General features: G+C 40.4%; 3 protein-coding genes and 1 long non-coding RNA gene across 7 annotated transcripts in view; 2 read left to right on the top strand and 2 right to left on the bottom strand.

Moving 5' to 3' along the window:
* Positions 1-3,881, top strand: part of LOC147859156 (uncharacterized) — a 6,459-nt gene extending 2,578 nt beyond the window's left edge. For 2 of the 3 annotated variants that reach the window (XM_087325751.1, XM_087325749.1), the window contains 7 exons: positions 1-6; positions 128-158; positions 567-654; positions 1,071-1,216; positions 2,047-2,132; positions 2,272-2,429; positions 3,128-3,881. The exon at positions 1-6 is cut by the window's left edge and continues 20 nt beyond it. In XM_087325751.1, the coding sequence (XP_087181877.1) occupies positions 1-6; positions 128-158; positions 567-654; positions 1,071-1,216; positions 2,047-2,132; positions 2,272-2,429; positions 3,128-3,466 (854 nt within the window). In that variant the 3' untranslated portion in view covers positions 3,467-3,881. The remainder of the gene's footprint in view (positions 7-127; positions 159-566; positions 655-1,070; positions 1,217-2,046; positions 2,133-2,271; positions 2,430-3,127) is intronic. The other variant, XM_087325750.1, reaches the window with a different exon arrangement.
* Positions 3,882-35,397: 31,516 nt separating this feature from the next.
* Positions 35,398-36,065, top strand: LOC147859155 (uncharacterized). The gene is made up of 2 exons (XR_015530319.1): positions 35,398-35,594; positions 35,744-36,065. It is a non-coding gene; the product is annotated as an uncharacterized LOC147859155 (long non-coding RNA).
* A 97-nt stretch (positions 36,066-36,162) lies between these two features.
* LOC147859154 (uncharacterized) lies at positions 36,163-36,939 on the bottom strand. Its single transcript, XM_087325350.1, has one exon. It carries the CDS (start codon positions 36,815-36,817, stop codon positions 36,233-36,235), a length of 585 nt encoding a protein of 194 aa, XP_087181476.1. The 5' UTR covers positions 36,818-36,939; the 3' UTR covers positions 36,163-36,232.
* A 4,557-nt stretch (positions 36,940-41,496) lies between these two features.
* On the bottom strand, positions 41,497-47,099 carry LOC147859153 (nucleobase-ascorbate transporter 2-like). 2 transcript variants are annotated; one of them, XM_087325394.1, is made up of 14 exons: positions 46,958-47,098; positions 46,641-46,738; positions 46,218-46,394; positions 45,591-45,691; positions 45,361-45,436; positions 44,997-45,056; positions 44,716-44,900; positions 44,396-44,492; positions 44,184-44,270; positions 43,773-43,831; positions 43,424-43,515; positions 43,162-43,239; positions 42,756-42,916; positions 41,497-42,089 (listed from the first exon to the last, which is right to left on the bottom strand). In XM_087325394.1, the coding sequence occupies exons 1-14, from the start codon at positions 47,040-47,042 to the stop codon at positions 41,877-41,879; spliced, it is 1,569 nt and encodes a 522-aa protein (XP_087181520.1). In that variant the 5' UTR covers positions 47,043-47,098; the 3' UTR covers positions 41,497-41,876. The 2 variants fall into 2 exon arrangements, with proteins under 2 accessions (XP_087181520.1, XP_087181521.1); XM_087325395.1 differs by lacking the exon at positions 41,497-42,089 and adding an exon at positions 42,105-42,648 and having other exon boundaries at positions 42,708-42,916; positions 46,958-47,099.
* Positions 47,100-72,089: the final 24,990 nt, after the last annotated feature.

Below are 72,089 nucleotides of genomic sequence, written 5' to 3'. Positions count from 1 at the left end.
ACCTCGGTATGTCCCAATCACGTTATCTTCTGCCCTTTTGTTTTAGTAAATGATCTTTCTGAGTTCGTTTAAATCTGTATAGCTACATTCTGATGATGCTATGGATTCCTTTGTTTCTCCGTTTTAGGTGGCTTTGATACAGCTCATGCTGCAGCTAGGTAAGCTTCCATGGCTGTTCTCTGTCTCGTTGATTAAACATTCTTTTAAAGTTATTTAACCAATTTGTCCCCGTAGCGTCAAGCTTAATGCTATGCTTATCAGCTTAATTCTTCCAAGTTTTTCTTTATCTCTCCGAATGCCTCCTCAGTTTCCCAAAGATATAGAGAATGACATAATATAATTGAGAAAAAGGGAGGATGAATTGATGCACAGAATAATGGAAGAATGGTTGAAATATAACGAATTGGTGTACAGAATAATAAGGAAATAATTGTTGAAAGATAAAGGAATTGGTGCATTCGGGAAGTAGAGAAAAACTTCGGGGGTACTCCAGAAATCTTCTGTTGAACACCATCTATCTAATCCGTATCACAGTCCTCATCCTGTTTTTTGTGCATTTTCTGCAGAGCTTATGATCGAGCGGCGATTAAATTCCGTGGATTAGATGCCGATATCAACTTCCATATCAACGATTATGAAGATGAGATCAAACATGTAATGCCCAATACAAGTTGCATGCATTATGTAAAAAACCTTTATCGTTAATTCCACAATTCCTAAACAATTCATTCGTGAAATTCGGAATGATTTACTAGGGCATTGTGAAAATCAAGATTTTTCTGATAAAATATTTATAATCAAAGTCATCACTGGCTTTTTAAGTAGCAAGTAATACACTTAATTCTGCAAGTCCAAGATTCAAAATTTCAACCCAAAGCTTAATTAAGGAATCCCTGGTTAATTACTCTTCCATGATCACTGTATTTGTGGCATTTTGGGAATTTCTTGGACTGGCTGGTATTTTTGACGGAATTATGGTGAATTAGAGAGGCATTTTGAAAATATAGACTTTAAAAATAAAAACACCAAATTATGGTCTCTTACAAGTAATTATGTGATGCTCTTGGCAGATGAGCAATGTCACGAAAGAAGAATTTGTGCACCTATTGAGGCGTCAAAGCATGGGATTTCCACGAGGAAGCGCGAGGTTCAGAGGCATGGCCTTACACAAATATGGCAAATGGGATGCTAGGATGGGACCTTTGTTCGGAAGACCGTAAGATGTCTATCTATCTATCTGAACATTATCTTGACATGAAAATTGTTTGTCAGAACCATATGGTTAATAAGCTTAGGGAATGAATAGGAGGGTCCTGATTGACCAATCCATTTATTTTTGTTTGGTGGGAGGTCTTTTGACCTGACACTGTCTGCATCCTTTGGAGTCCCAAATGGCTACAACTGAATGGGAACTTCTAAAGAAATGGTGTATAGAATCTAAAGAAATGGTGCAGGACTAAATGTCAATTCACTGGCATAATTTATATCCTCAGGTGCAAATATTGTGCACTGGGTTTTATAGCAAACTAGAGATGTCATGATTCCAGAACTCGAGCTATAAATGCTGCTCTAAGGGTTTGGTTTCATGGTTATAGAAACTGTTAGCTAGGATAGCTATGGTTCAGACAAAGGCTTTATTCCTAAAGTCCATAGCTACATATACTTGTCTCATGGACATAATAAAGTAGACCTTGGTTTCATGTCTATAGAAAAGTCCTGCCTAGGATGGCTATGGTCTGTACATAGACATTATTGGTTTCCTTTTCTATGGTCATATAGAGAGCTACCAGGGATAGCTAAGGCTAGCCAGTTCCCAATCTGTGAGACAATTCTCCATCATGTGTAGCAATGGTAAAACATGAGGGTTCCACATTTCCGTGTGTTTAAGGTATTTGCATTGCAATATGGAGATTAGGGCAATGGTTATGGTTAAAGCATAGACAAAAAAGAATGATTTGGGGGAGGGGGGGGATATAACTTACAGTTAAATCACAAACATGGCTTATATTGGGTCTTTTGCTTGGCTTTTGTTTTCTGTTTGAACAGGGATGAAGCAATCACAAATGTAGCAATTCCACTCACTGCTCCTTTAACCGGAAGGGAACCCATGGGGCCCGATGAATTCAAACAAGGTTCTTTACCAAAACTTCTGCGTATTAAAGATGAGATTGTTGTTGTCTTTTATTAACCTGTTTTAAAGCTTTGTTCATTGATTTGATTGAAATGTTAAAAATGGGGATTTGGTTGAAATCTGGATAATATATGGACCAGAGCAAAACTTGGAGCTAAGCCTGAGTATGCCTGCGAGGCGTCATCAACAAGCTGGAGAATCAAGGCCTATATTGCAATCATCATTGAAGCTCTCTAATTTTCCTGCAGAGCAAGAGGCAGTCTGGAGACACAACAATCAGGCCAACTTCACGGGGAAGGTAGCTAGCTAGTCTTATCTCTAGAATGCTGGTCATCTGGTATACTAGATAGATAGAGCATGTACTGCATAATATAGGGCGATGGAAAATCTATGTTAATAAAACCAGAGTATTTCTAGGAAGATTTGTTTATGATATATAATGCTGAGTATCTCTATGAACACTATTCCTGAGTGTGGCTTTTGGAACACATTAGGCTTTTGGAAAGGGTTATGTATGGAAGACCTCTTCATACATAGGTCATGGAAAATCTCTTAAAGCTCCATATATAGATTTTGATGGAGAGATAAAGATATAGATTTAAAAAATAGTTGGGGTGGATTTCAAATTACAAAGGTTATAACTTATGCGCATGAAAAACCTGTAAAAAAAAACAGTTACAGATGAACTTGAAAGATGATCCTCTTGAGAAGATGATGTGTGAAGAACCTCTAAAAACAAAAAAACCATGTCTTGAAAAATCATCCTCATGAATTAATTAAACATCTCGTCTGAAAATGACTCCCTTGAAAATGTTAGTTAGGTTTTGAATAATCTCTTGACAAAGTCATGTATGAAGAACCCCTGTGGAAAAGGGTTAAATGTATAAAAGATTCTCTTCAAGAAACTGCTTAAATTAAACACCCCCCAAAAAACGGTGGGTTTTGATTAATTGATGATTTAACTGATTGGGTTAAAACTTTTCTTATTTGATGAAGTTCTCTGGGCAGCTAACCAGCACAACAGAGATGACACAAGAGCAGCTGCAACAGGTGTTACTGATGCAATCAAGAAGCGCTAGCCTTAGTAGGATGCATCAGGTCATTGATCCATCTCCTTTAAGTAATGGAATGTGGGCATGGCAAGTTCAGCAACTGATAGCACCATCAGCTGCAGCATCATCAGGATTCTCACCCCAACAACAAATACAACAATATCATCATCATCATCAACAACAACAACAACAAAATCATCATAATCAGCAACAACAATGTCAAGAAACCACTAAACCTCCCTCAATATCAACAGAAAACAGGGCACACAAATACTTGCCTTGACAAATGCTTCACATAACAACAGTAAGAAAGGATTTCCCCCCCTTCCCAACCAATTGGGTCTCCTTATTTCTTCCTCTTCATCATCATCATCATCTCCTCTGCTGGATCACAATGTTTGAACAATTAATAAGCAAGATTGGGTTTTAAGAGTTTGGTTGGGTTGGAGAGAGCTTGTTCCAGAACAAAGAGAAACAAACAAATATCCATCAAATTTTGTTTTGTTAGTCATACGTGATGAGCTCCTAGAGAAATGTCCAAAATATGTTATTTGTAATATGAGATTCAGATTGATTCAAAATCCACAAAAAATCATAGGGGAATGAGGAGAGGAAAAGAGCAGAGAGCAAAATGTCTCAATATTTGTTTTTAAGAGAAAAAAGAAGAAGATTTATTAGCCAGGTTATCTTCATGATCATGTACATGCGTCTATGTGCTTGTATGTATGTATGTGCTTGTATGGATGTATGTGTGTATCAATGTATTATGCATGGATGTATGTATCTTTGTATGTGTATGCATGCATGTGCCTTCCTTCAAATGCTTGTACATATGTGCTTCCATGAGTGTTGATAGATGTACATGTATGTATACTTGTGAATAATCCATAAAAAAACACATATGTGCAAGCATGGATATAAAACATGTGATCAAATCCATACCATAATACCATATAAATGTGTGATAAAATCCATAATTTATCACATATTTATACTCTCCTTGCTTGCAATATGTTTGCCTTTGGCACATGATTATCTTCATGTTCATAGGTATGACTATATGTGTTTCTATGAATATTCCCTTATATGTATACATATATCATTGTGAGAAGTAGAGTACATGTAGCAATGGATAAAATAAACTAAACCAAGGTTTAAGGTTTCCTCATAGGCTTCCGATAGCATTGTGTTGGAGACATTATGAATTTGGAAGTGCATGACCTCAAGTTCTTTTGTTCCCCAAAGTGGAAGGGGCCTAATCACTTGTCCAACTTGCCATAAGTGTGTGTTGTGGTGGTGTAAAATTGTCAGACATTGAAATTTGGATGAGTGGTTCATGGCAATTGGCATCATCAATGTTATTGGCACAAATGTTGGAAGATCACAATTGACAAGAATGAGAGGATGATGGCAGGAAGTTTAAATTCTTAGACTAGAGGATTTGGTAGGGGGTTCTGGTTAGAGTCTTTGGATGATTGGATGAGAGGAATAATATGAGATGAAGGCATTAGGTGCAACCTAGGAACATGAGACAAGAGATGAGTGTAGGAAGAGGAGAAAACAAGAGAGGGCAAGAAAACTAGATAAAGAAATGAGATGGGCGGGGTTGATATTCTTGAGGTCAATTGGGGGGAAGATGGATATTGTTGGAAGATCACATGGGAAGGCAATGGGAGATTGTATGGGGAATATCTCATTAAAAGATTAGAACGAGATATTTTAGATGAGGGGATATGGATGATTGGATTAAAAGATTCATATGAGGCAACATCGGACTTAGGTGCAACCTTGGAACATGAAACAAGAGTCAAGAGACAAACAAGGGGACAACAAGGAAACTTGATAAAGAAATTAGAAGAGTGATTAGAAAATGATTGTCTATCATAAACATATGGTTTACATGTGCACAACACTGGAACACGGCTTAAGAAGAGTTATGCCTCTAGTTGATATTGTCGGGCCACGGGTTCAGACAGACGTATAAGCTATTGGTAGTGAACCAAGCAAGAGTTATTGACAATCATTCTTGAGCTACTAACTTAACTAACCCTAGTGATTAGTGCTAACACACACACACACACACACACACACACACACACAATCTCTCTCTCTCTCTTCAAGATTTTAGCCATTACTTTGTCATACAAGGTCCGATTTTGACCAGCTATGGCTTGAATCAAAGCTCAAAATAAGATCTAAGACGATTAGTTCTATACTGAACTAAAGCTAACATGTTTCAAAGCTATTCTTCTCTTATGGTTTGGTCCTACAATGGCAAACACTTGTAAGTTGGCGAGAAAGTCAGGGAATATGGTTGGTAATGAGCCACGATCACCAACGATTCTTGATGCCAATGCAATAAACTTAGTCACAATGGACAAAATGCTTATGAGTCATTTGATTCTCTTCAAGAAATCATAAACAAGCAAGGTGAAGAGATTAGGACACTAATGAAAGAGAATGCTAAGCTCCAAATTGTTGTCATTGAGAATGAGCGTCTAAAGAAAATGGTTGCAAAACTTGAAGATGAGATTCAAGAATGTAAGAGAGTTTCTTTCGAAATAAATGAGCACCTTAACAAGATTGAGTTAAAGGAAGCGTTAAAAGAAGAAAATTTGGACACGATGTAAGTGAGATGAAAAATGAATGCCCAAAGAAGTCATGGGCTAATGTATGTGGTGGGGATGTTATATCCAACTCATCTAATATTCATGTGATGAATCAAGAGAAGAATATAGAAAGCATTGATCTCCGAGAATTGAAAGAGCGTGAACGATGATCAAAGAACATTGTCATCTCTGGGATTAAAGAGGAGAGTATGGAAACATCCACATCCCTCGGAAAGGCCATCGGTGAATTCTTTAGCATGCATTATGGCATGTCGGATGTGAATGTATATGGGGCACACCGAGTTGGGAAACACGGTGTTACTCACTCCGCAAAAAGGCCTATTGTATGCACAATGATGGATGATACAAAGCGGCGGAGCATACTTGAAAATAGTTGGGTATATCTCAATGGTACACAATGCTTTGTGAGTGAAGATCGTACTATCTCACAACAAAATTCCCATCATAAAGCATATGAAGATTGAAATTTAAGGCTAAGGATGTGCCTAAAGGCAAAAATGTAGGCAATAGGGACACGTGACCTATGATATTAACCCATGTCTTCTACGACTATGCTTTTGGAATTGTAATGGATACCCATGGAATGTGGCATTTTGCATAGAGGAGTTCACTGATGACTCGGATATCACACTTCTTGTTGAAACATGAAATCATGATACTCAAAGGATTCAAGGTGTAGGAAACTATAATGTACACTCTTTGATATGGGGAAAAAATTCAAGACAAAGAAGAGGACAAGGAGGGGTGGCACGTTTGATTAAGAAGGACATAGAGAAATATGTGTCAATCATAAAAAATGATGGACATAAATGCTACATATATCTCAAAAAAGAAACACCTAATGATTTGCCCACTTTTGTAGTTGGATGTTACATTCCTCATTAAGATTCTAACTTTTATGCATATTTGGATAAAGATCAACCTTTTGCCAATCTAGAAGATGATATTGCTTATTTTAAATCCAAAGGGGAAGTTATTGTCTTTGGTGACATGAATATCCACACAGGAAGTTTCCAACTTGATGCACAAGAGTCTTTCATGCCACATATCTCAAGGATGCAAGACGATATACAATTATATGGCTGCTTTTCTAATGATGAAAAAGATCCAAACCAATTTGGGAAGTTACTCCTACAAATGTGCAATGTAGAAAACACAATGGAAATAGTGTCATTGACTATGTGCTACTTTCCATATACATAAATTTTCACTTGGTGAATGGACATCGGAATCCAATCATAGGGCTTTATGTATTGACCTCAAATGTATGCACATGTTTGATTGTGAGAAGGTCATTCAATATAATAAACAACCACACTTGAACATGAACCCTAAGTGAGTGCCCATGTATTCCAAGATGGTTGAGGATATGTTACAAATGACAACGATACAAAATGATGCCACACTAGAATGCAAATGGGAAGCTTTTACAAAAGTCATTCTCTAATGCACAACAAATGTTTTTTGACAGACCGCACATCTTGGAAATGCACTAAGAAATTAGCTCAAAGAAAAAATGGTTTGATAAAGAATGTCATGAAGCTTGAAAGTGCCTGATGATTTTGGATGTAGTTAAGGATAAAGAAAATTACTAAAAGCATTTGCATGAGTAGAAAAGGTGTATCCAAAGAAAGAGAAGAATATGGGAAGTTACTCAACAATTTCTCCAAACGCAAGAGAAAGCATATGCATGTGCTAAATCTTGGGGAAATGTAAAGGGGAAATGTGTTGAGAGTTATGGTGATTTAACTCTTTACGACTTGTCTATGCATTGTAAGAATTTATATGAGTTATCTCTTGTCGGAAAGATGATGTGTTATGGTTCTCTATCACATATGTCTCCCTTTTTACAATTGAATATATATGCATAGGACTTAAGAAATTAGCCTCTTGAAAAGCAAGCGATCTTCAATGTATAAAGGTTGAAATGCTCAAATGGATGGGAAAGGAAGCACATATATGGATAAGCAATATGTTTAATCATGCATTGCAACATGGTATGTCATACGATTGGACTACAAATTGGATCAAACCTTTACATAAAGGTAGAGATGTAAATAATGTAAACAACTATCAAATCATCATTGTTGGCTCACTGGCAAAACTATTTGGATGTATAATAGAATCAACGATAAGTGCATGGACTGAAAAAAATGGTAAGAGAGTTATGGACAAGCTGGCTTTCAAAAACACCATAGCACCATTGATCACCTTGTCGCCCTTAGAGTATTAGTGGAGGAAAGTTGCCTTAGAGGTAAAGGTTTGTATTGGTGTTTTGTGGACTTTAATAAAGCTTTTGATATGGTACCTTGTGAGTATCTTTGGTGTCCTAGACAGGATGCCACATGGAATGGTGGGGATTGAATCCATGACCTTCTTGTCTTTTTGGGCAACCTTGTCAATTGAGCTACATCCATCTATGCATTATTGTATTGTATAAGATTCAACCAAATCTTGGAACAATACTTGCAGTGCTCTCTTAGTTACCAACAAGACAACTGGGTTGACCTTCTTCCACTTGCCGAGTTCTTCCACTCTCTGCATGCATCTACAGGAGTTACTCCATTTTTTGCAAACTACGGTCTCCATCCCCCTTCAACATTTCACTTCCCTCTGACTTTGTCAATCCTTCTGCGAAGGACCGGGCCCGTCTCTTGGAGGATGTACATTGTGATCTTTCCTTGGAGCTCACCCTCGTTGGCGAACGCTACAAGGAGCAAGCTGACCGTCTTTGCTTAGATGCTCCCCGGTTCGAGGTAGGTGACTTTGTTTGGCTTCTCCGTTGCAATATTGCTACCACTCGTCCTTGTTTGAAGCTAGATTACAAGAAGTTAAGCCCTTTCCGAATCATCGAGAAAATTTGGTTCCATGGCTATCCACTTAGAGCTGTCATCCCACATCTATATTCGTAATGTATTCCATGTCTCCCTTTTGGAACCTCACCTTAAATTTGAAATCCCCGATCGACACCCATCTCCTCCACCACCAATCCAACTCTCAACCGGAGAAGAATATGAGGTCGACCAAATTCTCAACTCAAGCATGCTCTAGACATAGTTCGAGCATTTCATGAACGTTATCCACAAAAACCGGTGGTCCAAAGAGGCAACCTTAGAGGGAGGATAATGTCATAGACAGGATGCCACATGGAATGGTGGGGGTTGCACTGATGATCTTCTGGTCTTATTGGGCAACCTTGCCAGTTGAGTTACATCCATCTGTGCATTATTGTATTGTATAAGATTCAACTTATTGCAATATAGATTGATCACTAGAACTTTCAAGAACCTTCTAGAGAATGCATCTTCATGCACTCTCTAGAAGTTTCCATGCACTCTTTAGAAGTCTTCTAGCTTTCATGCATACCTCCACATTCTTGTATAAATACTGAGGTGCACCTTGATTACAATCAAGGTGAACAACATCAGTTACGAAAGCATATACAATTCTTGTTTATTTGTCTATTCTCTCTCTCTCTCTCTTGCTTGTTCTCTTGTCTAAGCTCTCTCTCCCGCTATCTCTTAATATTGAGCCTCATCTACTTGTCCTTGACTATCTTGTGGTCTTGCTTATGCTCTCGCTCTCTCTTAGCACTTAGCCTCATTCCGCCCATTCGTGACATTTGGAAGCGAATGGAAGAACTGAAGGTGCCAAGTGAATATACGTTTGCAATTTCCTGAATATATGAGAAGGCTATATGTTGTGTGCGTATGAGAGATAGACTTTCAGATTTTTTCGATGGCACTTTTGGTGTTAAGCAATGATGCCCACTCTCACCAACACTATTTGGTCTATGCATTGATGAATTGGAGGAAATGGTTGCCAAGTTTGTAAAGGAAGAATGTTTTGAAGAAGTTGCCATTAGGAATGTTGTCATTATGCTTTTGCCATATGCGAATAATGTAGTGCTTTTTGCAAATACTTTAGGAGATGCACAAAAGCTTATGAAGACATTCAATTTGGAATTTTTTTGTATGCATGTACTAAATTAAGTGTCAATAGCTATAAAACAAAGATTATGCTTGTGAAGAGCCAAAAAAAATTTAAAGATAAATCAGGCACTATGTACAATAATGAGCCACTTGAATGTGTGGAGAGCTTCAAATATCTTGATTCTTGATCTTGAAGTTCCTTCAAATCATAGATGGAATGAATGTGCTACACAACGCTTAGAGGTGGGAAAGAGAGCATATTATGCATTTGAGAGCACATGTAATCATGGAGATATTAAGTGTTGGGTCCTCAAGAAATACCTTTTTGACACTTTAGTGACACCTATGCTTCTCTATGGGGTGGTAATATCCCAAAATCTACTTGGAAAGAGTTTGAAAATGTTCAAACCCATTTTCTTACAAAGTTTCTACAAGTTAATAAACAAACGCCACACCCTCCTCCTGGACACGGGATCACTTCCCATTGAGATCATGGCCATGGAAGGGGTTGTTAAATACATGCTTAAGATTCAAAAAAGTTCCTCACATTAACTTCCTAGAATTGCATGGGAAGCAAGCAAAAAGATCCAAAGATGCATAAAAACAATAAATTGTGTGCTGGTTGGATGCAAGATATGGGGAAATGGTTTGGTAGATGGGATGCAATGCACTTGCCTCATGATGCATCACTAGATTCCTTTGTAAATGAGGCCTTTTTACAACGCCAATGTATCATGACATGGGACAAATGTGGAGGCTCACGCTTCACACATTATACTACAGATGTTGCACCTAACTACAAAACCATATTCTTCGTGGAATGGGGAAATCGTAAACATCGGTACATGTTAGAGCCCATCATGTTACTTGCCATTCGAACCATTGCTTCCATGCTACTTAGCTCACATGCATTGCGATGTGAGACGAGGCATTGGGGGCACAATTGATGAGAGTGGTCGACTATGAACACTTTGCCCTAAACAAATTAGAGAGTTTGAGTATCACACTTTGATACAATGCTCTGCCTTTGATCATGTTCGACCATGTTTTCCACACATCTTTGACCAAGCCTAAGCCTTGCACGAATTTCTCTCACAAGACAAAGTGCACATTCGATTGCAACATTCATTGGCAAATTTCTTGAACATTGAGAATCGCTACTCACTTTCACATGTATCACTTGAAATATAACATTTTTTATCTCATATGTGATATTTGACCTCCGAAGACGATAATAGAATCTCTCTCTCTCTCCCTCGTAATGGAAATAAATGAATTGACAAAGAAGACAAGAGGTAAATATTACACCACTTCTTATTACCAAAAAAGTTTAGCACACATACAAGAGTGGAGTGATTAGCGTTTGGCTTAATTAAATATTAACCCTAGTCTCTCTTAACTCAAATGAAAGATTAAGGGAATAAAGTGTGCGCTCTTAATATGTTACACTAGTCAGATGGAGAAGCATTACAAAAGTCAACAAAGGGTAGCTTTTATAGCTTTTTACAAAGGGGTTGGGTTACCTTCACATGAGGTGACCCATTGGCTACAAAGCTTTCTATTGGGATTTACTCTATTCTCCTTTTGTTAATGTCTTGTTGAGCTTAATATCTCTTGTTGGTGTTTTACCTTCTCAGTAAAACACGGGTCAGATACTTAATCACTAAATATCCTTCACCAAAGGTTGTGGTTGGAGAAATGGAATTTACAATAAGAATTTGATAGACAATCAGTTATGTAAGATATGCATGATCAACTACTTAAGGATATTTATACAAGACGTTGTCCAAATTGGCTACAATTGATGACTTTGCACAACACACTTGAGTTCTGAACTCAAAAACATAGATACAGCAACACATTATTCTCAAATATATATCTCTATTAAAATCCAACTATCCCCTTATAGACCCACATGTTGTACAAGAATTCACATGCCCCTTTATATAGGAAGCACGTTTGAAGAGTTACATCAAGAATTCATTGCCGTTCGACAACAGTTTCTAACTAACTATTTACATTTGCTACTTTATATTTTTCGGCATATTATTATTTTGGCTTTCCTACTATTTGTATTAGAGATATGAACTAATATAAGCATAAAATAAGGATAAAAGATAGATCTAGATAGAAAGGAGAGAGAGAAAGAAGGGTGTCGATCCACCCGACCACCCCTGAGCGAAGGGATCGAGACGGACTCGAGCCTCGATCGGCATCCCATACCACCGCCATGGTGTCGAGTCGTACCTGATGCCGGGGCGCTCGCTACAAGAGTTGACCCACCACAAGAACAGAGTCTCAACGGAGTCAAAAGATCATGAAATGAGGGTAGCTAGGCCTCTTATTTATAGCGATACCCAAGGCCATGCAATTTCACACTTGGCCTAATGGGTTGTCTCAATCCCGAGGATTAAAAGTAATCTTCCCCTTCTTTACACTCTCGTTTAACCCTCACACTTATCCACGTGTATAGAATACTACGGTAAATTCTCACCACGGGATATTATATGGTCATGCCCATAACAATTTGGCTCTTCGGCTACGACTACACACTTGTCTGGCCTTTCGCCCCCTTCCTACTCCTAGTCGCCCTTTATAGCTAACAATTGGTATCGTTGTCTTCATAACTTGTGTCTCGGGGGGCAAGTACTTGACACCTCCCCACCTAATAAGTGCACAACACTAGGAGTGTGTCATGGTTTGAGGTGGTTGTTGCAAAGGAGGGGGATTGGGGGTGTTGAGGACAGAGAATGCTGGGTTTGGTGGTTGGTTGGGAGAATGTTGAGGACAAAATGGGGGTGGATGCATTGGATGTTGAAGGAGAGAAGTCGAATATCTTGAATCTAATATGTGGTTGTGAAGAACTCTTTGAAATTTTTGACTAGCCATGCGGACGGAGGTGACGTAGCTAACGAAGAGTGAATGAGGTGCTCTACTAAAACTAATGTATGCAAGTGTGACCTCATGTCAATCATTGTTTCAAAATCCTATTTGTAGTTGGCGGGCAAAATGTTGATGTGGGCCCACAAACCAACAAGTTGACAATTTAGGGTTTATGTTGGCAGAGTTTATGGTGGTCGGTTATAGCTCAAGCATATATTTTCTCAAAGGCCATGGTTTGGTAATCTTTCGAGGTGTCGTGGTACCTTGGGATTAGGCTAATGTCTTTTTCTTCAAGCTCGATCGAACAATGGGTGCTCATTGTTGATGCTAAATATGTTGGTCCTGTAAGCGTTGTCCCACATTGTCTACCATGCTCACACCAGTAAGGTGAGCCCGAGCAATTGTACCAAACCGTCTTGATTCTCGGGTATGGCTTCAACAAGATCTCCAACAATCTTGTGGAGTTTTAGGAGAGTGGCGAAGAGGTTCTTTAGTTGTCCTTTAGTGACTTGCATGGTTAGGTCCTTTGGATATGCCAAACATACTAGGTTGGAGATATCCATTCGCTTGGTGATTGTTGTGTGTAGTAGGGTCATGCCGATGAGGAATTAGAGAGGAAGGTGTTCTGGAAAGAGATTACCCATGGTGGGAGTTCATTGGTGGTTGTCCCAGGGTACAACATAAACAAGGCAAGTTGATGGTTTACTTTTGGGATGGTTTCTATGAAATTTGCCCATTCCTTCACCATGGATAGGTTTTCGAACACCCTTTGTGTTGTTGCCAAAACCTTGAGGGCCAAATTCATTTGCTCTAACATGGCTCTAGATGTACAAAGAGCAATGAATAACTCCATTAATTGGGACCATTAATGCTTGAGCCATATGAGATTTCATAACCTTCGCATAGCTACTTGTGGGGATCTTTGGTTCTCCCTCAATGTGCTCAAGTGGGATTGAGCCACTTGGATTGTTTGGGGATTTGGTAATTGGTGCAACATGAAAAGTTGTTCCGCTGCTTGTTTGGCCATGCGTGGGATGCACGTTTCCTTTCCAACTTTGCTAAATTCTCATGGTAGATTGTGGTTACGTGGTTAGTGTGGTCTGTCACAACGATTATCTTTTTTAGTAGAATAACTCGTCTGGACTAAAGTTGTCGAATGTCTTTTTGAGGGCATCGACTTCGTGACCTAGACGAGGTCACTTGTTTTGTTTGTGAGCTCTTTGGTCGTGTTCTCAAATTGTGCCTTAATCAACTTGTTTTCCTCAATGTGTTGTTGTTGTGCATGCTGAGTGGCTTTCTTTAGCTGGATAAACTAGATCGAGAGTTAACTATGCAATAGGGTGGCTTGTCCATTTCATGCTGCCATTTTGCCCTAGTATGCTGGAGGGTTTCCTCTAGTTGTTTTTGTATTCCTTGCCCTTCGTTGCATTTCTTGGCTTCAAGGAAATGCACGTTGAGGTTTTAAGAAAGGTGGTGTGGAGTGTTGTAGGCCCGGGTGTGCCTTGCACCATCTTCTTGGGCTAAGCGTTTAAATTGATCTCTCATGTCAACATTTTGTTGTATTAGATGCAAATTAGCTTTTGAAACCTATAAAATGAGCCAAGGGGGCTCATCCAAAAGATGTGTTTTTTCCATGTGACCAATGATGGAGATGCCTACAAATGAATGATCATGACATTCTTTTGATTCATAGTGACACCCTTAGGGGAAACCATATTATAACCAAGGAATTTCACAAATTTTGGTTGAAACTTGCAATGCTATAACTTGGCATAGAAGTTATATATTTGCTCACTTTGACGACTGTAATCCCTCCTTTTGGTTTTGGGAGTAGGATTCCATCAAGAGAGAGACCAACATAAAGTTGTTCATGTATTTGTGAAAGATGCACCATGTTGAAAGATGGTGGGGACATTATTTAACCTAGTTGGCATGATGATCGATGTATTCAAAGTGGACACTAATATGTAAGAGACTGTGCTATTTCCCACAAAAGAAACCACAACAAATCGTTGACGACATTTCAAAAGTAACCATGAGATAAAAGAGGAGTGCATATTTGAATGTTAGACTGATTTTCTAGGGAATGAAAACAAATATTTGTGATCGAGTCATATGTTGGTTTACCCCTTTGATTCAACATATTCCTAGCAACCATCGTGCCAATGTTTTAATGTAGACCACTGATCTTCGTGATTCACCCTGAAATATTGCATCACCTACTATATCCTCAATTGGGGGTGCACCTACGGGAACGGATGGATGACACAACAAGCAGCGTATACGCAGGTGGGGAATACATACCGGATGGTCTTAACGAGCGGACATGTATGTAAGAATTGGGCGGACATCGGAGATGGGCGCTTTGTCCGGCGGCCCAGAGAGTCCATATCCCCTCAAAACCCCTCATGAACCCTCCTCCCTGCATAAAAAGAAAGAAAGAAAACAAAACCCCAGAAACAGATTTGAGTATTTATTTGATTTTGATAATGGAGCCATCCATAGTTAGGGTTTCCTTCTTCAGTCTTCTTCCCTTTGCAGGAACAGCATGGCCCTCGCCCTCATGTATCTGTTCTCCTCCGACGTTCTTCCATTCAGAAAAGGTAAAACAATAACAGAAGCACCATGGCGGTGTCGCCTGTTACTCCATCTGCTGTTTCATTTCCCCTCTTTGATGGCCTTTTCAGAGACCACTCTCGGCGATTTGAGCCGAGGAGATCTTTCCGATTTTGAAGCCGGAAATCTTTAAAAATGGACTAAAAGTTCATTTGGAACTTTGCATTGAATATCCAGTTTCATCTTTAAAAATGGACCCTTTATGTAGTTTTTGAAACATTGAGCAATTCTTTGAGTTTTATTTATACAATAAAAATGTTTAGTTCTCATTTGAAACTTTAAACACCCAAATTTAAGTGTTGTTGTCATCTCTTCTTTCTGTTTTTGCTCACCCATTAATGCTCTTTCCTTTGTTTCAGGAGGTGAATTGTTCATATTAGTGTATGTTGATAATGCTGCCACGTAACAGAAGCCTATGGCTGTCTTGGATGCATTGAGGGAATATTATGAGACATATACTTCGAGTGTGCATCGTGGCGAGGTACTTTTTTATTAGTGTTTATTCTATTAAGCATGCTGGTTATGTGATGGATTCATATGTCAATGCACTTTTGCATTTGTTGATTACTTTGAATAATTCTGCTACTATCTCTGGCGGCTTCTTCGTGGTGAAGGGAGTGTCCTTGGTGGGGAAGCATAAGGTGTTGTGGATATCGGCTATGTTGAATTTGAATCTAACCAGATTGGTATTGTCAAAAGTATGCATGCTAACTTTCACGATTCATGGTTCATAGCCTTCCAAGAATTGTTAGTTAATTTTGGGATTATGCACCAAGGGCCGATACAAAAGAAATGTCTGAGTCCTAGTTTAGCAAATATATTGAATACCGCTGTCGCGAATATTTCGCGCTTGCGGGTTGGCTGGGCGGGACTATGGGGGTCTCCTGCTAGGGCGACGGAAGATGAGTGAACTTGCTCCCTACAACCTTCTTGCACATTGGACGTGTTTGCTTTTGGGCGTGTCGGCTGTTCGACGGGCCAGTCTTCGGTCAGTTCGGCTTTCGGCCGAATCGGTTACTGCCCTTGCGTTGTCTATCGTTGGCTCTTAGGCCGGCGACTTTTGGTTTGTCCAGGCTGTATTGGCTTCAGCCTCCTAGTTGTTGGCTCTCGGTTGACGGATTTTGGCTCCTCGCGTATCGGTTGTCGGCTCTTGGGCTGATGGCTTTCCGCTTCTTGAGCTCGTTGAACATCGAGCGTCCATTGAGCTACTCATCAAACTTTGGAACGTTTGTTGAGCCCTTATTCGTACGTTGGATGTTGGATGAGTCTCTTGTCGATTGTCCGGCTTGACCAACGTTCGACAAATGTAAAACTCCGGGTACGATGTGAACCATTGTGAATGTTGGCGGACGGCATCACAGCTAACGGCTATCCTTCACCAAAAGACCCCAACACTTGCTTGCAAGTTAAACAATGCCAAACATGTCAAGAAAACGGGAACAAAACTTACGCGACAATTCCAAGGTATAACTCTTACATGAATTGGCAAGATCTATCAAATAAGATATTTACAATGGTGGCAACCACGGTGTTGAACTTGTCAAGACGAAAATACGTGTAATATTTGGAGTTAACAACGGATAAGGAAGTGATGAGATAGATAAAAGAAATGAGGGGGGATGGCTTGACGACGACCACGATTGCCCACTCTTGCAAACGGCAAGCACTCAAGCTTGCAATGGCTCACGCGGGAGCTCACGCCAACACCTAAGTTGCACACGAACGAACCACCCAGTTTGTGAGCACTCAGGCTCGCTATGGTGAATGGGTGCCCTCGGATCGCAACGCCAATCCATGCCTTGTGGTGTGAAGACGGGTGTGAGTTAACTCGAGAGAGCAAGAAGAGATTGAGAGAGAGGGATATATAAAGGAAACCTAAGAACCTAAATTTGCCAAAAGATGGAAGAAGCTTTTGAGTGACACTCCTCACCTTCTTATAGTGTTCTCAAGGGTGGAGGGCGCCACTCTACATTTAATGAGGGAAATATTTCCTCTCCTTTTCAAGAGAGGAATATTGGCCTCCAATGAAGACCATTAAAAGTCCTAATTGTTTGGGGCTATGTGCCACACATGTGGCCCTTCCTCTCTCACTTTTCACACTCTTGCGTGAGTCTATGTGCACACATTCTTGTGCTCTTACCTCTCTTTTACTTTTTCTTCTTTCAATACACTCTTCACTCTCTTGTACTTTCCCCTCTCATTCTCTATTGCAGGTACCCATTTGCAATAGTGAACCCGAGTGCGCACCGATCGGGTGGTTCATTCGTGTGTTGTTGAGATGTTGGTGTGAGCTCTTGCATTCAACGTTGCAAGCCCAAGTGTTTGTTGTTAGCGTGGGAGAGTGCTCGTGTCTAAGCACACTAATGGGGAGTCGTGGTCATTATCGGGCCCTCCCTCGTTTTTCTTTCTCTATCTTCTACACCTTTTAGCCGTTGTATCGTTGAGCCTTGTTGAGTGCAGCATTAATTGTCGCCGTGGTAAATTTATTTGTATAAGATTTAGGACTTGGTATTGTGGTGTGACTTTTGGTTCCTGTTTTCGGATGTTGTTTTCCTCAGTCGAAGTTGGTGTTGGCGTTGTGAGGTACGAGCAGAGGTTGAAAAGCCGGAAGCCGACGGGCCAAAGGCTGACCACAAACAAGCCGATTTTGCCATGACCCAACATGGCCGAAAGGTGAGGCGATAGAAGTTGACCTGGCCTGAAGGAGAAGCGGTCGGAAACGTAGTTGAAAGACACCGGATGAGCTTGAAGCTTCATGAGTCGAAAGGAGCAAGTTGCTTGACCCCTTTGGTCGCTCCTTGGTTCGAGACCCTCCGCCCAGATGACATGTGTGTGCTAATCTTCGCAACAATGGCGAAGAGAGCTAAGTTTGGGGCTTCATCTTCAATGGCGTTTGCTTCTTCACCATCTGTTATCCATGAGAAGTGGTTGGCAAGGAAATTTGCCCAATGGCACGGGTCTTGTTGACTAGGTATAGTAAAGCTTGGTAGTCCACATAGAAAGATAAGTGGCACAAGTAATGTCAAAATTTCTTTACCTTGTAAATCATAGGTAGGCCTCACATTTGGTTGTGGAGTAATTTTGCTTGGCTGCGTTGACTTGATGGGTGGCGAAAAGTGATGGGAAAATTGAGAGTTTTGATCCTAGGTTGGGCGAGCGCCACTCCTAGACAAAGGTGGAGGCGGTTAGTGTGTACATGAAACTCCTTATCCCATTCAGGTGACTAAAGAATTGGTGCATTGGTTAGGCAATCTTTGAGGTGGTTGAATTCTCGGGTACACTCCTCGATCAAGGTATACTTCTTGTGTAGGTTGTAGAGGGGTCTAGCTTTCACAATGAACATCTTAATGAAATGACGGTGTACATTGTGTATCCCATGAACCCTTGTAGTTGCTTTTTGTTGGTTGGGTGTTGCATGTTAAGTATGAGATTGATTTTCACTTCATTAGTGGAGATACTATCCTTTGACATGACATGACCTAGGATTAGACTATGTTTGAACCAAAACTAGCATTTGAAGGGAATAAGGGAGAGTTAATAATCTTGGCTTTTTTTGAACATTATCTCGTAAACGTGTGTGTGTGTGTGTGTGTTACTCGAACCAAACCACGGGGGTCTTGAACTAGTGAGTTGGAAAGATGGGGTAAGCCAGAGATGAAGATGATGGTGATGTCGAACACTCTACTTGTTTGTCCAAGTTAGATGATTACTCTTGTCCAACACGCTCTATCCGGACAAGCTTCTTGTCAGTCGATCCACTTGTCGGCTTTTCTTGTCGACCTCTCTTGTTACTCGCTGATATCTCTCATCGACCTCTCGTCGGCCTCTGTCTACGACCTCCCTCGGCGATTGTACTTGTCGCTTCCCATGTCGACCAAAGCCTTGCCACATGAGTGCATGAGGTGCGACGACACGAGCAAGAAATGACCTAAGCACGAAATGGAGAGTAACGTGCAATTAACAGCTAAACACGAGATTAGGATCGAGGAAGTCGTGTTAGGAACAATAGTTAAGATTTCTCAAATGAATCCTTGAATAAAATAGGGCTTATTAGCCATGGTAGGAGTTACATGAATAGGATGATCTATTATGAGTTAATCTCAAGCTTAAGCGAGGAAACAAGAAAGAGAGAAGGGAAGCTTCCAGTGAAGGTGAGCCTAGTGGGCCGTCGAGATTGCAACTATCTCCAATGGCCACATTGCCTTGAATTAGAATAGTTCTTGTGCCACGTCGTCCTTCCCTTCCAAACAGTTGGTGCGCTCGTTGTCTCCTCGCTTTCTTTATCTAAATGTCGACACTCTAACCCAAGATGAGCAGAAGCTAACGGGAGGAGGAGAGCTCTTGAAATCCCAAAACGCCCATTGAAGCCTAATGGGCCGCCAAGACCGTGACTATCTTTGATGGTTATGTTGCCTTTAATCGCAATAGTTCTCGTTCCACTTCGTCCTCCCATTCCAAACGATCGTTGCGCTTGCCATTTGCTAGCTTTCTTTACTTGAACGCCGATACTCTAACCTAAGATAAGTTGAAGTTAATGGAAGTAAGAGAGGAAAGGAAGAAGAGCTCTTGAAACCCCAAAACGCCCATTGAGATGCTTAAATAATGAACCTGTAAAATGAGCTCCCCCCCTTCTCCTTTTATAGGAGGTTGCCTCATTTGTATTAAATGCATTTATTCTTTTCCCCTTTTGAAAAAGAAAAGGCAAAGGAATAAATCCACATCGCGTTGTTAGAGATTCAAACTTTGCCCCTACAATAGTAAGTCAATGGCACTAACCACTAAGCGATTCACTTTTTTGTGTTGTGTAATTATTTACATATCTATATGTGTGCACATTCTATCTCCCTTTTCCTTTTCTCCCTTCATACATGCTCGCAGATTTCTTCTTTCTTCCTCTTTTCCCCACGCTTGCAGTTCATTCCTTTGTCCTTGTTTACCCACATTTCACACCTTTGGCATGTCATGTGTCACGACAATGTAATGCGCAATAGTGAGAGGTGGTCATTCCACTTTCAATGGCAACAAAGGTCATCAACATAAGATTCAATGCCGTCTCTTAGTTTGGAGGCTAAGATGTGGTTTGCCCCTTGTTGATAGGTGCTTAATGCAATTGTGAGGCCGAACAACATCTATTTGTATGTGAACGGCCGAAACTCAGTAGCGAAAGCTATCTTATGCTGGTCTTCAAGAACCATTGAGATTTGGTTGTATCGACTGGTACCATGTGGTCACCTATCCTATCATATGATCTTATATAAAGCCTCAATCAGAGGATCTAAAAAGGGGTGAGAAAATGAAAAGAAAACACTTATTTGATGTGTGGAAGAATGCAAGAGCAATGTGGCTTACAATTCCTTGATAAGAGGGAAAATATCTCGATTATAAGTAAATACTTAAGTAATAAAAATGATTTATGTTCATTTTGTTGTATGGTGTATGTATAGGGTGAAGGGAATCTCATCTAGACTAAAGTTTACATGTTCAATACCTTTGTAATTTATTTGTGCACCTTTGGGAGAAAGTAGATATTATTAGATACATGTTGTCGTGACATGGCATGCCAAAGGTGAGAAACGCAGGTGAACAAAGTCAAAGAAATGGAGTGCAAGCATGAGAGAAAATATGCAAGCACGTGTGAAGACGGAGGAGAGAAAAAGAGAGATAAGATTGTGCACATATAGTTATGTAAATAATTTTGCAATAAAGACAAATGAATGGCTTAGTAGTTAGTGCCATTAACTTAGTACTATAGGTGTAGAGTTTGAATCTCTAATAACACCACGTAGATTAAGGAATCTTTTTCTAAAGGGGGAAGGGATATATGCATTTAATGCAAAGGAGCGCGGAGTGTAACACTATCGAAATTTTGTGATACGAGTACATTCCCGATTGGTTCGACTTGTGTGTCGACGCTCCTCGTATGCAAGAATCAATGATTAAGTGAGAGAAGATCCTTTGTTGAACCACCCTTTGTCCAACTTAAATAAATAGAAGATCACTCTTCATTCCCTCGTAAGTCCCCTTGTATGGTATATGAGTACCTTATATTTATTATAACGGTATTGAGTACACTTTAGGGAGATTCCATTGCTCTCATAAGCATTACATTATTTAATGCACTAGGGAGATTCTATTCCTCCCATAAGCATTAGATTATTAAATGCATTAGGGACATTCTATTCCCCACATAGGTACTTGAGTACATTAGGTTGTTGAATGCACTAGAGAGATTCCATTCCCCGTGTGCACATTGGCAATGATACACATGCCACAAGCCCATGACTCACATGACTCACACCTTAAGTCATGTGTGTTTTCTTTACCCATCAAGAAAGGGCCTTGCCTCAATCTGTCGAGGTGGTGAGTTGTGGTTCCAATCACGGAACCCCTCAACACATCGGGTGTGTTACAATGTCGATATGCGAGCCCGAACCAATTAGTGATCCACTCTTATCACAAAAGTTTGGTGGTGTTACATTGTATCAGAGCGAATTGGCTACGATTACGCTTGCAATTTGTGAGAATTGTGAATTCGAAGATAATGTTCTTTTAAATAGTCTTCTTGAAGTGCTAATTCTAGTAACGGTTGTGCTAGAAAATATGGATGAGCATTGTTTGTTGTCAAATTTAGAGGGCCCCTCTTTTCTTTGTCTTTGACATTGGAGGAGCCACCTTGAGAGTACTTTGCCTTCCCTGCACTTTTCTTAAAGCCGCTCCATGAGAAATAAGTCTCCCCTTCTGTGTTGGTTGAAGTGATGATAATTACTTTGAACTCTCAAAGATGCGCAAGAGTCTCAGAATTCTCTTTCAATTATGGAAGTTCCTTTGACAAGAACGTTGTGGCCATTGAGAAATGGAATTCAATAGAGTTTTTGCATATTTCGACTGTCAAACAGTGAGACGATCTGTCGCTTCATATGTGACCGTAAGAGTTGTTACATTTTGTCACCGGAGTTCATTTTGAGCCCACTTTTATAACCGGTCTGTAATGCACTGAAACGATGTTGTTCTCCCATGGAGCGAATTTGTAACATAAGAGCACAAAAGGATTTAATATAATCCTTGATATGCTTCATGTGATGAAGTAGGTCGAGTTGTTGTCGAGTCTTCCACTCGAAATTAGAGGGATGAAATTGTTTATTGAGAGTCTCATTTAATTCTTCCCACATATTCACAGGCATGGGTCCCTTTCCATGAACGTTATTCAATGATAGTTGCGCCACCATAGCTTAGTATCTCCGGCCAAGAAGGTGGAGCAATGGAAGATACAGTCCGCCTCATTGAGGATACACGTGGGCACCTAGGAAGAATGAAGTTCTCTAAAACGTGGGCATTTTGAACTCCATTGTAGCTTTCGGGTTCACGAGTCTTCACACATTGAGTTTCATCGGTGCGTTGGGCCATTTCTTTTCTCTCGTCATTCTCGGCTCTAGACTCTTTGGCAAGTAGTAGGCGCACAAACTCCGCATTCGTGTCCCCGATCGTAGTGATGAGATTGCCGGTTTCACTTTCAAGTAAGGCAACTCTCGTCTTGAGTTCCTTAACGCGTAGACAGAGGTTTCGAGGAGGATTTATTGGATGACACATTTCCTAGGTTGGAAGTAACAGAGGCATTGGTAGCCACTTCCATGGTTGGTGCATACATATTTTCTAGCACACAACCATTATTAGAATTAGCACTTCAAGAAGGCTATTTAAAAGAGCATTACCTTTGAATTCACAATTCTCGCAAGTTGCAAGCGTAATTGTAGTGAGTTCGCTTTGATACTACCGAAATTTTGTGATAAGGGTGGATCATCGATCAGTTCAGACTCGCATGTCGACGTTGTAACACACTCGAGGTGTTGAGTCTGTGATTGGAACCACAACACACCACCTCGACAGATTGAGGTTATGGGCCTTTCTCGACGGGTAGAGAAGACATCCATGACTCAAGGTGTGAGTCATGGGCTTGTAGCCTGTGTACCATTACCAAGGTGCACATGGGAAATGGAATCTCCCTAGTGCATTCAATAACCTAATGTACTCGAGTACTTATTTGGAGAATGGAATGTCCCTAGTGCATTAAATAATCTAATGCCTATGGGAGGAATAGAATCTCCTTAATGCATTAAATAATGTAATGCCTTAAGAGAGTGTGTATGTAGAAGGAGAGAATTCAAATTCAAATTTATATTAAAATGTGGTCTTTCTGTAAACTAATTTCGCTCAAAATGAGCTCCTCAATGGAAAAGACCATATACAATATTAGAAAGGGTTTATACAGGGGAAGAGGAGGGAAGAGATAAGGCTAGTTAGTGGTGGGGATGGATGAGAGGGAGGAAAGGAGAACGGTTTTAAAAATAAGGAGGATATGGGAGTTAGAGAGGTAGTGAATATAATGAGCGATAGCATGAGTGATGGGGAGTGATATTTGAAAGAGAATTTGGAGATCTATTATATGAATGTAGGGATTTGGACTTAGTCCATCATCTAAAAGTTTTAGGGATAACTTTTAGCATGAGTGATGGGGAGTGATATTTGAAAGAGAATTTGGAGATCTATTATATGAATGTAGGGACTTGGACTTAGTCCATCATATAAAAGGTTTAGGGATAACTTTTAGTTGGGATCTAGGCTAAGGTCGGCGTGTAAGTCATGTAAAAGTGAGTGGATGCCTAATGTGACAGAGTTTTTAAAGTACTTAAGCCTCAAGATGGTAGGGGTAAGGGAGGATTTGGGTTTATGTTTATGTTTCTCCCTTCCGAATATCCTTCTTCAAAAACATAAAACCAAATCCCCCCTTACCCTTAACATCTTTAAGCTTAGATATTCTAAAACCTCTTCGAAATTAGGTATCCACTCACTTTTACATGACTTACACGCCGACCTAGCCTAGATCCCGAACTAAAAGATATCCCTAAACCTTTTACATGTTGAATTAAGTCCAAATCCCTACATTTATATTAGAACCAAATATATTAAATCCCCAAATTCTCTTTAAAACGTCACTCCCCATGACACTTATTATGTTATACCTCATTACACACACTACCCCCTAACTCCCATATCATCCTTTACACACATTTAAAACCCCACTCCCTTCTCTCTTCCCCTATATAAACCTTTCCTACTCTTGTATATGGTCTTTTGCATTGAGTAGCTCATGTTATAAAGACAACATTTTAATATAAATTCAAATTTGAATTCTCTCCTTGCACGCACTCTTTCTCTCCCCTTTCCTTTCTCTTTCTCTCTCCTCTTTCTTTCTTCTTGTCTTTCTCCTCCTATACCATTTTTATTTGTACTATATATGTGCTTTACCTAATTACATATGTGCCTTGGGTAGAGGGGGGGCTATTAAGTAGATAAAACAAACATTTACCTTGTTAGATACCCGTTTAGCACACCTAGCTACCCGTTTCTTGGCCTACTAGAATGTGGGTCACCTAATTGTTTTTGAGGGGGATGAGGTGTTGCCGTTGTTTTGTTATGCAATGAGTTTTTATGTAGGGGACAAGTTTTTTATGCGATAAGTAGTTGAGTTATGAGGGCGTGAGTTGGAAGTGTGATAGTGGGTGAAAAAGCGGGGATAATTAGTATAATAATTGGATATAAGTAATTTTGGGGTTGGTTGGGTGTTGTCGACGGGAGAATGTCCTAGGAAGAGGATATGTCGATGCTTGATGGCTGGCTTGTGCTAAATGTTGGTGATGATGATGTTCAAACAATTTTTGGTTGGGGTTAACGAAGAGGACTTTTGGCCTATGTTGAATATTGTGCCACACTTCTGTTAAAACATACGGGTCTATGCATGTTGAGCTTTTTCAAAAGTAGGGCGCCTTTGGTGAGTACACATACGATGTTAGATGCCCCAAGAAGACACGTTGTTGACAATGAAGAGAGCTGTTTTTGGGGCTTCATCTATAATGGCTTTTGCTTCTTCACCACTTGTTAACCATGAGAAATGGTCGGCGAGGATGTGGTTCTTAACTTTTTGAACTATTACCCTAAAATCGAACTCCAAGAGGGTGACGATCCATCTTGAAATTCGCCCAATGGTATGGGTCTTGTTGACCAGGTATAGTAAAGCTTGGTGGTCCACATAGAAAGAAAAGTGGCAGTAGTAATGTCAAAATTTCTTTACCTCGTAAATCATAGCTAGGCCTTACATTCGGTTGTGGAGTAATTTTGCTTGGCCGCATTAACTTGATGGGTGGTGAATGTGATGGGAAAATCGAGAGTTTTGACCCTGGGTTGGGCTAACACCACTCTTACCTAAAAGGTGGAGGGGTCGGTGTGTACATGAAACTCCTTATCCCATTCAGGTGACTAAAGAATTGGTGCCTTGGCTAGGCAGTCTTTGAGGTTGTAAAATGCTTCGGTACACTCCTCGGTCAAGGTGCACTTCTTGAGTAGGGTGTGAACATCTTAATGAAATGACGGGGTGTAACTTGCATATCTCATGAACCCTTGCAGTGGCTTTTTGTTAATTGGGTGTTGCATGTCAAGTATGAGCTTGATTTTCACTCATCAATGGAGATACCATCCTTTGACACACCATTCCTGAGTAGATTGTGTTTGACCCAAAACTAACATTTGAGGGCAATAAGGGAGAGTTAATACTCTCGGCATTTTTCAAATGTGATGTGCAATAGTGAGGTAGTCATTCCACCTCGAGTGACAATAGAGGTCGTTGACGTAAGATTCAATGCCATCTCATAGTTTGGAGGCGAAGATATGGTTTGCCCCTCATTGATAGGTGCTTAGTGCAGTTATTAGGCCGAACATCATCTATTTGTATGCAGAAGTCCCAAATTCAAATGGCGAAAGCTATCTTGTGTTGGTCTTCAAGAACCACTGAGATTTTATTGTATCAAGTGGTATTGCGTGGTCACCTATCCTAGCATGTGTGATCGTATTTAAAACCTTAATTAGGGCAACTAAAAAGTGGTGGGAAAATTCTATGTTGACCATACAGAATGGTAGATCATCGGTGGGTAGAGCCTACATGTAAGAGAGGTTTAGGGTTTAGGGGTTTAGGAGGGCTATAGGGTTTAGGGTTGACGACCTTGTAGGTTGTAACAAGGAGTGTGGAATGGTGGATCATCAGCGGGTAGAGGTAGGCGAAGAGGAACACCAAGCTCAATTTCAGCACACCAAACCCGAAGACGAGGTAGAGGAAGGGGAGGGAGACGACACGATTAGGAATAGGGGGTTAGACAAAACAGAGGGGTTAAGGGAGGGGATTAACATATTAATTAAAAGTAAAGTGCAAGAGAGAGAGGGAGAGGAGAGAGGTTAACACATAATTAAGCTTAGGATTAAAAATAAAAAAACGAGATTAAAGATTTAAATAAAATTTAAAAACGAGGAGTAAGAGGAGGGGAGAGGATTAACATACTAAGGCTAAACATAAACACAAATGGAAACGATTAACATATAAACATAATAAGTTAAAAAATAACATAATCCAAGAATTAAAACATAATCATAAATCTAAAAACATAAACACAAAAGCAAGGTAAGGGGAGGGGTGTGTGTGTGTGAGAGAGAGAGAGAGACAAAGAGAGAGAGAGAGAGAGAGAGAGAGAGAGAGATTAAAACATAATTAAGTCTAAGATTAAAATTAAAAACGAGATTAAAAACATAGTTACAACTTAAAAAGAGGGGTAAGGGGAGACGAGGGGATTAACATCCTAATTAAAAAACAAGTTTAAAACCTAATTAAAAGGGAGAGAGAGAGAAAGAAAGAAAGAAAGAAAGAAACATAATTAAAACATGTAATTATTAGTAAAAAAAATTATATGGGGTTTGGGGGTGGGGGGCATGGTCTAATGCTACTGGCAAACTAGTTTTGCCCCTAAGGGCTCATCGGTACCATAAGACCAAACCCTAAACACCATGTAATTTTTTTTAATGATAATTACATGTTTTAATTATGTTTCTTTCTCTCTCTCTTCCTTTTAATTAGGTTTTAATCTTGTTTTTATTAGGATGTTAATCCCCTCGTCCCCCCTTACCCCTCTTTGAATTTTTAACTGTGTTTTTACTCTCGTTTTTAGTTTTCAACATAGACTTAATTATGTTTTAATCTCTCTCTCTCTCTCACATTACCCTCCGCTTACCTTGTTTTTAGGTTTATGTTTCTAGATTTATGATTATGCTTTAGTTTTTGGATTATGTTATTTTTTTCTTATTATGTTTATGTCTTAATCGTTTCCATTAGTGTTTATGTTTAGCCTTAGTATGTTAATCCTCTCCCCTCCCTTTACGCCTCGTTTTTAAATTTTAATTATGTCTTTAATCTCGTATTTTTATTTTTAATCCTAGGCTTAATTGCATGTTAATCTCACTCCTTCCCTCCCTCCCTCTCTCTCTTGCACTTTATTTTTAATTAGTATGTTAATACCCTCCCTTTACCCCTCTGTTTTATCTAACCCCCTATTCTTAATCATGTCGTCTCTATCTCCCCGTCCTCTACCTCGTCTTCGATTAGGGTGCGCTCAAATCAAGCTTGGTGTTTCTCTTCGCGTATCTCTACCCGCCGATGATCCACCATTCCATACTCCTTGTTACGACCGCAAGGTCAGCAACCATAAACTCTAAACCCTAATCCTTTATCCCTAAACCTCTCTTAGATCTAGGCTCTACCCACCGATTATCTACCATTCCACACTCCTTGTCACGATCGTATGGTCAATAGAAAACAGTTATCCAATGTGAGTGAATGCAAGTGCAATGTGGGTTACAATTTCTTGATAAGATGGAAAAAATCTCGATTATAAGCAAATTGTTCCCCCGCCCCCTCCTCTCTCGCTAACGGCGAGTATCCGTAGAGATACTCGATGGAAGAGGAGTGGTGTCGAGGGACCAACTCTCCTGGATCAATAATAAAAATGATTTTATGTTCGTTTATGTTGTATGGTGTATGTATAGGGTTTGTTCCTCGACCTCCTCCTATAGATAGAGGCTTGACGCTTGTACGTAACATATTTCTTGGGAATATACCATGAAGTGTGCATTGTGCATATACAAAAAAGTGTAAGGCGTCTATTTGTAGTTGGCGATCTAGAAGCAAGAAGATAAACATTAAATGGATTCTTACCCACATCTTTACGTGTACAAATGTCACCATCATGTAATGCATTCACATCATGCATTTGTGATGGTCGTAAACTTTTTCTAACTTCCCCTTGTCTCATCCTTCATCATGTGGTTCGTTGTATTGCATCAGCAACAGTCTGGAACCTTTCTCAACCTCTTGTATTTTCCTTAGTTATGTGGCCATCACAACCGTAATTGCAACGGTCTTGACCCTCTTTTGAACTCCTCTCATCGTCTCTCATCTGTTTCAGCCTTCTCTTGTCTTCCTCATTGCTTGCTTTATCACCTGTGCAACATTGTCGGTCTAATCCTCTTCTTGTGAATATGTAAAAGTTTTGCCAACCCTCTAAGCTTCGCTTTTTATGGTGGTGTTTGAGCTATTCTTAATGTGAAGGAATTTTTTTCATGCCAATGTGTATGTTATTCTTGTATAATTTTCATTCATCAGCAGGTGATTGGAGAATATTTGTTTTTTTGTTTCCGTCGTTAGTTTTTAGTTGTGTGCTTTAGCAACATTTTTTGTTTGGGGTTGCATCATGCTATTGTGGTAAGGTTTGAGCCTTATTTCACATAATTGTTGCATCATCATCTGGTTATTAATGCAAGTGTTAGAACAAGTCTATATTTATACAACACATAATCCACAATAGTTGCATTTATCAAGTTTTTGTCCTAATTCCAAGGAAGTCTTAAATTCATTTGGCCAAGGCCCGCAATGTACTTTTCTTTATCTCATCCACTTAGATGTTGATTCATGTTATCACAAGGTGATGAAATGTTGTATTTACCAATTGCCACAACATTAATAGTTTCTATGCAGTAAAACTAGTGTTGCTTTGTATCATTTGTGTTGCCATAAAAGACATAGTCCTCATACATGTGTTATTTGGCATTTCACTCAACCTATCAAATAAAGATATGTATGGATGGAAGCATCATTTTAACGTCTCAAATTCACAATCCTAATGAAAGCTGACATGGTGAGTAGAAGAATATTATTTTAAGCCATAAGATTTTTGAGTTAAGACAAAATGTTTGGACCTCATCAAGGGCAGAAGCCGAAAACAGTGATCGGTCAGAGTTGTGATAAAGATATGTTGTATATCAATGTACAATGTTTATATATAGTTTGTGATGTGGCTTGTGCAAAGGGAGAAAAACACCGAATTGTCAAGTTTATGCAGGAATTGTGCATAAGAATGGAAAGGTCAAGAGTTTGAACCTAGTTAAAGGCAATACAAGTGATAATAATGAAGCAAGTAACATATATGGATACAAGTGATAACATTGAGTGCCCATACTAGCATAAAGTTAAGTGCATGCTAAAAGAAAAAGCATCCTTGGCATAATGAATTGCAAGCGTACAAGGGATATCATGATGTCAAAAGCCTATGATGCCATTGATTACAAATTTGACATGCCAAATCCTCAAGTGTATTTGGCAAATCCAATGTGAACTGTAGGAAATTTGATTGCACAAATAATTCAAGTTCAGTTTTTCAACAGAAAACTGTAAGTCATAATCCAAATGTGCTTCACTTCATAAGGGATGTGATGAAATTTTAGCATTGAAAATCTGTGCACAATGTGTAAAGCTACACATGATATTGTGTTAAAATTGCAGAGAGCAGAATTTCTATCTTTACATTAGTGTAGTCAATGTGCTATCATATAGATTTTTTTGAGAGGAATGCTGCAAAATTTTGGTTCATAAATCTGAGTATTTGAGAAAATGTTTCATAGAAATCATGTATGTCATATAGATCTTTGATGGGAAATCAGCCAAAGGCCTTTACTTGATCATGCATCCAATACCTGTTCAGGCATTTGTTTACCTTATTGAGCATTCAATTGTGCTTCTAATTAAGGGTAAGCATATATGTATACATATTTGGGTAGTTTAGGTGATTATATTTTTATTAAAGTGGAAGGTTTTGTAGAACATAATGTTTTCCTTGAAGGTGGATCAAGTGAATGCAATGTGAATGGTAAAGGAAGGGGTAAGGTGTGAAAAGGGGTAGTGTAGAACCTAGATTCAAGCCAAACATAGGTTTAGTCAATCTAGTGCAAGGCTTGATGTGAAGGTCAAGTGCATTATCGTTCGTCTTGGTCTCACAATGAGCATCTTTGTTTCATGTCAATCCCTATGTTGGTTGTTCTCATATCTAACTAGAGCCATTTAGATATGATCCTAGGCTAAGGCCAATTTTCAGGAGTTTGAGTTTTATCTTCAGTCTTTTTCTACAATTTGAGCTTGTGGAATAGTAAGTTTAAGAAAGATGACAAATGTTAGCAAAATGGAGCTTGTTTTCAAAGTCAAATCCAAAGATCACCTTTGCCAACAATTTTCATTGAAATTTCAGTTTTGTTTCACCAAAGGCAAACCCTCAATTTCAGATTTTCTTTTGATAAGTGGGGTAAAACATTCCACAACCCTATTCTAGGTCCCAAAGTCACAACTAATTTATGGCATGGTGTCTATCTATTCACATTTATCCTAGTTAATGGTGTCTATACATTATAGCCCTTCAATTTTCCTCATTTGCCTTTACTTGGTTATTAGATGCTCACTTGACCTTTACATCTTCTTCCTCTCCCTTCTTCATTCAATATCCACTTCTACTAGAATCCCATGCCTTATGGGCATCTTTCTATCTTCATAGATGCCACATCACGACATAAATGAGTGTTTCTACATTAGTTAGGCTATCTATCTCTAACAAAATCCCTCTCAAGTGATCATGAGCAAGTAGAAGTGTCAATGCATGTTGGACGGAGTTGTGGAGGAAGTCGATGGCTATGTTGGATGGTTTGCAACAAAATGCAATGTGATATTAGACATGAAAATCTAAAAGTTTATGTGTTAATATATTGTATGGTTAATCTAATGTTAGAAGAGTGGTCACAAGGTGATTTGTATGCAAGGTGGCAAACACTCATGGCTTAGCTTTTGCATACCTAGTTGTATGTAAAGGGGGTTCCCACCCTAGTTGTCCTCACGAAGTTCAGTGCCAATTATTGGTTGTATTGGATTTTATCTAGTCTCTTCTTCTTCTTCATTGCCCTTGCTTCTTTTTTGCCTTTCCCATATTCTATTATCCACCACTTGTCTTGTGCAATTAATGTTGTCTTACATCTGTGGGTAGGAGAAGCTCATGTTCGCCATTGTCTCGAAGTCATGCATATAGGTCAATGGCATGATTAGGACATGACACCAAAGACTAGCATTTGTAACCAAGTGAGATCATTGATGAGATAGAAAGTGAGGCCCCAATGTTAAGGGTGAGTTATGTCTAGAATCTTGTGTTCGTTAATGCAAAAAGGGTTTGAGATGTGTGTCAGTAGGAATGATATCTAATGTTTCAAGGAGTTTATCTACATTTTGGGGTCTTCGCAATTTATGAGGCAATGGTCTAGGCTAGGGTTGAGGGTTGTACCATCGATGGATGTCTACAAGGAGAACTAATGAACTATTATCCATAGAGGTAGGTGATGGGAATGAGGTACTAATGGTATTATCTTAGTTATTAATGTAATTATCTTAGGGGAAATTTGTATTATGGATTGTGGTTGTATAGTTCATATCAATACTAAATTGTAATATTAAGACTAAAATTAGGAGATAATGTGGGGGATACACAGTCAAAACCATCATAGTTGTCTAGAACATTGTTGTCAATCATATTTTTCATTACTTAGATTACGATGATTGGATGTAGAAGGTAGTGCCCCACACATGCTTCTTTGGGGGTTGTGGTTGGAGCTTCTAACTTGTGGATGATACATGAGGGATTTTTTCCCCATAAAAAATATCCTCCATTGGTATTAAAATTAAAGTAAACAATTACATATATTGTCTTGCATCTGTTCAAAACTAATACAACACCTCGGCATATCCATGGTCTCTATAGCCTCTTTTTGAGTGCATTCCATGAAACAATATTTAAAACCATAATTGTGCTAAATGTTTTCTACATGAGGGATTTGCTATCTTCATGTTCAAGTATGGTGGGCCAATTCAAAGAATTGAAGGGAATCCCACACAATCACTCATGAGCATGCAACTTCCCATTCGGCCCACCATTCTCATTTGAGATAGACGAAGCCAAGCATGCAGTTTTCCCCTTCTTCCCCTTGGGTGACAATTTGGAGCATTCATCCACAATCTAATTGATTGCTTTTGTTACCTCGTAAGCTTCTCTTAAATCTACTCAAACAAATCTACATACTCATCGTACAATAAGAACAATGTGAATGGATAATTTTCTTCTAGAAATACAACAAATTACGTGTGTCAAATGACAACACATGTCTTTTAACATATATCTATTTGTAGACCTTGAGGTTGAATAGGGTGTGATTTGTGTGCACCAATATCTTACGGACGTGCACAAGGGGTTGCAAGTAGCAATGGGCACGGTTCGGTTCGGTTTCTTTTCCTTAAAACCGAACCGAACCGTTTATATAAAACAAAAACCAAACCACTTAAGAAAAAGTAAACCAAACCGTTTAGGGAAAAGTTGAAACCAAACCAAATCATTTAATAAAAAATTTTAACCTAACCATTTAAGTCAAACTAATTAAACAAAATAAACAAATTTAAATTAAATTAAATAACCATTTAAGTTAAATTTATTAAATCGATAAATAACCATTAAATTAATAAACTATTAAGGTAAAAAGAAAATGCTAACCAAAAACCTATAAACCTGAGTTTTAGAATTGAACCGAACCAAAACCGAACCGTTTATTGAAAATTCAAACCATTAAAATGTTTTGGAACCAATAAACCTTTCAACCATGGCTTAACGGTTCAGTTCGGTTTGAGCCAAAACCATTCCCATTGTTAGTTGCAAGCAAGTCTACCATCACAAAGGTAATAATGATGTGCATTGTTTTCGAAGAATGTGACACACATACAAACAAGCACCAAGCTTCTATTTGAAAATGGATATGTGAGATTCATCATGAAGAGAAAGATGACACTTGCCCCATAATTCACACACAATAGATTAAATATCATAACATAATATAGATATAAGATGAGTTAAAAGGGATTATAGTATATTGGAGGTGATCTGAATTCATATGTTGTCTACGTAGACATTGTGGAATGAATAATATGTGTATTTCTCTAAATGGTGCATCAAATTTTGTTTGTGGCTGCAACAAAGGAAGGGATGGAAAAAAGTCAAGTTTAACAAGTATAAAGAGTTCTAAAAATCTATGAATTACTTAATGAAAGGGAGGAACTAACTTTTTATGAGCATAGTCATATAAAATGTCATTCTTTAACCTTACGTTAGTAGGTAGAAGCTAATTTTTAAGGAATGAAGATAAAATGGCAATACCAAGATTTGAACTTATTACCTTCAAACAAAAAAGTATTTGTACAATGAATGTGTAAGACATTCGTTTGAAGGTAAAATGTTTGAATTAAGTAGTAAAGTATAAAACAAACAAGGGCCTCGGTTTTGAGCCTATAAAAGAAGGCTAACTAGCTTCATGAAAGGAAGAGTTGATTATTTTCATAAAGACTCTACGAGTGGCAAAGCTCTAGCTACAAATGTGTGTTCCTCCTCCAAATCCAAGGTACAATCCATGTACAAAATCAATGGTACAAGATGCCAATGGGGTTGCAAAATCCATCTCTCACTTTTGCTAAGTTTGATTTAATAGCACAATCAAAGAATTGTGTCCTACCATATTCAAGAGGGCCTTAGATGAATCTGATTAACCGTGTCACCACATACATTGTCACCCACTATAAAATGGTTGATGCAAAAGGCATCTATTGTCGTTGTTCCTTTGCCAAAGGATAGTTGACAAATATAACGCAAAGCATCTAATTTTATTCCAGGAAGTCATAAAAATGTCACACATTTTACTAAAGTTTAAGTTTGAAGTTGTTCTGTGTGTATAAATATGCTTCTTATAAGACTAGCTCACCACAAGAGTGGAAGTTTGTCAAAGGTGTTCAACATTAGTATTAAGTGGTGTGAAACACTGGATTCATGCCACTTTATTTCCTTACTAGACCAATTCATGTGTGATGACTCTAGTCAAGCTTTAGTTCATACAACATTAGTTCCATGATCTATGGGAGAAAGGAAGCATTAATCTTGTTTGCTTAGTATTTTTTCCAGGATAATCCAATTCGATTCTTGATAAGCCCATTCTTCTAACTCCTCCATCATATAACACAAACCTAGCATCTTAAGTCTAGAACAACTGATGTCTTAAGAATCTAGCCAAGCCTTAGTCCCACAACTTTGTTGGCCTAACACCTTAGGCTAGACCAACTCATGTAAACCGACGACGGGACTAGATGAGAATGAAGCACTATCAAGCCATTGTAAGTAAGACCAATTCATGTCCATCGCCACAAGTCATGAAAAGCCTTAGTTGAGAGCAAGTTATATTCCAACCTACGTGAGCAAACACTCTACAGGTGTGGCAGCTTAGGCTAGACTTGCCCAACGAGTCTTGCCAAGTCTAGTTTTTTCACAACCAAACCGATTTTAGCATATGGTTGACCAACCTAGTATGAGACTCTACTTCTTTTGGACTACCATTCCAAAGATCCAAAACATGTGGAACTCACCATATACTTGCAAAATATTAAGCTAAGAAAGATCTATCTTTATAAGTTTCAATCGTTCAGTTGCTTACAAATACAAGCAAACAATAATAAACTAACAAGGCTAGAATGTAACATATTTACCCATTACAATGCAATGATACAAATCATAACCTAATAGGGTCCAATATAATTATACTTATCTTTATAAATAACTACCATTACATTGAGTAGATTACGAATGTGAGCCATGGCAAATTAAGCTGGGAAGGAATTGACATAAAGTACAAACATCGTAATCTCCAAACGCAACAACATATTTAGCTAAGAAGGATCATTCTATGACATTGTTGCAAGTTACACTCCCCCAATATACACAAACAACATAAGCTAATAAAATGTCAAGAAATGTATCTTTACATTTTACCACCATTTTTGTTGGTTACAAATATACACAACTCCATAATGAGCTACAACAAGTCCCAATACATCTTTAAAAGTCTTAATCCAAATATGTAACTTATAAGCAACATTATAAGATAATATTAGTCTTTACAAGTCACAATAGTGTGGTTGAGTTTGAACATAGGCAAGAAATATGTATTTATGCTAAAGAAGGGTCCCAACTTAATATCTCCACAAGTCACAATTTAGTCGATTACAAGTATAAGAAACGAGCCTAGTGTTGAGCTAAGCAAGAATGGTCCAACATAACAAATTCAAGAAGCAACTACGCTTTATTGTAATTCTAATTGTATACTTATAATTCTAGTTGTATATGGCATCAATATATTAAGTTGAGAAGGATCCATATAGTGGACTACAAGTAGAAGTATAAGCTAAGCAAGAATGGTCCAACATAACAAATTCGAGAAGCAACTACGCTTTATTATAATTCTAGTTGTATACGGCATCAACATCTTAAATTGAGAAGGATCCATATAGTGGACTACCAGTAGAAGTATAAGGTCGTTATGAGTATAATGATTTTCGGCCTTTCTTGATTGTAAGTTCTCCACTAGTCGCGATCAAAAGTGTACGGAACAAACATGAATGAACATGGAATTTCCTCCTAGGACAAAGGATTTATCCCTGTAGATTGACAACATAGGCACCCCGCACATAGTGTGGTGGGTATGATTGAGCAACCTTACCTTCCGAGCAAAAACAAGCCGATAAATTTAGTATTTTTACCAAGTCACAATGATGTAGTCCATTACTAGTGTATGGGAACAACCAACAAACACATTAGAAAAACTGGCGAGAATCCAAAGTATAAGCTTTAATCTTTATCTTTACAAAAGTGGCCACTACCACTACATTTAGTTGAGTTGATTACAAGTATAAGTCACCACACCATCTTGAGAAAGGTTGAGGACGCAATGGCTAGATATGGAGACATGATGGCTAAAGCTACCAAAATAGGTAATGTCTCCAAGTATAGAAATGTCACTGGTAAATGTGACAAGATGACCCATGGCTTCTTCAAACTCTATGTCTTTTAACATACTTGAAGAAGAAGGGCCCATGGGACCCAAGAACATGGAGATTCTTACTGTTGATTTCGACCTGATTCCTCCACTAGGGACCATCACAAACCCTAATTCTTTGCCCTTATAGTATAGGGAGGTGCCCACATTTTCATAGTAGAATGTGGCCCTGTTATTAGGGTTTGAGAGGGAGAGGTTTAGGCATATGGTCATGAGGCCATGAGGTACCATATGGTTGGTTTGTGATAGAGATTGTGGAGTAGGGTTTTGGAGTGAGATGGAGTCAATTGTGAGAATTGGCTTCTGTGGGTTGAAGAGAGAGAAGTAGAGGATTGTAAGGAGGAGGAGTAATAGGATAAGAGCTACAATGGAGAGAATGCAGTAAGATGGGCTTGAACTCTTCTCCTTCTTTTCCATTTTTTGTGGGTGGAGGAGGAGGAGAAGAAGAAGAATTGGGAGTCTATTTCTACATAGCTACTCTTGGGTGTATACCAAGGTTAGTTGGGTTCACACCCACAAACATTGGCCAAGCACATTTTTCTCGGGTAGCTCAGCACCAATTCCATGGTCCCAATGCGGCATATATGTGCTCTACTTGAGTGAGCCAATGAAATAGTTCATAGGTGTCATGCCCGTGGACAAGTATTGCTTGGCTAGGGTTTGGGGACATGCCATAATTCTATTAGGTTCACTTATGGTCGAGCAAAACATAGCACTCATCAAGCCCAACAAATAAGTTAGCATCCCAAAGGTTGTCCATGGAAAAAAGAATATGTATGGCTTCATATTAGAGTTGCATGCAAGGTTCCCATGCCACTATATTTGAACAAGTCATGATGCACATGTGCCCATGTACATGAAAATTAGTTATCATCCATATGTTGATGGTAGATAGAGTTTCAATATGTTCCTCGTTTATTTAGCTAAGTTGTCAAATTTTGGGGCACAATTATTTTGGATCTTTCACCAATCCCTAAAGTTCACAAGTTTAGTTGGCTAAGATTCACATTTGATTAAGATTGACCACTTTGTAATATGCTCATATTTTGGTGGTGGATAGATTAATGGGTTTATGATCCCAAAGGTTTAAAAGGGAGGACTAAGTGTTGATCAATTGGACAAGGTATAAGTCTCATTTTATTTTATTTTTTTCCAAAATAAAGTCTCATTTTGTTGGATTAGAGTAACGAAGAACTAAAAACATCTTAGAGGGCTCAACGGTGAGAACAAAAGGCAAAATATACATCATCAAAAAAAATGAGTGCACATAGTTTCGCATCATGAGGTTGAGGGTGGAAAACATTTTGATCAGGCTTACACTTACACAATCAATATTCACATTTCACTATCCGACAGATCGTGATGCTCTCATTGCCTAACACAATTGGGTGCAAGTTATATGAACCTTAGCGAATGAGCTATCTCTTTTTGTCCACTTTTCATCGATAATATATTGTATCAAGCCTACACACATGCACCATGTCTTATATTTAAAGCCCAAATCAAGATTGTTTGCAAAGTTTTGGATTCAAATGCGAGGTTTCAATTTTGAATATGACATCCCTTGAGGAAGTGTAAGTTTGCTACGTAGGAACAACTCTCCCTATTTGTGTGTGGACCCTACCGAATTCTTGATCTTTTCACTTGTCCTTCCCCTCCTAAAATCTAGTTTCACTTTTCTATGAAGACGCTCACATTTTCACTATTTGATGTAACTTTCCGATCCTTTGTTGGACTCCGAGACTTGGATTCTAAGCAACCAATCGCCTTGGGATACCAACCTACTATCTACATATGGTGTTCTTTTTCTTAATCAAAAACTTTCTAAGTAGGTGCATGTTCGTGTGCATGAGTTCGAATTCTAGTACAATATTTAACATGTTCACATAGCACATATAATTAATGTATTTGTGGTTGTAAGATAGTTTTAAGTCTATTAACTGAAATTAGAGTTTCAAGTAGATCTATCAACAAAAAAATTGCTTTATTTTGCGTCCGCGATTATTTTTCTTTTGAAAGAAAGTGCACGGATGGATGCAAACTTTATACGATGGGTTGTTATCCATTACCAACCAATTTTCATACCAATTATATTAGTTCAATGGGTTGTCCACTACGTCTAAAATAAGTGCAAGTGACATAAATTTTACATAGAATGACTATGAGTGACTAAACTATTGAATTCATCTTCTATACAAACACATTTTCACAACAAATAAGGGAATTACATGCATGGCACATTTTGGTGTACTCCTCATCTCTGCTAGCTTATGAACTTAGCCTATTCAATGGAGGATCAAACAAAAGCATAAAATATCAAGGGCCAAAAAGAGGATGACTTAATATTAAATAAAAACAATTGCTTTATTTAATACACTAAGTAGAGCTCGTTCCCTAAGAAAAGCTTTCAAAGAAACATTTCAACTTGGCCTTGGCAAAAATAATAATGGTCTTCCTCGTCCTACTAAAGATTTTGTTATAATAGTATTTCAAACTAGGCTTCTTAAAACAATGGATCTCTTTATGGAGATCGTTTAATAAACATTAAGGTCATCCTTGGAGTTATGAATGATAAACAATGTTGTGGATACAAAATCATAATTGTGATCATGTTCGTCGGAACTCAATGCAATCACTTTTGTGAAAACAAAATGAGAAGAATATCCGTTAAAAATCTTTGGAGTTTGGATATTTAGGATTATGCCATCACATCTCTAATTTGTATAAATATAGATCCCAAGAATTCATGTAAGAAAAAACAAACATTTTGGGGGTTCCATGTTCTTAGTGTGGTGTGATCATTTCACATGAAAGCAGTTTTTTGAAGAATAATATGAGTAGATATTACATAGCTCTGTGCATTTAATTTGAGATCTAGTGATATGTGACTATCAATGTTTGTCACCTTAGTGGCTAGTTAAATCGTGTTGTTTCATATTGTAAGTATGTACATTCTAAAAACATATACTAATAACATTATCAATGAGTTACAAACTTACGTCACCAAGTTCTCTCTATAGAGGATGTATGTGTGTGTGTATATGTGTGTGTGGTGTGCACATGTGCATTTGTGTATGTGTGCCCAAATACTTATGCAACTTGAACCAACTATTTTGTACCCAAAAACACACATCTATGTATGGCATTGGAGGCGTTGTATGTTTATACCTCTTCTCTACATGTTGCATTGTGTGATGTTAAACGCAGTACCGCAAAAGCTCTATTGTGTGTGTTCTTTTGCAACAATTGGATCCCAATGTTTTAATGTTGAAGAACTTGTTTCTTCAAGAACTTCTTGTTTGTTTTAATATAATTTTAAAACATTTGTCTCCCTATCTTGATATGAGATGAAGAACAATAAAGTTATTACTAATTACCTTATCTTGCCCATTTCTTTCATTTAATCTCTTTTATCACAATTAGATATAAGTTATGCTAGCAACTTCTTGTGGTAAATGTGTAGCTATTTAAGAACTTAGATGTAAAAAAACTCTTGGAGAAGAAAACCACATATCTACATAGTAGAATGTTATTGGTATCTCTCTTACTTTCAGTTATGGTTTTATTCATGAAATGTCGTTAAAACATGTTATCAACAAAGCTTGTCGCTGAAACAAGTTGTCAACAAAGCATTATTGGCCACAATAAATGAAATGAAATGTTGGTGGGGTGGTAGTGACAACCTTCCAAGCACTTTAGCATTATGTTGCAAGAACAAATCGATGATGTCCAAAGAGGGAGCATTGTTTACTTCAATTCTCCATTTATGTCCTCAATCTCAACCTAACATGTGTCCTGTTTGTTATAATGGTTTGTATTTATCTAGACTGTTGACAATGTAGATTAATGCAAAACATTTCAATGTCCATAATTTAGGCCCAACAAACAATGTTTCTAAGAGAATTGAACATTAAGGAGCTTATAGAATATAAACCTTTTTCTTTTTTTCCAAAAACAAACTCCTTTCATTAGTTATAAAAATTTACTGTGAATGTTATATACAAGCCACAAAAGGGACTCGATAGTTCCATCTTATGTGGAGGTTCACTAACTCAAGAAAGGGAGAGGAGGACCATCGTTGGATGAAGGCTAGTCATTGCCTTTCGGTTCCATCGGATCCGCTTCTGATGCCATCGTATTAGCTCTTTAGCGTGGTTATAGCTTCACTCTATATCTCATGCAATAACGTCATCTAGTGCACGGTTTGATTGGGGAGGACCCACCTACAATGCTATTTCCAAATAGTCCATTAACCTTATTCATGTAATCAACAAAAACTCTTTCTCAATTAATTACCTCTTAGAAAAAATATGGTAACCATTGAACTTTAATTCATTGGTGGTAACATTTTATACATCAAATATTTAATACCATATGGGCACACAAACATTTTGTAATTTTTATTATCAATGACAATTTTCAATTTTTTGTTCACCCCACAACACACTTCTTTTTTTATTGCTCATTACACTAACATTAGCCCAACTATAAGATGAGGTATGCAAGATGACATGAAGATGTAGACGATAGCATGTCACCAAGATATCAACTTGCACACATGACATGAAACAAGCTACTTGCATAGTGACCAACTATGAAAACACGTACACTGGATTGATCAACCAATAACAGAAACACATGTGACTAACAAACTAGTTCTTGCCTCAAGACTCAACCTCTCATAGGATCAACCCACGCCAGTGTATGGGCAAGAGTCACTCATTGACCAAAATGACATTTTAGTTCTTGTTTGTAACTTCAGTCTTCAACAAAGGGAACACTCACACCAGATATCCAAACCCCATCTCATGTACAAACTCGTCCTTCCATCAAGGGTCAACATCCTATAAGATCAAACCACACCAGACTAATGTCTAGGTGAGGCCATCAATCCATCAATCAAAAATGATGGTGCAGGTCCAATTCTTGAGGCCACCAACCCAAGTTCTTTTGTTGGAAGTTATATAGTTAATATCATTATAGACAGAAAATAACCTAGCATTACAAATCTAAAATTCTTGAAAGTTTCTTGCAATCATTTTGCGATTTAAAATGTTATTCATAACTAGTTGGGTGCAAAAATCAAGAAATGGCAATAAAAGGTGACGAACAATCCTTTGTTCCATTATGAAATCACTCGTGAAATAAACATACGAGGCCTGGAAATCTTGTCATCAGAGTATCAAAATTTGCATATTTCACTTGTAGACAATTCCATTAGAAATAAGTATCTAAATTTTTAACATACAAATGAATGAAGGTCTTGGGTGTTCAACTTTTGTTGTCATTTGGCTTTATGTTATATGCACCGTGTCAAAATTCGCACGATATGCCCATAAATGACGACATCTCGACGAGACGATATTTGGCTGGTTAATATCGCCTTGTAAACATGAGGCATGTGAATAGTGTGTCGAGAGAAAGAATGTAGATGATTAAGATTCTAGAGGGAGAGAGAGAAAGAGATCAATATATATCATGTTGGTGGGAAGAACTTGTGGAGGTTGAAAGGAAGGGAGTAGAACTCTTCGCTTCGAATATCGTCCTTGAATGTGCGGAATTTTGCCCACCATGGCATGCCTCGATCAATTTTTGACGCCCTCACTTGGTACGTGAGATCTAAAACTACTGCGACAATCATCGCCACTGTCGCTTGTGATGAAAAGATGACGTCAAGGATGTCATCGAACTTTAATGTCATCAGATACAAACAAAACAAAATTGCAGATTAGTGTTTAGGGTCCCAAGTTTTAGAGGTTAGTATTTAGGGTTTATAATATCGAGTGTTGAAATTATGGTTGAAACAAAAATAAATAAGATATATTCACGCTTAATGGTTCGGGTTTAAAAGGTAAAAAGTAGTTGTCAATTGATGCATGACAACATCTGGATCGTCCATTTACGTAATGACCACATTGAATCCTACATCTCTAATCACCATTAAGTTCTTGAAATGTATTGTATGTATGGCTGACAATAACCATACAATCACTGACTTCCAATCAATCTTCAAACTCTAACTCTGAGTCTCTATTTTCCAATAAATCTTTGAAATATGATAGACCATAGCTCTAACGCCCTATACTATAATCTAAATCTCTAATTTCTGATCAACCTTCAAAATGCGATGTAGTAGAGCATAACTCTAAAACCTCTCAACTTTGAGATGTATTGTTTTGTTATATATGGTAAAACACAATAGTTCTGTAAACCTAAACCCATGAAGATTGACGATACAAAGCATAAACCTTAAAACCCCTATTATATTATTATAAAATAGAGCAAAGCTCTGAAATTCAAAACCCACTTGAAGCAAAAGAACATTATTTGAAGGAAAGTTTTGAGAGACAATTACCCATCTTGCACCAGAGCGAACGGGACCATATCCAGCCGTTGCCGTGTACTCATTGAAATATTGAGGGATGGAAAGCCCAAGGAACAATGATGTTCCCACAATAAATAGTGATCTCAATGAGTTCAAATTTGTAAATTGGAGGAATGAGATACCTGTTGCGGCTGTAACTCACAAAAAGATCATAACAAATAAAAAACCCATATGAAACGTTTTTACATATAAGATCAACTAGTTTTATAAACATTTAACATAATAATAAAAGCATTGTTTTCCAAAGACTCGATCAATACGAATTTCACCGGTTTTATATGTTTTCCCTTCCTCACTTTGGGTGTCAAAATCTTAGTAAGAATATAGTTTAATGAGATGAATGAGTTTGTAAACCATTGAGAATGGCATGGCTTACCGACAACGCCGAATAAGACACAATATATTGCAGCAAATATTGGAAAAGGGATCGATGCAAAAAAGGCTCCAAACTTCCCTATATTGACAAAAGCATATTTATTTTTTTAGCTTCTCACCTCTATCTATCTATGTATCATATATATACATATATGAGAGTCATTCTTAGAATAATCAAACATGTTTTATAGTATTAAAGCATGTACATTAATGCACAAAAGAAAATAAATAAAGGAATTTCACAGTTTAACAAGAGGACAAACCAAGAACACTGAAGAAAATCATAAATCCTGCTGCTATTTGTAGTACTCTCCTACTGCCCACCCGAGTAATTCCCAAGAGACCAGTGTTTTCACTGCAAAAATCATCACCATTAGTTTATTTGAACACTTAGAAAGTAAAAGTAAGATCATGCTAACGTCAAGAAGGTTTGAAACAACCCATCAAATCAAAATAATACTAGAGATTGACCTGGGGTTCTCAAACAATTGTTGGGCAATGTTATATACACACAACGTTGTGTCTAACCAAGTATCTATCCACAAATTAACGTGGGTTATATGTATGCCCATAATAGACCATAACCAGAAAAGCAAGTTTGGGAATACATACACAGAGACAGTAGATCCAGTGGAAGTACCGAATAATCCAGAAAGTAATATACCGACACCCTAAAGAAAATAGGCACCAGTTATATGAAGGAATGAATGTAAAACAATGTTCACAAGATGGATAGATAGATAGATAGATAGGCATACTCATAAGTAAACGTACAGTATAGGATGTAGGTTGAAGGTAGGTAGGTGGTACGCAGAATGTGTGTGTGGATGCTGAATGCATGGATGTATGCATCCATCCATCCATGGATACATACACGCATGTATACATACATATATTCATGCATACATACATGTATGCATGTGTATATGCATGTAGGTATGCATGCATGATGAATGTGTGTATGTGTGCATGTATGTAGGTACGTACGTACGTACGTACGTATGCATGTATGTATATAGGTACCTGCCAGCCTACACCACGACTCAAGACAAAAGCAGGAGGTGGCGTTGCACTAGCTAGTCTAGAGACAGCAAAAAAAGCTCCAGTAGACTAGAGAAAAAGTTTAAGAATTAAACCATACAAAAACAAACGCATTAGACCTTAGAAATCACAATATATAAACATTAAGAAGATAAATATATATATATATATGAAATTGAAAATTAAAAAGATACCTCTACAAGTGCAACAAAGACCGATGCCATCATCGCAAAAGTATGGCCAGCATCGAAAGTAGGTGCTCCCCATTGTAGAGGGTATGGAATCATGATCCTGGAAGAAAAAGTAATATGAGATCGTTTCTCATCGAATTTTCTCGAGGGAAAATCAACAAAGCGCCACAACTAGTTTACTATAATTCCCAAAATGCCACTAAATTTTAAAATTGTGGCATTACAGAATTTGGTAAACATTAATAGGAATTATGGTGAAACTTGAGAGAGATTTGATCATGTTCACAGTTTTTAACCATTTTTTAGGCAAAGGTATTAGTTACCATGGAGCCGTAGAAATTAAATCAGCTTCGTCAGTGCGACAATGTATCTTTGTTTTGTGAGGCACATGCCTATATGCACCACTCAATGTGAGGAGGTACGCAAATGCCCAAATAACTACCACTGATAATAAGATGGGAAACCTCTCAAATAGGGGCTTGTGTGCTAATTTCAACTGACCTAAATACTGGCATTCACAACATCAACAAAAATCAAGATGTATTAATAGACAATTACGTACATTCTCACACATAATCCGAGAGTTTCAACTGAATAATCTTACCAATGCAATGAAAACCAAAAGAATCAGCTCTAGAAGACCAATCTCGATACATTTTGCGACCTGTCATAACACTAGTTTCTTATTTGACATCTTGAATCCTTGCCTTTATACCAAGCCCCTTATACTTTGTAACACACTACTTTTCCCCAATGCTCTAGGTTGTATTATTTTTGTTAACATTTCTCTGACACTTCTATCATGCATCAAATTTGTTTCATTTCTTACTCCTTTAGTTGCCTGAAAGGAGTCCAGTGTACTTTGAAAACCAAATTCAGATTGGATATATCAATATAATGAGATGTTGCAAAGAGTAACATGCTTAACAAAATACAACATAAACAACTTAATATATGAGTAGTCACACCCCGGGAAATCCGAGTTCGAAAAGACCAAGTCCAACAAGTGTTATAACAGGAGCCGCGCCCAATGGACTGAGGAAACTGTTCAATCAGAGATCAAAGTTCAGGAAACAATTATATATATCAACAATCTTAAATCAAATATCGTAATAAAAGAAATATTAAAGTATATATTCAGAATCATAGTGCATTTCTTTGTAGAGTAATGAGCATATGTCAATCCATGAATTCCTACCGAGAGAAGATTCCCCATAACCCACTATAGCCAAGTATGATTTGTAGGCTCGACGACGCAATAAGAGCCCCTTGTATTGCTCGCATAGTTCGAAGAAATCTCTGGATACATAAGACCAAAAGTAATCCATGCTAACATATATTAACAAATAAGTCAAGTTACATTGAACCAATGTTACACTGAATTGAGCATGTTATATCTACCATGAAGCTTTTCAAAATGTTCCTTTCTTTCCTTCCATATTTGTTATGTGCATTATGCATAAGTGGTATTTATTAGTGAATGACGCAAGCATTGCATGAAACTTTTCAAAGGCTTCTTTTTCTTTTCCATATAATCAGATGCATAACAAAGTACTAGTTAATGCCAGAATTTGGCGATTAAGGAGTTTGTTTTCTACACTGATTTATGTTAATTACTCACGTTTATTGAGTTAATCAATAGACTCAGCGAGTGTAGTCATGCAAAAACAATAATCATATCTTGATGCTTCACATACCTCCTCGTTATCACAGAATTTGGCAATGAAGGAGTTTGTTTTCTACACTGATTTATGTTAATTACTCACGTTTATTGAGTTAATCAATAGACTCAGCGAGTGTAATCATATCTTGATGCTTCACATACCTCCTCGTTATCATTGATCAACTGAAGAGATTCGGAATTGATTATGGACATGATTGGTATCAGGAAAGCATATGAACCACCTATAACGGATGGTAGCCGAGTCCCGAAAAGTGTTTGCAGCAGAGTATTAATTCCGGCCACAAATAGCAAAGTTTGGATAACTCGGACTTTATCCCCCTGCACAAATCAAGAGAAAGGAATTAAAAAAAAAAAGGGTGGCGGTGAAAGCAAAAGAAATTAAAACCAGAGAAGAAAACATCACTCGAGGAGATTTCAGCCATTTTTTTCCAATGTGGGAAATAAACTGATTCCCACTTTTTCCTTCATATTTAGTAATGCCTTCAGTATTCGAAATGTTATGAGCTTCTGTGAGAAAGGCAGAGTGGCGACTCACACATATTTCGGGTAGAAATGGAGACTTACATCTGTTCCTCCCATCTGAGGGACTAGAAGGGTGGGTATCATCACTGTGGTGCCAAGCATGAGAATGTAATGCTGAAATCCAAGAAGGAAAGCCTCAGCTGCAAAAGAAAGGAAAATCATGTCTAATCAAATCAAAAGTATGTGTTTGTCTGTGTATCTACATATGTGAGTGAGTGTATGTCTGCATGTGTATATGTGTATATGCATGTAATCTAATGTCTATGCAAAAAATTTCCAGACTTTCTTCAAGAAATCGCAAAGAAAAATTAGAGCGAGAGAAAAGAGGCAGAAACAGAGAGTGTTTTTTTTTTTTTTACCCCATGGTGGATTTGAATCGATGCAATATTCAAAACCCAATAATTGTTCCGCAGGGGGATGAGAAATCTCCTCTGCTTTGGGCATCTTTCTCGGTTTTGCTCTCACTCAAACTCTGCTCTCTCTCTCTCAATAAATTAATTAATTAATTAATTAATTAATAAGTAAATTAATTAATAAGTAAATTAATAAATAAGGAAATAAATAAATAAGAAATGTTTTAAAAGAAGAGCTCGAGTAAGCTATGGTGGAAGAGGGAAGGGAAGGAGGAGGAGGCAGAGGCAGAGGCAGAGGCAGAGCAATCAGAAAGCATTGGTTGAAGAAGGATTGGAGAAGAAATGGAGGTGCTAAAAAGGGTAAGAGGGAAAGAAGAAAGAAAAGAAAAGAAAAGAAAAGAAAAGATGCTAATGTGGAAGAGAAGAGAGAAAGAGAGAAAGAGAGAAAGAGCAGTGAATCTTGAGCTGATGATGGAGCTGAAAAATGCATCAGTGGGGCTAAAAAAGAAAGCAAAGAAAAGGTTTTTGTGGGCAAATGCGGGAAAAAGAAGCAACAGAGAAAGATATGAAAGAAACACACACACACACACACACAAAAAAACAGAGACAGAGAGAAGGACACATACAAACCTATGTTTTCAGAAATTACCAAAATAGCCCCACCCCCCATGAGGGTATTCTTGTAAAATATACAGAGAAAAAGGAAGGCATCAAGCATGTGTCATTCATGTGCACACTCACTGTATACATACATATATGTACATATGTACACACACACACTGAGAAAGGAGAGACGCGGTTGGACGGAATTTTATGCGGAAATCGGGCCACTTCCCTTGCTATATATATATATATATATAATCTTTTGTTTCGATGCGATCTTTTATGTGAAAATCCGGCGTTTCGTTGTTATAATTTTATGTTTCGATGCAATCTTTTATGTGAAAAACCGGCGTTTCGTTGTTATAATTTTTTGTTTCGATGCGATCTTTATGCACACAAAAAATTTTGGGCGTTTCCTTGTTATGATCTTCTACATGTTTCCTTCACATATATAGGATGGGTTCAGGCCCATGGTCCATGATGGAACTTTGGGTTCTCTCAAAAGTATGCCACTAATGCGGTCTAAACCACCAAGTGAGACAGTGGCCCTAGAGAAAGAATTTGATAGAGAGAAACTGGGGTACGAAGAGAGATATTGGTTGTGGGTAGAAACATATGCACGTACATGCATAAACACACATGAGAGTGGATGTAAAGGTTTGAGGGATTACAACACTTAACTAGGATATCCCTAAATTTTAAACATTTACCATGATACCCCCCCCCCCCCCCCCCTCTGTAAGGTACACAATTTACTACATTATTCTTGGCAATTACCCAACACCATTGTTGAAGAGAGTAGAAGATTGGATACTATTAGAGAGAGAGAGAGAGAGAGAGAGAGAGAGAAACATGCAAATGCACACATGCATAAAAAGAATAAAACACCCTTATTTAAGGCATTGCTCTTATTTTGAGTGGTGAAATAGAGTGAGGGGATGAATTGGATTGTGGCTCGAGATGAACGAATGTTACACACAACAATTCTCATTGTGCAACACCCCAACCAATGCTAAATCAAGTAATGCAAGAGAGAGATTGATGATTGCGATGACAATGCAAGAAGAATACAAGAGTATTGTGATTAGATGTTAACGTGAATGTAATGTAGTGTCTACAATTATCATGTGGAGAAAAAAGGGAGTCAAATAGAAGAAGAGACTTGTGTCATTTGTTGTTCAACATTGTGGAAAGATAGATAGCAATAGCTATAAAGAGCATTAGAGGAATAAGGGCATTCATTACATGATAATGAAAAGTGTGAAGAAGAAAGGGAGAGAAATAGATGAAATATAGATTTGTGTTTTGGTATTCAACAATCCAAGGACAAGGACAATAGTCTCATAAGGAGTTTTGATTTACATTGAAAGAGAGTAATGAATGCAAATGGAATACAAGGGTACAATAGAGAGACAAACAGACAGAGATCGGTGAAATGTATGCACCAAGTGCATCAAGAAGGTGCTATGATGGAGTTTTGTGAGACAAAGAAGAGTAGGCCGTGCACGTATGTTGGTATAGGTTTGGGATTCTGATTCCAAGGTTAACATTGATGTGGGAAGTTAGTTTCACGCATGCACGCGTATACACACATGCATGCACGCACGCTGTTGAGGGGTAGAATCGCGTCTCAGAACTTTATCCCACTAACAAGCGATATTTTCCTCAAATATGGACATGTTTCGGTGTGCATTTGTATGTATGTGTCTTGATCTCCTGTACATTTGTTTTTGTATGTGTGTAGACAAATGTATGCATGTTTTTAATTATGTCAGTATGTGTGTAAACCTAGAGGAAAGAAAGAGAACTTGCTCATCTCATCGTCTTTGTTTTTTCCTTAACATCATCAATATCTCCTCAAGTGACCTTTCGAGAGATTGTGAGTATGTTACGATAGTTGTTGAGAGTCACAAATAGAGGAGATTCATAGTTTGAGTCTTAATAAACAATCATCGTGATTGACTTCCCTAATAAATAGAGGTTGTTTATTTGGTTATTCATGGATCATTTTGATCATGATAGTGTGTTAAGCACCTCATTTGTTTTATTTGCAATATTTTCATTTTTTAAACATGGTTAGACAACTCATATCACAATAGAGTGTGAGTTTCATGCAATTTGCATTAACATGACGAATGCTTTGAGGTTGCGATGGGCTCAAGGATGAATAAGATCGTGACAATACTTTCAAAGACAATACAATTGGGTTTAGTGTAGTTGGACAAATTCAATCCTACTAGAACATAAATAATTGTCAAAGATATCTTTTGAGGCTTTTTTTTTGGAGGTGATTAACATCCATTCCATCCTATTTGAAGCATCCATCTCACTGCTTGCGACTGAGCTTATATCTCCAAGATGGTGGCTACAAATACATCCTCTAAATCAATCTACAATCCACGATAAGCATTCATACATAATGTATGTGCACATATTCCCAACATGTGATATCAAGAAGTTATATAAGTACTAATATATCATAATTTGATAAGTCAATGAAAGTTCAGAGTGTCATTATCTTAATTAATATGTTGACGATCTAGACATAATCAAATGCCTTTTGGTGGAGAGCTTGTACAGTCGTACGAGACATTATTGTCATAGATGACCCAAGAGACAAGTTATATAAAAGGATATATCAAGTCACATCCGTAGATTTCTACCATAGAAAGGGGCCAACGTATCTACATTATTGCTACTTGGCATATGTTTGTTTGAAGCATAAATGCAAAGGAAGGAAACCAATTGAATTATCTTTAAGAAAATAAATTGGTAGTTTTACATTTTCAATCAATACATAAATGATGCTTCTTCCTATGACCAACATGTTATTTGAAAAAATGGTAGCCATTTATGACCATAGTTCCACTCAATAACAAGTCGTGTCACATGAACTCGTGCAAACAAATAATACAATAATAAACATCATGGAGTGAACGTTACTATTTGATACATTGATTTAGACCTTGCTCGAGACAATTTTATCTCATCAAATAAATGAATTGGTAATAGTGGAGAACGGATTCGAGGCTATTGAATTGAGCCATTTGTATTAAAGTTATGGTGTACACTTAGAGTTAAAAATATATATGCACCCCCTGTATTCTATGAGAACTTAATCATGCTTGTGGTTTGACAACAACTTATGTTGACATCCTAACTACTTTTATAAGCAAACAATATTGGATAGTAAAATGGAAATTTTGTTTAAAGTTACAATGAGTTCCTTAGAAAAATGACAAATTGTCTATTTTGTGCCAAGGTAGTCTGGTTAGACAACAATTTTGGACCACCCAAGCATTGAGGTTGAGAAGAGCCAAGATGGTTTAACACATACTCTCCATTTCAAACATGGTTGAATTCATTGTAATATACCTTAGTAATTAAAATATATTCTTGATGTATGCAAGTTTTTATCATGATAGAATAAAAATTCAATAAAAAGGTAGTTTATCTGTAGAATTCACATTTTGCTTTAATAAGTACTACGATGGTTGTTAAAGCACATTGTGAATTCATTGTCTTTATGCATAACAATTAAGATTCACATAGAAAAATTCTTTGAAACACCAAAACTACATGTTCATGATGATCTAGACGTAAAGCTTGCGCGTTGCAACATTGATATTTCTTAGTCTCTACTCCATAATGGTTTATATTGGATGAGATGGGTTTTCCATAAAGTGAAAACAACAATCGTTGTTATTTTACTCGGTTAGGCAATGTTAGTAGGTACGCAAAGGTAGTGCGTTCAAGCGATAACATTTTAAATAAGAGAAATTACGCACAATTTGCAAAGCAAAATGTTGTGCATTGTCTTATATTCATTGAATTATGGATTAATGTACACAGTGAAGGTAAAAAAGAGAGTAACTATTGGTAAACCACAACAAAATAGATAGAATAAACTAAACTAAATTCTCAAGCTATTCATAAAAAAATGTGACTATATTTTCATCCCAATAAAAGAGAATTTACAAGAGCTTTCAAAGCAGGCTTCTCGAGATGGAGTGGTAAAAAAGAAGAGTACATTAAAGGGATGCATTTTAGAAAGATAAAAGCAAATAACATCATGAGGCCCTTTTGTGCTAGTTCGCAATAAGAATAGGATATCGTTAACACTCTATCGTGTTGGCAGGCCCCTCCATTCGAAACGAACCTCTTCACATTATCATTAGACCATAAATTTAAGCTCTTTGAGAGCCACGAGTTTGATTCTTAGGTTTATCTCAAACCTTTTTTGTCATAAACCTAGTTCTATTTTTCTTTACTCAAATCCACTTCCTTTGTCTAGCAAACCAACATGTCTCTCGAATATACTTCTTATAGCTAGAGTTTTACTCAAGTAAATGTCATATGGACTATTGTACACGTATTACGTGTAATGATAAAGATTCTATAAAGCAAAACACTTTTCTACTACAAGAAGATAGCATGTACTGCCATATATAGGATAAATAAACGATTGTAGGTAAATGCCGAAAAGCTATGCGCTTTGTACATATATCCATGCACATTGCAAAAAGCCTAGCCCTAGCCATACATTATTTGGCTACCTAGTGAAGAGCGTTTTCCACACAAAAAGTTGATGTAGTGGTATGATGATATTGGTTTTGTCTCATGATCTACAATGACACACACACACACACACTTATATATTGAGTGAAGGAATGATTGGGGATTGTATGAGTGTCACTTACAAGACGGGGTCCATGTATATCATGGGTGCATTCTCTACTAGTGTCCCACATTTTAAACTTAGTTAATGTCAAATGATTTCAGGTCTTTAGATTTATGTTTTTTCACAATATAACAATCATTGGCTCATATTACAAATTGGAGAATTCTATTATTTTTATCCAGTTTAGCAAGCAATGCGACACTTTTGCTGATTAAAATAGAAAAGCAAATACAATCATTAAGCAATCATTTTAACATTTTGGTGAATCTCTTTCAAAAACATTGGCCTAGAAATATCAAGTAACATGTATTGGGTTATGATCTATCTTATCATATAAAGTCATTCCCAAACTCAGCCTTCATATGTCAATCATTTGTATATTTGCAAGTTGCCACAATAGCATGACATTTGCCTTATTTCACTCTAACAATCTTAAGTTGTATGGATATAAATATAGCACCATAAAAAGAAAAAATACTTCAAACTTCAACGCAAATTGGTCTATACTCTCTAAGTATATAGACGGTTTTGTATAAAAAGATATGGACCTTGTTTATTGTTATTTTTCATTGACATCACATAGCCTTAACATTTGATAGATATTATTTGCACCAATTGGTTGTCGTACTTGTATGTGCGTGCAAACCCTTGAAGTATTGCTTAAAACATTTACATTGAGAGAAATATAAAGAGAACAAGTGGCTTCATGATCAAGTGAACGAATGACTAAGAGAGAGACTAAGGTAAAGCACGAAGGATGGATTCACAACTTATAAGATTCTTGGCCATACAGGAGCAACGACATTCACATACACATCCATGGCTCGTAGCCATGATGACAATGAAAGGTTGGCATGACAATATACAACAAACTTATCCTTTTCTTTGCCCATGCACATTCCTATAATGATTTGTGGTGATCTTGACACATGTTTGGTGGGGAATGTATTGGAAGCTTAAGATACGATATTGCTTGACACAACATGCCTCTACAATCTAATAACTACCCAACACGCTCTTTTATTAGAAGTAGGAACAAGTTAGAGCTCGTTTGTCATTCTAAAGGTGAAACTACTTGGTAATATGCATTTAAAATATATTGGATGAATAGAGGAAAACTTAAAGTCCATAGTTAACATTTATTTGCATATGTGGTATTCGTGTTTATAAAAAACATATATATCTAATTCATGTGTAATTTACAATCCTAGTGCTAGCCATACCCACCATTTGGTGAATCTTGATATTGCTCGGGGTGTCTATGTACGAAGACAAACAGTTTTTAAATAGTCATTTAACTCTAGTGATGGTGCTCCAATGTAATCGGTTATTACTCCAATCCCATATGGTATAATATAACCGGTGCCATATCAACAAACATGTTACGTGCATGGGCATAGAAGAGACCAAATATAACCATTGACATATCAACAAACATGTTATATACTATAACCATTATTGTTATACATAAAGTCTAGGTTCCTAACACTAATCATACTGCTCAAATGGCAACAATTTATAGATGAGTATAAGCATATTACTATTGCAAAGCACAAGCATTTCCTTAAAATTGCAAAGCACAAGCTTTATCACAAATGTTCAATATTCATCTAATGCAACCAAGGTGATGTGTGAGAATAAGGTTGGCCATATATTTGTGAAGGTACTATTGATCCATGTGTTAATTAATGCATGTTGACGGTCATTAATATTGGAGCTACACATATATCCGAAAAAAAAAGATGTATAAATACTCATTTTGAGGTTATTATTATTATTATTTAAAAATAAAAAACAAAAACAAAGAAGAACAAGTATTTATAAAAAAAAAAACAACTTGGTTAGTTTTATAAGGAAATGTCCATTTGTAAAAGAAAATACAAGCTACAACTACAATTTTCATCCGAAGAAAGGCTTTGCAAATTAAAAAAGATATAGTCCTATTAAAGATGGGTATATGCGGCATTAGTGTCCATTCATTTCTGAAACACAAAAAGGGAACTCATAAAGAGAGAATCTCACTTTATTTGACAAACAAAATATTTCAAAAATAACGGTACTTATCTTTATTTTGATTTCATGTATAAAAGCATGTAGTACAGTCAAAAAAATCAGCTAGAACATGTTTTATTGTTGGTTTCAAATTTTGACAATAGAGGACATTTATTACATTAATACTAGCTTTTCAAGGTAAATATATCTTTCAACAATCACATATACATATCATAGGCCTAAATGTACATGAATGTATCTAGATTCCACATACATGGCTCTACCATGTAATATATCTACAAACTAGGTGTATCTCTGCAAGCTAGGAGTTGCTTGTGCATGAACAATCATATTCAAACTTATGGTGAAAACTTTAAACAACATATTGTTGTCCTTTTTATTTGTTGACCTCCTCTGTCCAACTTCACACGTGATTGCACCCACTTCATTATTTGCCAATACGTTTTTAACCCCTCGAGCATTAACAAAAGGCTTATATATGTGTTCAATTCCAACCATTAGACTGGGGTTCATGTTTACAACTTGGGAGAATGCCACGAAGTGGATTTGCTTGATTTCCCATGGCTATGTGTTGACATAATTGGAGTGCATCACTAGAATTCTCATATGTGACGTAAATAACTCATAATATTTTTGAGGGAAGGGATTGTTTGGGTTTGATCTAGATCTCCCACGTGTATAGTTGCCATAAGTCATGGCCAAGCTTCATATTATCTCACTTCTTGAGGGCTGATTGAATGTGAATCTAGATCATACTAGTAGGAAAGGACTTTATCCATATATATAGTCCATGTGATCGAAACCACCATGTAACATCCATGTGAGGTTGTTAGAGAAAAACCTTGATGAGTTCCTATGGGGTTCACTTATCATCCCAATGCCAAAAACCCTCCATCACCCTTGATAGCAATGATGTCTAATACCAAAGGGCATAAGAGCATAAAAACACCCTTTCAAGGTGTGATTCCACCTATGACTGCCACAATAGCTAATTCTATGCCCTCACAACTTGTTATTGCCAATCAATTGCTACCACAATCGCGTTTGGTCATCCATTATGACCAATGAAGCAACAATTTTTTGGAGGGTTTGTGTTAGAAATTTATAATTTTCGAATGTAGCATAAAATAAGGAAGTAGATAAGATAATAAAGGAATAGAGAGAGAAATAAGGGTATCAATCCACTCGACCACCCCTGAGCAAAGGGATCAAATTACATTCCATACCACAGTTATGGCTTCGAGTAAGACTTGGTACCTGTGCTCGCTTGCCCCAAGAGTCCATTCACCACAAGATCGTAATTGCATTTGGTCATCCACTATGACTAATAGAACTCACGAATGAAGCAACATATTTTTTGGAGGGTTTGGGTTAGAAATTTATTCCTAATGTACGCATAAAATAAGGAAGTAGATAAAATAATAAAGGAATAGAGAGAGAAAGAAGGGTGTTAATCCACTTGACCACCATCGAGCAAAGGGATAAACAGACCTGAGCCTTGAACTACGTCCCATACCACAATTATGGCTTCAAGTAAGACTTGGTACATGTGCTCGCTTGCCACAAGAGTCTATGCACCATAAGATCCCATTATCGACGTAGTTGAGTGATGAAGAATGAGGATAACTAGGCCTCATATTTATAGTTAGACCCAAGGCACGCATGCAAGTTCACACTTGGCCCTTAAGGGTGTCCCTTAGGATTAAAAGTAAACATCCATTCTTTACATTCACCATTAAGCTTTGTAGACTTACACATGTGACCTTTAAGAAGATCAATAAATGACATTGTGAACAACGATGGGCATGATTTCGGCCCAGACTAAATTGAACCATTAAAACTATGGTTTAATGGTTTATCAATTCCAATATAATTAAACTATTTTGTTTGGTTCAATTATTATTAAATGGTTTGGTTTTAATTCAAATTGGTTCAATTTAATAGTTTATTGGTTTTTGTTTAACTTTTTTATTTCCTTAATAATGAATTAATTTAATGGTTTAATTAAAGTTTTTTATTGATTTTATTAATTTAGCTTAAATTCGTATTTAATTTAATGGTTTTTTACTTTAATGTATTTTTATTTATTTATTTATTTAATTAATTGACTTAAATGGTTAAGTTTAAATTTGTCATTAAATGGTTTACTTTGGTTCCAACTTTTCCCTAAAAGGTTTGGTTGAAGTGGCTTGACAATTTATGAACGATTTGGTTTGGTTTTTGTTTTCTATGAATGGTTTGGTTTTGGTTTCAAGGCAAAGAATATTAACGAACTAAAACTGAACCTGGCCTATAACTAGTCGTCAATTGGGAGTAATTATAAGGAGATTATCACAAAAACTTGACAAAACCAAGAAATGATTAAACTTCTGCAATATTCAAAGAGTGAGCCAAAATTTGACTTTCTCGATGGGTGAACGCACACTATGGTGTACCAACTTTTGGCCAAAACTTTAGTACTAATTCCATGTGGAGGAAAAACTTAAAAATGTAGAAATAAATCCAATATTTGGGTTTACAAAGTTGATCACTTGTCTTAAAATTAAAAGTCACATTCAATGAAAATAGATTTCAAATACGAATAAACATCACTTGTGTTAAAATCACTAGTGTTAAAATCACTAGGTAATGTTGTAAGGAGGTCTTAACTATATAAGATCTCGAGTCGTCAGTCAATCATGAAGATAGTCAGCCTGTCTCTCTTGGCAAATAACAGGTTTATCTCGAACTGTCAGTCAGTTAGTCAGTTAGTCTCTCTCTCTCTCTTTACACTTGGTAATTCCCTAGGTTCGTACTTCCTCTCTCTCGCACTCTTTCCTTCTCCCTTCTACTCGTTTATTCACTACGTTCGTACCCCCCCGAAAATGGTCACCGAAAATGTCATCACACCATGCAAGGAAAGAAAAAGGACCCCTATCAAAGAAAGTAAGATGACCCCCTCTAGAGGGAGGTCGAAGTTTTCAGCAACTCAGGGCAAAAAGGTTCACACAAACATCCATCGAGGTACAAAATTGGGATGGGGTTATTTCCTTCGTGCACGACTTGACACTTATGAAGACCTAGACATGTGGATGATGGAAACTTAGGGTTCATCACAACCCGAGACACGGAGAGGTTTCCACCTCACTCAATTGAAGAAGGATTATATCACTGAACTAAAGTCACGATATGAACAAGTTTATGATACGAAACATATCCTAAACAATGAGGTAGGATCTGTCTTTGCACGTGCATTTGCATGTGAACTCTATGGTGGCATTGAAGTTGATTGGGAAGATTTTGCTCATCATCGATCATCGCATTATAGAGGGTCCTCAAGTACCAACACTACCCCAACTTGGACATCTGTGTTGACTCAACAAATTGCAAAACAAAAAGACACACTGACAGAAAAACATGAAGAGTGATTGTTGCGCTGTATAACTTCCATGCAAACAAAAATGCAAGCACTGCTAGCCGATTTGGAAGAAGTTTCATCTGGTGAGATGGCAGCTGAGAAACAATTCACATCTATGTCGAATACATATGAATGGATTGCATCAACAATCCAAAATTTAGAAATGATGTGTTAAAAGAGGAGTTGAAGAAGGAGCTCACAACTATGGGTACTCATTTGGAAGCACAGAAGAAAGATCTAGAGACATGGTTGTTTTCTCATAATGAAATTGATGAGCAATTATAAGCCTTAAAGCTGCATTCAGAGAATCTAACATGTTTGATGAAGGGTCTAAAAGAAAAAGGTGTAAATACTCTATGTCCAGACGTAGTTGAGCACCCCGCTTGCATGGAAAGTACAATTAGAAACATTACTATATCACGGTAATGGTTTATATTTCTCCTTTTTGACCTTCTATGGTATAAAATATCATTGGTGCTAATATAGTGTATGTTGTGTCTCGTTACTGAAGGCGTTTATTTTGTGGCCTTGGATTCAAGCTTGAGTTTATGGATGCTATCATTACACCATGCTTGCACACATATAATTTGTTATGTGCTAAATACCATTTCGAGAAAGAAAATATATGTTTGGACTGTAAAAGTATAGTTGGAGCCGAATGGTACCTAGCTTGGGGTTTGAAAGTACACTCATATGGTATGTGATTAAGCATTATGCAATTTTTATACTATGATTTTATAATTTTACTTTTGGTTCTGTTCTTACAGTTGGATCCAGGATGATCAATCGATTTAGTGCAGATTATTTAGTACTAAAGGTCTTAAATGTTTAGTTGTATAACTTGTATTAGTACTAACATTGTTTATTGCATTGTACTTTTTTTGTCCACTTGACTTAGGCTTTGCATGATCGAATAAATAGGCATGTCGGTCTTGGCTGTTTAGTACTAACATTGTTCATTACCATCAGAAATATGCATGTCCAGGTGGTTCAATACTATTCCTTTAAGATCCTAAGATGTTGATTAAGTACTAACAATACTTATTCCATTGTATTCCTTCGTGATCAATTGATTTAGCATTGATTATTTAGTACGAAGGGTCTTAAATGTTTAGTTGTATAACTTGTATTAGTACTAACATTGGTTAATTGCATTGTACTTTTTGAGTCCACTTGACTTAAGCTTTCCATAACCAAACAAATAGGCATGTCGGTCTTGGCTGTTTAGTACTAATGTTGAGAATCAAGCTCAACTTGGTCTAGTGTGTGAACTCACCTTGAGAGTGAAGAGACACTCCAACGGTCAAGAGTCACCATTATGTCACCACTTGTATTCTAACATTTAGTATGAGTCATAGAATCATATTCTATGACACATAACTTATGAGCTTTCACATTCCCCATGCTCCATCAACCTTGTAGTTAATGAAGAGAGAGGGTGACTACATAAAGCACCCTCCTACCATCTTGTATAATGTTGAGTCTTTCTCCTTTGTTAATATACTTAACCTTGTGTATACTCTATGTGTCTCTCTCTCTCTATCTCATACACACACAGTTCACACCTATTCCGCTTCACAAGAATCCATCTCTTGATTCTTTACATGGTATCAGAGCGATTTGGTAGCTCGATCTAGCCCATTCGCCTCATCGTGATCGTGTGTTGTGCTCTACGCCGACAACCAAGAACCGGCTCATCGCTATCGTAGCTTTGCTACATAGCTCGCATTCGAAGAGAGAAGAAGAAGAAGAAGAATCGACATAATGAATAGTCAAATGGGGAGTGCTCTCCCTACTGAGAAATTGGATCGAAACAACTTCGCATCTTGGGAGTACAAGATGCACCAATACCTTGTCGGACAAGGCTATTGGAGCTACATCAAAGGAGCGCATGAAGATCGACCCGCCGAAGCGGCTCCCGGATACGCGACATGGGAGCAAGCCGCAAGCCGTGTGATGTATTGTTTGGCGACATGTGTTCACGACCACATGCTCGGTTACATTCAAGAAGCCAAGATGCCGAAGGAAACGCAGGAAAATCTACGAAAGATTTTCGCCGCCAACACGACCGCGAGGAAGCTTCAACTCCGCCAAGAGTTGAACAACATTCAACAAAGGTGTTGGGATTACGGTCCCTTCGGATGGGATGGTCGGATGTCGGAGATGAATGCCGACAAGCCCGGTTTCGGTTTCGGATCCGGATGACGAAGACCCCGGCTTCGGTGCCGGATGACGAATGTACCCGGAGAGCGATCCGGATGCAGGGACATATCCGTGAATATGTTCGCCATGGGCCCCTGAGGCCACAGTTGTAAATAGCCCCAAAGTCATATGTGTATAAATATGACTTAGGGCAAACTGTTTTACTGTTGCTGATCATTTTTTTCTGTTTTTCCACTCAAGAGGAGTGAAGAGGGAGCAGCCGTGAGAGAGAGAGAGAGAGATAGAGCGCGAGAGAGGAAGAGGTAGACGCCTCTGTGTATTTCCGCCGCCTGTGGCGAGGACAACGAGCTCAAGGTCGTCGCCTTGGAGCTCGTCATTGTATACTTCTCTGTATAGCGTTGGTTTGGAGACTTGTACTCCCGTGGTTTTTCCCGTTTAGGGTTTTCCACGTTAATCCCTGTGTACTCGTGTGTTTCTCTCTTTGGTTTCTATTTTCTGCTGCATTGATCCGCGATTACTCGGTTGTGGCCGAGCGAAGAAGGTGAATCCAAGCGTTGATTCCCAACAAACTGGTATCAGAGCGACTGTTGCAGAAAATGGAAGGCGGCGGCAGCGGGCAGCCGGGGATGATGGTGCTGAATGCGCAGAATTACGCCGACTGGAAGATCAAGATGGAGGATCTTCTGATTGTTCGGGACCTGTACGAACCGATTGACAGGTCGGAAATACCGAAAGGGGTACTTGAGTCGGAATGGAGGCTTCTGAACCGGAAAGCCGTTGCAACCATTCGGCAATACGTCGACGTGAGCGTCCTACAACATGTGGCAAACGACACCAACGCATATGAGATGTGGAAGAAGCTGTCGGGCCTCTACGAGAGGAAGAATGCGTTGAACCGGACCTCCCTGATGAGGAAGATAGTGAATCTCAAGTACCGGGACGGCGAGAGTATGGTGGAACACGTAAGCACGTTCATGGGATTCGTGAATCAGCTTGCGGCGATCAAGTTCCCGTTGGAGGATGCAATGCAAGCCATCATCCTGATGTGTACATTGCCGGAAAGCTGGGAGAACTTGGTGGTGACTCTCAGCACCTCGTGCACCGAAGATAACTTGTCCTTACAAACTGTAAAGACAAGTATTCTGAATGAAGAAGCGCGTCGGAGAGATAAGGAACCGGCCTCCGACCCGAAGATGCTGTTTACCGAATCGGATCGGGGAAGACAATGGAACCGGAGTCCGCAAAGACGGGAGAAGTCGGGGACCCGGTCGCAGTCAAGAGGAAGGCCCACATGCTTCCACTGTGGGAAGCCGAGGCACTTCCGAAAGAATTGTCGGCATTACCGAAAAGACAATGGAACCGACAACACCGATTCGAAGAAGTCACCGGAGAGAAACGGTGCATACCGGGGAGCCACGGACCAGAATGGTTCGGATCGGCGAGGACAGGACCGGAAAGGAACGACGGCACTCGCGGCAAGTGAAGAGGAGATCATGCTCATCACCGAAGAAGGTGAACTAAACATTGCCGGCGATGAGACGACCTGGGTGGTCGATTCCGGAGCATCGTTCCACCTGACCCCGGAGAGAAGATACTTCTCATCCTACACAGCCGGCGAGCATGGCTGTGTTCGGATGGGAAACGAAGGTACGTGCCGGATTGCCGGCATAGGAGACGTGTGGTTGACAACCCCGACCGGATGCAAAATGCTGCTGAAGAATGTCCGACACGTTCCGGAGGTTCGATTGAACCTGATTTCGGCCGGGAGGCTAGACGATGAAGGCTACACAGGTAGCATCCAGAACGGCGTAATGAAGTTCAGCAAGGGGAACCTGATAGTGGCTCGGGCCCGGAAAGACAACACACTGTACCTGATGAATGCCCGGTTATGTCCGGAAGAGTTGAATGTGGCAGCCGACACTGCCGGTGAGCTGTGGCACAAAAGACTGTGCCACATGAGTGAGAAGGGGATGAAGAGGCTTGCAGAAGACAACCTCATCCCAGTGAAGCATGTGCACCTGGAGAAGTGCACCGATTGCCTGGCCGGTAAGCAGAACCGAACCTCCTTCCACTCAAGGCCACCGACGAGACGTAGCGCACCATTGGAGTTGGTGCACACTGACGTGTGTCAGGTAGAGACGAAGTCACATGGCGGAGCCCAGTACTTCGTAACATTCATCGATGATCACAGCCGGAAGCTGTGGACGGCACCGTTGAAGACAAAGGACCAAGTGTTGTGCGTCTTCAAAGAACTCCACGCGAGAGTGGAAAGGGAATCCGACAAGAAGCTGAAAGCGATACGAGCGGATAACGGAGGGGAATACCGGGGGCAGTTCCAGGAGTACTGTCGCTCGAAGGGAATCCGGCTCGAGTTTACTGTGCCGAAGACGCCGGAACTGAACGGGCTGGCCGAGAGGATGAACCGGACCATAATGGAGAGGGTCCGGAGTATGCTGGCGCATGCGAAATTACCCAAGGGGTTTTGGGCTGAGGCAATGTCGACGGCGACATACGTGATAAACAGATCACCCTCAGTACCTTTGGACGGAGACACGCCGCAGAAAGTGTGGACCGGTAAGGAAGTGTCCTACCGGCATCTGAAGGTGTTCGGGTGTCTCGCATACGTGCATGTGGCAAAGGACCGGAGAGGAAAGCTAGATCCAAAGACCCGGCCATGCATATTCCTCGGTTACGGCGACAACGAGTTCGGCTACCGAGTATGGGACCCGGTCGACAAGAAGATATTCAGGAGTCGAGACATCATCTTCATGGAGGACAAGACACTCGCCGACTGGGAGTCGGAGAAGAAGGTAAAGAGCTCCAAGTCGACCGGTGAGGATCAACTCTACAAGGAGCAGTCCCGACCGGCAAGGGACCGGTTAGCACTCGAGGATCCGGCCGAAGACGGTGAAGAAACAGAACCGGCCGAAGAAGATGAAAACGATACCGGAACCGGCCCCGATCCCGAAATGGATTCGGATGAAGAAGAATCGGAAGAACCGGTTACCGAAGCTCCGGAACGGAGATATCCTCTAAGAGAGAGGAGGGCCCCCCGGAGATTTCCGGATCCAGAGCACGTGCTGCTAACCGACGAAGGGGAGCCGGAGAGCTTTGAAGAAGCAAAGCATGACACCCAGAGCCGCAGGTGGTTGAGTGCCATGCAGGACGAGATGGATTCCCTGCATGAGAACCACACATATGAACTTGTGGAGTTGCCGAAAGGAAAGCGGGCACTTCAAAACAAGTGGGTGTTCAAGCTGAAACCGGGAGATGCCGGAAACCCCCCGAGATACAAAGCCAGGATCGTGGTGAAGGGGTTTCAGCAGAAGAAGGGCGTCGATTTCGACGAGATATTTGCCCCGGTAGTGAAGATGACCTCCATCCGGACGGTGCTGAGCATAGCGGCAAGCATGGACCTCGAGGTAGAACAGATGGACGTGAAGACGGCATTCCTTCACGGTGACCTTGAAGAAGAGATCTACATGCAGCAACCGGAAGGATTCGAGAAGAAAGGGAAGGAGCACCTGGTATGCCGGTTGAAGAAGAGCCTCTACGGACTGAAGCAGGCCCCCCGGCAATGGTACCGGAAGTTCGACTCCTTCATGACCGACGAAGGGTACCTCAAAACGCAGTCCGACCACTGCGTGTTTGTGAAGAAGTTCGAAGGAGGAGACTTTCTAATACTCCTCCTGTACGTGGACGACATGTTGATCGTCGGACGGGACCAGGTCAAGATACGGATGCTGAAGAAGGCTCTTCACCGAACCTTCTCAATGAAGGACCTGGGTCCGGCGAGGCAAATACTAGGGATGCACATCATCCGGGACCGGAAGAAGAAGCAGTTGTGGCTGTCACAGGAGAAGTACGTGACGAAGGTGCTTCACCGGTTCAACATGTCGGAAGCAAGACCGGTCGGATCGACCCTCCCGGCAAACTGCAAGCTGTCCAGCAAGCAAAGTCCCAAGACAAAGGCTGAAAAGGAGGATATGATGAAAGTGCCGTATGCCTCAGCCGTCGGGAGCTTGATGTACGCCATGGTGTGTACGAGACCGGACATCGGATATGCAGTCGGAGTGGTGAGCCGGTACATGAGCAATCCCGGCAAAGAGCATTGGAACGCGGTCAAGTGGATACTCCGATACCTGAAGGGCACAACGAATGTGTGCCTCCGATTCGGCTCCGGTAAACCCGAACTCGACGGTTTCACCGATTCGGATATGTCGGCTGATACAGATACCAGCCGGTCCACATCAGGGTATGTGATGACGTATGCAGGGGGAGCTGTTTCGTGGCAGTCGAGGCTGCAGAAGACGGTTGCGTTGTCAACCACGGAGGCGGAGTACATGGCAGCTGTTGAAGCCGGCAAGGAAATAATATGGATGAAGGACTTCATTAGAGAGCTCGGTATCCGGCAGGAGGAGTACCGACTCTACTGCGACAGTCAGAGTGCAATCCACCTTGCGAAGAACGCGGCCTATCACTCCCGGACGAAGCACATCCAGCGAAGATATCACTGGATCCGGGAAAGGATAGAAGACAAGGAGTTCGTGCTGACAAAGATCCACACGGACGAGAACGGGTCGGATATGCTGACCAAGGTCCTCACACCCGACAAGCTGGAAGCATGCCGGAAGAGGATCGGATTGGAGAGACATCCCATGCCGAAGTGAAGGGGGAGTTTGTTGGGATTACGGTCCCTTCGGATGGGATGGTCGGATGTCGGAGATGAATGCCGACAAGCCCGGTTTCGGTTTCGGATCCGGATGACGAAGACCCCGGCTTCGGTGCCGGATGACGAATGTACCCGGAGAGCGATCCGGATGCAGGGACATATCCGTGAATATGTTCGCCATGGGCCCCTGAGGCCACAGTTGTAAATAGCCCCAAAGTCATATGTGTATAAATATGACTTAGGGCAAACTGTTTTAGTGTTGCTGATCATTTTTTTCTGTTTTTCCACTCAAGAGGAGTGAAGAGGGAGCAGCCGTGAGAGAGAGAGAGAGAGATAGAGCGCGAGAGAGGAAGAGGTAGACGCCTCTGTGTATTTCCGCCGCCTGTGGCGAGGACAGCGAGCTCAAGGTCGTCGCCTTGGAGCTCGTCATTGTATACTTCTCTGTATAGCGTTGGTTTGGAGACTTGTACTCCCGTGGTTTTTCCCGTTTAGGGTTTTCCACGTTAATCCCTGTGTACTCGTGTGTTTCTCTCTTTGGTTTCTATTTTCTGCTGCATTGATCCGCAATTACTCGGTTGTGGCCGAGCGAAGAAGGTGAATCCAAGCGTTGATTCCCAACAAAAGGGACATGTCCATCACAACATACACCTTGAAGATCAAGGAGCTTTGCGACTCGCTCGGCTCAATAAGCGTAAGTATAGATGATGATGAAATGGTGCAAATATGCCTCGGCGGCCTCGCACCACGGTTCGGCGCGATGCGAACCGCTGTTCTAGCACGGGAGAAATCTCCCTCCTTCTTCGAGCTCCAATCAATGCTATTGGCTGAAGAAAACCACGTGTGTACAAGGAGGAATGAGTCAGAAGGCCACATGCTCTACACGCACTCTAATGGAGGAAGAGGACGCGGACGAGCGAGAGGCCGATTCGGCCAAGGACAAGGCGGATGAGGTCCGACCTACGACAACAACTCCCAATTTCGGCCACAAAACGGAGGCCAACGAGGAACCTTCGCAAGAAGGGGGAGCTTCCACTCCGGCCCGAGCCGTCAAAACGCAACCGAATGCGGATATTGCGGAAAGCTCGGCCACCACGAAGAAGAGTGCTGAAAGAAGATGCGTGAATCGGCTTCCACAAGCCGACAACTCACGAATTACGCGCACAATTCCGACTACGAAGAGTATAACGGAATGTACGGGCACAACTCCGACTACGAGGATCGTGGCGGAATGTACGCATACAACTCCGACCGTGGCGGAATGTTTATGATAAAACATAGGGCAAACTCTATGTCGGCGTCTACCTCAGCTAGTGCCCTCAATCCAGAGGATGTATGGTTTGTTGACTCCGGAGCCTCAAACCATATGACATCCCACAAAGAATGGTTTCTCGAACTTCGAGAGCCGGAGTGACCCGGTTATGTCGAAACTGGAGATGACACTACGCACCCGATTCGGCACGTCGGCAATGTTCCGTTCGGCGAAAGAGGTAAGCAAACATACATTAAAAATGTCTTGCATGTACCCACCATCACAAAGAATTTGGTCTCGGTCGGCCAAATGGTTGAGCAAGGGATGCAAGTACGATTCGACCAAGAAGGGTGCTTCATCGAAAAAGAAGGCCGAATCATCGCACGCGGAAGAAGAGAGGGCCGGATGTTCATTCTCGATTCACACGAGATGAAATCCGCCATGTTTGCGAAAAGCACGAAAGCCGACTCCGACATAGAGCTATGGCATAAGCGAATCGGCCACATCAATCTCAACAAACTCAAAGCAATGAAATCGAAAGGAGTCGTTATCGGACTCCTGACATTCAAAGAGAAGGAGATTGAAGGTGTATGCGAAGCGTGCCAATTCGGCAAGCAACACCGACACCCATTCCCGAAGGAGCGGAATGTGAGCAAAGGCATACTCGACGTAATTCATTCCGATGTATGGGGTCCGGCTCAAACGACGACATTTGGCGGATGCCGATATTACGTGCTCTTCATCGACGACTTTTCTAGGCACACTTGGATCTACCCGATGCGGCAAAAGAGCGAAGTGTTCGGACACTTCCAAAATTTCAAGAATGAAGTCGAGAAAGCCATGGGCCGACATGTACGATGCCTTCGATCGGATGGCGGCAAGGAGTACTTCTCGGACGATTTCATGGCGTATCTCCGAAAGGAAGGAATTCAGCGAGAATTCACTTGCCGACACACTCCGCAACAAAACGGAGTAGCCGAGCACAAAAATCGGCACATCCTCGAAGTAGCACGGGCCATGATGAAAGAGAAGCATATGCCCAAGTCATATTAGACCGAAGCGGCAAATACGGCCGTCTACCTAATGAACCGGTGCACAACATCTGGTGTGCACGAGGTCACTCCGCACGAAAGATTCTTCGGAAAGAAGCCGAACCTATCACATGTTAGGATATTCGGCTCCATTGCGTACGTGCACGTCCCCGACGAGAAGCGTCAAAAGCTCGACCCGAAGTCGGAGAAATGTATCCTCGTAGGATACTCACTGGAGCAAAAGGGGTACAAGTGCTACAACCCCTCAACTCGAAAATCTCGGGTAAGTCGAGACGTCATCTTTGACGAGTTTGCATCCTGGTACGCACCAGAGACAACTTCGACTCCGACCCCGCTCGACCCAGAATCCACCGAACAAGAGATAGAGGATGAAGATCACCTTACGCGCATGTTCGAAGAAAGTCCGATCACGACCCGACTGAGCGGACCACAAGAGCCTTTGAGCGATCAAAGCACATCACGGCCTAGCCCGAAGATGGACAAAGGCAAGGCGAAAATGGCGGAATACGAAGACGATCGCTTCACCGACGATGAGTCAACTCACTCACTCGACAGTGAGTTTGGCGGTTTCGAGGTACCAATCGGAGCAAAGAAAGCCTTCATCTCTGCAAATGAAAAACTCCGCCGATCCACTCGTGAAAAGAACCCCGTAAGCCGATTCGGCTACAACGATTATATGGCGTACCATTACGCCTTTATGATGAAGGTAGCGACAGTACGGGAGCCGGAAACCTTTTCGGAAGCTGCGAAGGACCCGCGATGGATCGAAGCAATGAACGAAGAGATGCAGGCACTACGGAAGAACGAGACGTGGGATCTCGTTCCCACCTCACCACACAAAAAGGCGATCGGATGCAGATGGATCTACAAGGTGAAGTATAACGCCGATGGCTCCGTAAACCGCTAGAAAGCTCGACTCGTAGCGAAAGGATATGCTCAGACGCATGGCGTCGACTACGAAGAGACCTTTGCCCCGATGGCAAAGATGACAATGGTGCGGACCGTAATTGCGCTTGCCGTGGCAAAAGGGTGGCACCTCCATCAAATGGATGTCAAGAACGCCTTTCTACAAGGCGAATTAGAAGAGGAGGTGTACATGATACAACCACCCGGTTTCAACTCGAGCACCCATCCGAAAGCTGTTTGCCGACTCAAGAAGCCACTCTACGACCTCAAGCAAGCACCACGTGCTTGGCATTCGAAGATAACGCAATATCTTCATCAAATCGGCTTTCGTATGTCAAAATAGGACAACTCCCTCTACATACGAAGCGATTCCGCAAGTACGATCATCATCATCTTATATGTGGATGACCTAGTCATTGGAGGTGAGCATCTCGTCGAAATCAATAAGGTCAAATCCCTCCTTTCCGACAAGTTCGAGATGACGGACATGAAAGAGCTCCACTACTTCCTCGACATCAAGGTAATTCGGACTCCGGCCGGAATCATGATCTCTCAACGGTGTCGTGAAGAAAACCGTCCCTTGGCGCAATCGGTGCATAGAGCGCATGAACCGGCTCTTCACGTGTGCGCGCCCTTAATGTATATAATAGGGAATTAAGTACAAAGGCATATCCGGGTAGTTAGATTTGGTAGGTAGGAAGTAAATGAGGGAGACGACTCCCTTCTTGAAGCTATAAAGGAGAGGGAGACGCAGGGAGAAAGGGATCGCGCATTAAGGAGGACGAAGTGCTGTCGGACCGGAACCGAACGCTTTTCCTCTGTTCGTTCTCCATCGCTCTTCTTTGCAGGGTTTCGGGAGGCTCGCGTTGCTTCGAGGAACGCCCGTGTGCTTCTGGCAGCACCTCCACCCTTTTCTCCTTTCGTGCGCAGACGAACAGGCATCAACATCTGTTCGCCGGCCTGTTCGGTTGTAACCGCTCGCGTGCTCTGTTGTGTATTTGATATTCGTTAATATACAAACACTTGTGTCTTCTTGTCTCTGTGTCCATTCGCGTCTTCTGTGTTGACGAGCCGTGCCCCCCCTGTGTCTCTTTGCTCATACGTGACCGGGCGTCTCTCTCTTTCTCTTTCCCCTTCTATCACCTGCTCTTCGGTTCAAGACCCCGGTGGTCCCGCCTTGTTTCTCCATGCACGCGCGTAACAACGTGACATATTTGGTGAACCCGACGTGAATCAGGCGGCAGAGGAGCAGAAGATGAGGGGGTCGGATCTTGTAGAGGCCATGGCTTTGGCCGTGGACTGGATAGTGAGCGCGCACAAGGGCACCGGCGCCCTTGACAGGGCTATTGAGGCGATCGTCGGTATGATCGGCTGGTTCAGTGGAAAGGATGCCACGAGTTATTTGGCGTCCTACCGGGCGGAGATGTTGATGAGGGATATTCCGGAAGAGAGGCGTCTTGCCAGATTCCCTCGAGTGGCGATGCCGGGCATCCATGCGGAGGTGCTCGAAGTCCGGGCAGAGAGCCGGACCTGGGAGGAGTTCGAAGGACGGCTCCTGGAGAAATACGGGCGGGATGACGCGCTTCGACTTTCGAAGCGGGGCTTCATGGAGTGGATGGAGTCCCCTAACAAAGGAAGAAATGCGTGGGTACTCCTCCGGGAGTTTGAGGAACGCTTTGCGCGCCTTTCGACGCTCGATCAGACCGTTCTGGACACAAGTCGTGTCCTAATGTTTGTCAAATCGGTTGACGCGCGGGATCGGGGGCAAGTGGGCTCCTTACTGGAAACCGAAGACGGGCTGACGGCCGACTGGGCCGCGGTAAAAAGTGTCTGCGGTCGTTTTGACAAGCGGTAGGAGTGGGCTGATACAGAGGCGACCGGGGCGGGACCTGTCGTAGCAAGGAAGCTCGAACCGATACCGCAGGCGCGAAGGGAAGAGACCTGGGAGTGGCTTGAGACCGGTTCGGCTTCGACCGGCGTGATCAGAGGCTCGTCCGGGGGAACAGCTCTAGAGGAGTTGACAAGAGCGGTTAAGGATCTCCAGATCGCCCAGGCTCGGAGGGAAGGTGGCGATCAGGCTCGTGACTGATGGCCTCCGGCAGGAAGTAGGTGCATGTGGTGTGACGAGGTCGGCCACATCCGGAAAGACTGCGGGGACTTTATGGAGGCTTTGAGGAGCCGGGTACTGTACCTGTGGGAAGGTCGAGTGCATGCCAGCGATACCCGGAGGGCCCTGAACTGAAACGACGGGCGAGGAGGAATGAAAAGGCTGATGGAAGAGGCGGCAGCCCGACACGCGGAGACCGTCCACTACTCAACATCAGCCGATATTCGGGTCGGAGGCAGCGAGGCCCGGAAGGAGAGCAAAGCCGGGTTCTGGCCGACGGTGCTGGAAGGCCTCGCCGGTGCTCGACTAAAGAAAGACGAAGCGGACCGCGCGGAGAAGCGGGTCCAGGAGGTAACCGGGTGGAGTGACCCGGTCGAAGAAAAGACGGGTTTCGTGGAAGCAGCTTGCCAGAACTACGAGGCTCTGGTTGAAGACAAACGGGTAGGTAAAACCGGAGGGGCCGGACCCTCACAAAGATACGAAACCCGATTCGGGCCGAAACGGAACGAGGCCGGTGAGTCCAGTGCTCGGGATAACCACAAGAAGGGCGGGTACCGTTTGGGCACAGAGATCGAAAGGAACACGGACCTACGAAAGGTCCTGGAAGAACGAATCCTCGACAACAAAGTGGAACTGTCGTTGCGGGAGGTGCTCGGAATCGCCAAGAAGGAGTTCCACGACTCCATCGTGGACTTGGTGAAGAGGAAGAGGCTGTCGACGGAGGCAGAACCGGAAAGGCCGGTGGAGGTGCGGACGGCGCACATAGAGGACATGGCGCTGGAAGACGAGTGGGCGGAGAGCCACTATTCGAGGCCACACTGGGCCCAAGCGACCACGGAAACCCTGGTGAAGATCAGAGATGTTCAGGAACTGGTGGTGGCGCTGGTGGACCACAGTTCGGAAATAAACTTGATGTCCATGGACTTCTACAAGAAGGGGAAATGGCCGATCAACACTAAGCATGGGTGGAAGATACGGGCGGCGACGCGCGCCACCGAGGAACTACACGGGGCCTGCCCAAACATGCGAGTCAAGATCGGCGACATCGAGATAGACTAGCACTTCTTTGTGCAGGAGACGTCCTCGCACCCGGTCATACTGGGAGAACCGTACATAACGGTAGCGCGAATGGAGACCAAGGTGTTGGACAACGGGTCGGCTTACGTGAGGGTCAAGAGTCAGGACGGGCGTCATTCGGTCCAGTTCCTGACGGTGCGATCGAACCACGAGCGAAACCGCGAGTCCCTCGGTGGCGAGAACCGAGAGGTTTTTTAGAGAGGGCTGCCAAGGCGTGGGGCCGCAATAGTCCAGACACTCCGGGAAAACCCCACAAATGTACGATAGAAGCGAAACCGAAGAAACCTTGTACCATAAGTAGGAAGTTTTGTTTCTCCGACAACGGAGGGTGTACGATAGTCAGCGTCGTAGGCCGAGAAAAGACAAGGGCAGAAGAGCGACTTCGGGCACTCGGAGTTCTCGGGCCCAGTGAGGAAATCAACAAAGCTGTGGAGGCGGTCTCCTTCGACGATACCTTGGGAATACTGCGAGAGGTGGTCGGAGAGGGCCTTAAAGAGGACCGGACGATACCGGTTTGTTCAGAAGAGATGTATGAAGTCATCGCGGACTTCAGTCGAGGGCTCGAGTCGGATCAGACGGCCCGGGTTAACACGAAGTACAAGACTGTGGACCAGAAGGTAAGGCCAGTCGCGGCACCCTTACTGGAGGGCAGCGAGTTGCGAATCAAGGGGGTCGTGTCGGACCCCAGTTTACGAGATCCGGCCTGCATAGGACACACCTTCACCGACAGAACGCTACGGGAGCTCAAAATCGGTGGGGGCGGGTTCCTACTACCGGCGGAAGAAGACCGGTTTCGGAGAATGCTCGAAAGGCACGGGAAAGCCTTCGCATTCTCACCGGGAGAGATTGGGTGCGTAGACCCAACGGTCGTGAAGCCGATGGTGATATTCACGATACCGCATGTGCCGTGGAATCTCAAACCAATTCCGGTACCGAGAGCTCACATCTCGGAGCTGATGGAGCTATTGAGACAGAAAGTCGATATGGGCATCCTCGAACCGTCGAGTGCCCCGTACTCGAACCGGTGGTTTACCGTACCGAAGAAGAACGGGACGTTGCGCTTCATTCAAGACCTGCAATCGGTCAACAGAGTCACCATTCGGAACGCAGGAATCGGACCAACGATAGACGAGTTCGCAGAGGCCTTCGCCGGAAGGTCGATCTACTCGGTCGGGGATCTGTACTCGGGGTACGATCAGTTCCAACTAGCCGTAGAGA

This window comes from Azolla caroliniana, unplaced genomic scaffold (genome assembly GCF_043228905.1).
Source record: "Azolla caroliniana isolate FFs.n. ecotype wild unplaced genomic scaffold, voAzoCaro1.0.p SCAF_10, whole genome shotgun sequence".
Classification (NCBI taxonomy): Eukaryota; Viridiplantae; Streptophyta; class Polypodiopsida; order Salviniales; family Salviniaceae; genus Azolla; species Azolla caroliniana.
Note: the sequence above shows the minus strand (reverse complement) of the source record. Positions and strands in the feature narration are given on the sequence as shown.

Coding starts and splice junctions, on each gene's coding strand:
- LOC147859153 (XM_087325394.1), bottom strand. CDS start 47,042: ATGCCCAAAGCAGAGGAGATTTCTCATCCCCCTGCGGAACAATTATTG. Junction 43,832..44,183: donor GTCGTGGTGTAGGCTGGCAG/GTACCTATATAC, acceptor TATTTTCTTTAG/GGTGTCGGTATATTACTTTC. Junction 43,240..43,423: donor GATTTTCTTCAGTGTTCTTG/GTTTGTCCTCTT, acceptor TTGTCAATATAG/GGAAGTTTGGAGCCTTTTTT.
- LOC147859154 (XM_087325350.1), bottom strand. CDS start 36,817: ATGGAAAAGAAGGAGAAGAGTTCAAGCCCATCTTACTGCATTCTCTCC.